The following is a 72,089-nucleotide window of genomic DNA, read 5'->3' on the forward strand; positions in this document are numbered from 1 at the left end:
ACTCTTACTTACTCAGCAATGGAATAGCTACTAAATATTTATTTCCTATTTATCTAGCATCCTTGACCCCTCTGCTATTTAGATATGTTGTAACTTCTTGAAATGCCTCAATTTCATGTTCCCTCAGAAGCACCCTCTCAAATAGGCTATAGGATCTGGCCCACGAAAAATAACTGATACAGGCAATACGAGAAGAGGCAAAGTTGGGAGAACCCAGGTCTTACCGGAATTTAGGCTATACGCATACGCAATCATTGGCAAAACACAGTTTTCGTTTTTTTCAGCCAATGTAAATTAGCAAAACACGAAGTGAATTCGCAAGTGTCAGAAAAAAAAAATAGTAAAATGGCTAGAACTGGGTGAATTTAATCAGGACCAGCTGCAGAAAGAGAAAGTCATCTTTAATAGGAAGACTCGGGGAGCAGGGGTAGCTGAAAAGAAGAAAAAAAAAGCATTTCAGTTTTCAAATGTCACTGGGAGGAGGAGGAGGAGGAAGAAGAAAATGAAAGTTCTGCTGGGAAAACAGCAGGCCCGTCTGTTTGACTGAACTGCAGCAGTTGAGCTGGCAAAGGCGATGTGGGTGGGGGCCTGCAGGACCTGCACAAAGCCAATCAACCAAGTGGCAATGACCCTCCGGGACTGGACAGGGTAGGAAATCTCCAGATCGAGTATTTCTCCCCTCTTTTCACGGAGGGATACTTTTGTTTGAATCCTCCTGAGACATAATCCTGCTGTGATAGAACATTCTGATCAAAGGCAACTTGGAAAGGAGAGGGTTTATTTCGTCATACAGTTTATGGTCTATCCCTGAGAGGAGCCCGCGGAGGAACTCAAGGCAAGAACCTGGAGGTGAACTTGAAGCAGAGACCATGGAGGAAGTCTGCCTGTTGGCTTGTTTTTCATGCCCTGTTCATCCTGCTTGTACAACCCGGGATCATCTTTCCCGGGGTGGCACTGCCCAAAGCGGGCTAGGACCTTTTGGACCAGTTCTTAATAAATGAAACATGTCCCACAGACATCGGCCAATCTGATGGAAGAATTTTCTCAGTTGAGGTTTCCTCTTCCCAGAAAATCCTAGCTTATGTTAAGTTGACCAAAACCAAAACCAAAACCGAAACTAAAGTAACCAGCACAACTGACCTCTTATCAACACGACACACAAATATGTAACCATACCCTTTTGTTCCTTGTTTATCCCCAAGTCTCGTGTTGACATCACAATATAAAACAGCCCGACTTTTAGAAGTCCCACAGTCCTTTAAAACTTCAACTCATTAAAAGTTCAGTGTCTCTTTAAAATGACCAAAGCCTCTTAACTCTGAGCTCCTATAAGACCCAACATAAAGTATATACTTTCTAATTCCAAGAGTGGGAGAGCCAGGGCACACTTAAAATCATAACAAAACCCAAATTCCACATTCATACATAATACAACATTCATACATAATACACAGGAAAAAATCAACCTGCAGAGAAGAAACGGATATCATCTCCCATGTATCTTCACTTTCATCTTTGTGCTTCTGTCAAGTCTATGATAGGGGACATTTTGAGTAGAATAGAGTTGTGTCTAAAGTAAAGAGAAAGTGGCTCCTTTCTTGGCTGGTTGATTTGTATGGTGTTTTAGTTACTTTTCTACTGATGGGATGGGACACCATGATCAAGGCAGCTTATAAAGAAAGAATTGACTGGGGGCATGCTTACAGTTCCACAGAGCTAGAGTCTATGTCTGTCATAGCAGGAGGCATGGCAGCGAGCAGGCATGCACTGGGGTGGTAACTGAAAGCTTACATCCTAATCCACAAGCAGGGGGAGAAGAGGGGGAGAGAGAATAACTAAGTAGGAATGGCATGGGCTTTTGAAACCTCAAGCCCCACCCCACAGCGACACACCTCCTCCAACAAGACCACAATTCCTAATCCTTCCTAAACAGTCTACCAAACAGGGGATCAGGCATTCCAATATATGAGCCCACAGGGGCCGTTCTCATTCAAACCACCACACATGGGAGAAAATATGCACAATGTCTTGTGTCTTAGTTAGGGTTTCTATTTCTGCAACAAAACACCATGACCAAATAAGCAAGTTGGGGAGGAAAGGGTTTATTCAGCCTGTACTTCCATATTACTGCTCATCGCCAAAGGAAGCCAGGACAGGAACTCAAACAGGGCAGGATCCTGGAGGCAGGAGCTATGGTGATGGAGGGGTGCTGCTTAGTGGCTTGCTCCCCACGAATTGCTTAGCCTCCCTTCTTATAGAACCCAGGACCACCAGCCATGGATGGCACCACCCACCACAGGCTGGGCCCTCTCCCATTGATCACCAATTAAGAAAATGTCTTACAGTGGGATCTCATGGAGGCGTTTCCTCAACTGAGGCTCCTTCCTCTCTGATGACTCTAGCGTGCGTCAAGTTGACATAGAACCGGCCAGTCCATGTGGAAACAGAAGAGTCAAGGTCAGTGGCAGCAGCAGATACTAAGGAGGGGATGGTATCCCTAAGAAGAGAACCATAAGGGGATCCAGAAACCTAACCTAGAGCTGACAGAGGCCAACTGGTACTGGGCAACTTTACCAGATAACAAGTGGAATAACCTTCCATGGAGAAGGCTCCATTGAGGTTGCATAAATCAAAGAATGAAGGATTCTTTTCTATCTGAGCATCTATTAGGACCTTTGAAGAGCAGGCTTCTCAGCGCCACACAATCTAGTCTATAGGTAGCCTGGACTCTCTCAGAGATGCTATCTGGTTGACGATGGATTCCAGAAGTGAGATGCCTAGAGAAGGAAAGAGCAAAAAGTGCCTATGAGAGGCTCCCCAACAGAAGCTGGTGCGGAAGCCAAGCCAGGCAGGCTGCCCCAAAGATTACTCCAGCGAGGCAGGAAAAATGCACATAGGGAGTTGTCAGAGTTTGGCAAGACTCAGAATCATTGTTTCCAGTCTTCTTTCGCTGGTACTGTTTATTGTATTGCCTCCTATTAATTAAATTTCTATTGAAATAGTCTTGCAATGGGAGTATTGGCAGAAGAACCTGTTCTGTTTTTTCTTTCTTTCTTTCTCTTTCTTTTCTTTCTTTTTTTTTTTTTTTTTTTTTTTTTTTTTTTTTTTTTTTTTTTTTTTTTTTTTTTTTTTTCTTTTTTTTTTTTTTTTTTTTTTTGTTTTGTTTTAGCTATTACTGGACAAGTTGGGGCCCCTGGCAGAATATCCCAGCCAAAGCAATACATTGTGAAACTAATTATGTAGAGAATGTGCAGAAGGATTTTCTGTGGTTGCTGTTACACCGAAGGAACATCGTAGACACAGGAGGCTCTCGAAGGATTTTCTCATTTTCGACAGTATTGCTGAAGAAGTGAGAGTTAACAGTTAGAGGGGTCAGAGAGATGGCTCAGTAGTTAAGAGCACTTGTTACTCTTGCAGAGGACCCAGGCCCTGTTCCTAGCACCCACACGGTGGCTCACAGTCATTCATTAACTCCAGTTCCAGGGTATCCGTCCCCTTTTTTCTGACCTGCCTGGGTGCCAGGCACATGTGCGGTACTCATGCACACACATAGAAGAAAATAAATAAATAAATAAATCCAAAAAGAGTTTTTTTTTTTTTTTTTTTGTAATGTATTAACAGCTGGAGATAAAGAAAATAGAAGCAGAGCCTGAGACAATGTTCTCGACACAAACTCAGCTGTATCATAGAATTACTGTGAGGAGAAAGACTAGGGATGTGCCTTTAGCTGACTGAACATTGCTGTTCTCTCTAAAGTTTTTATCCTGTTCAGTGTCCATGTCCTCCCCTTAGACCTTAACATACACCTAGATAACCTTTGTCTACTGTCTAGGCGTTATACCTTCTGTCTTAGAGTCAGCAGCTTGCTGAACTTGCCTTTAAAGATGGTTTTCCAGTTTCATACACATCTCCCATCTCTGGCTCCAGTCTGCTTATTCAATCCTCCTCACTCCCGTATTAAACGCCTATTTACATTACGTCAGCACAGACATTTATAAATTAAAATGTCCAGTATTTCTGGTGTTGGTACAATCAACACATCCATTTGTGTGTATATAGATATGTGTGGTGGGGGTATATGTATATACATGTAAGTGTGTGCACATGTGTGTGTTTGCACATTTGAACAATGGGTATCTTCTTCATTATACTCTACCCTTTGTTTGAACATTATTATTATTGTTGTTGTTGTTGTTACTTGTGTGGGGGTGGGTACACATGCCATCGTGTATATGTGGAGTTCAGAGAGCAACTTTGTGGCGTCTCAAGTTCCAGCTTTATGTAGATCCTGGGACTCAAACTCAGGGCTGCAGTCTTGTAAGGCAAGTGCCTCTCCCTGCAAAACCATCATGCCATCCCTCCACTATATGATATTTTCTGCCTTGGGTTTTGAGACAAGGTCTCTAACAGAACCCGAGCTGGCTGATTTGGCTAGACAGACTGTCCTGCAAGCTCCAGGCAGCCTGTCCCATCCTCCTTAGCACCAGTGAACTGGGACTGAAGAATGAGCTGTGGCTAATAAGAGACCAGTACCACTGATGCGAAACTTTCTCAGAACCGTCCATGATGGTTAGCTGGGGCCAAAAAAAAAAAAAAAAAAAAAAAAAAAAAAAAAAAAAAAAAAAAAAACCTGAAAACCAAAACATCATATGTAATTAATGCGAGACCAGCATCAGCGAGATGAACTCTCGGAAGTGTTTCCTCAGGGCCAGCACACAGAAACTGTGGTAGAGAAGGAGCCAAGACTGTATCTCAACCTAGCAGCCAAATGTAGGTGTCTCCTATGTTCTGGTTGGAATGGCACAAAACCCCCAAGATTAAAGGTGTCATGGAGAGAAGTCGAGGTTTGGCATCGTATAGCCCGGTTGGAGTCCCTCCAGATAAGCCAGAAGGCCACTAGCGAAGATGCAGCCTCAGTGTCAGCAGAGGCCCAGCATATCAGAGGTGCCAGGACCATGAAGTGACCATCCTGGACACCGGCAGGTGTGGAGTGGTGTATGCAGAACAGCCTATGAGACAAGCTGCTTGTGCTGTGAACATCGGAACTGGAGAGGTGAGGATCACCAAGCCTTGTGGAGCCCAGAAGACTGTGAGTTGAGTGCCGGACATTTTATATGTGTGTGTGTGTGTGTGTGTGTGTGTGTAGAGAGAGAGAGAGTGCATTTGACATATATGTATGTGTGTGTGTGTGTGTGTGTGTGTGTGTGTGTGTGTATGCCCTCCCATATCCCAGCAGTTCCATGACCAACCCCAATATGCCAGGATAATGAAGACCTCTTTAGTAGGAGTAGTATTAGGTTTCCTGTCCATTCTCAGACTTCATCCTCTTTCTGTCCTGTGGCGGTGAGGATCAGTGGCTAATTTGTCATCCCACTGACCACACCTTGTGAGAGTTAAATCACAAACACTTTTCTCCTAGGGAAACATCTCTCTAAACTTGAGCTTGCTCTGTCCGGACCCCTGAAGGCCAAATTCTCCAACACTCCTCTTGTGTATCCCCAATGCGGATCCCAGAACTTCTAACGCCACGTCTCCTACAATCCTTGACGCTAATTCCTCCTCTGCTCTTCTTGCCCTCGGTGGAATCTGATCCCACAGACACCACTGTTGCCTCTTCCTGATGTTTCCCTGCCTCTCACATCTGCACAGTGTTTCCTTTCACAGCGTCTGACCTCTCTCTCAAATCGCCTCTTGCATCTCACTTAGAAAACCAGTTCTTTCGGTTACGAAAATTCAGGGGAAAAAAAAATTCAAGTGACGCCTCCCTCCCCACATTGCTGTTAGCAGGAGACAATTCCACAGAGGCCAGCACTTGAAACAAACACTCCCTAACAGATGGGGACCTTGATTATTGTGTCGCAAGGACATAACACAGGCGTTACTCCAGCTACTTGGTGAATTATAGTGTGTGCCCCAGGAGCATCACCATTCAATCAGTTGCTATGGGCTATCCGGGAACTTAACCATGGTTATAGTGTTATTGGTTTGGAAAACTGAAGCCTCGATTCTAAATAACCGTGGAGGAACTTTAGGGACCTTACTTGTTCATACCTGGCACTTGTAGACATTGTTGCCCTTTCCCACCCATGGGGCAGCTTCATCTGAGTCTGTTTTCAATAATTTGGAAAGATCCAGAAGAAACAGATTATCAACTGGATGAAGGTTATCAACTGACAATAATCACAATACAACTCTGATTTCCTGAATCATGATTTTTTTTTTTTTTGTCCCAATCTAATTTTCAAAATCACCGGGTGGTGGCGGCGGCGGCGCGGCGGCGGCGGCGGCGGCGGCGGCGGCGGCGGCACACGCCTTTAATCCCAGCACTCAGGAGGCAGAGCCAGGCAGATCTCTGTGAGTTCGAGTCCAGCCTGGGCTACCAAGTGAGTTCCAGGAAAGGTGCAAAGCTACACAGAGAAACCCTGTCTCAAAAAACCAAAAACAAAAAAAAAAAAAACACCATTAAGATATTCAGAACAGAATCTATGGATTTACGCAAACAAAAAAACGATTTAGAGAAAGGAATCCTGGGTTGAGGTCTGCCTCTGATATTTGTTAAATATACATTTAGCAAAGTCACCGAATTCCTCTGAGCCTCGGTTTCCCTAACAACAAAGCAACAGTTGTAACAAAGCTATTCTTCCTTGTTCCAGTTGTAAGGCATTTTAGTAAAGGATGGCCACACATGGCAAAGTAGGTATAGTCACAGAACTTTTGAGCCAGGGGAGGACCAGAGTGACAAGAGACATGGAACCCAGGGTAATGAAACAGCATCTAGACAGAGCTGCAAGCACCAGGTTCAAAAACAGCGGCAGAACGGCCACACCCCTGCTTATGGCCAGTTAACAAAATTAAGTGAGTGGAATCCAGCAGTTCGTGGAAATCCATTCTAAGGCCAAGTCCTTATCCTGGGGCAATAAACAGCAACAAAATTGCAAGGATACCCAGAATAGAAGTTCCAGGGAACCCGAGTTTTATGAAATGAAGGGTATAGAAAACCCTTGGAAACTTAGGTGTCAGACCGCCAGGATGCTGTAGTTGGCTAAACCGTACTTCAAGGTAAGGGATTTTAGTGACTGGGGCTACTGAGATCCTATGTCTTATCAGCAACAAATCGTAGACCATTGAGGCTCACACGTGGCCAAGGTGAGACAGACTATAGCGTCTAGACTGTGTGGACAAAAGCTGGATAGGGGGATGTAATGGGGGCAAGAAAGGAATCCCAGCTTCTCCCTGGCATGGGTGGGTCTCACTGAGGGTCACACATGGGCTGGGATCTGGCAAGGTTCAAGGGTTGACGATCAACTTTAATCTTTTAAAGCAAGGTTCAAGTTCTGTAAGTTGAATCAGTTGACTAGGGGGTCTGTGTGTTTGGCTGGGTGCTCATTCCTAGAGCAGGTGACTGCCTCTCAATGTCCCCTGGCCATAAGCCTCTTCTTTCTTCTTGCCAGTTGACATGTAAATGCTGAATGCCAAAGTACCAGGGACATGGGGTAAAAAGCAACCTAGCAGGGCTCACCAATGCTGGAGGAATGCAAGGAGGCAAGGATGCATACATATGCCCTATGTACAGAGGAAAGGACAGTGGCTTGTCCCTTGGACCAGGGGATGTCCTTAGTCTTCCACTCTCTGCATGCTGGAAGACAGAGTACAACCCCCTCAGTGACATATAAGTACCACGATGAAAAGATTAGCAAGCATAAAAAAAAATGAGCTGATGAGGATTTGCCAGCAAAACATTCCGAGTTTCTATTGAGAGGAGTCCAGGGCAGTAAATAACAGCCATGGTAGGCCGGGAGAGTTAGCCTCTATGTTAATATGCTAATACTTATTTGATGGACTTATCAATCCTGACATCTCCCGCACAGTGCACTGAGGAGAGTATTATGGGATGGAAGTCCAGGTGTCCTATTCCCAGCCGTGGCTCTTTTTTTTTTTTTTTTTTTTTTTAACTGATGTTGTGAGGAATGTGACAGACACGCCACATCTACCCTTGAACACTGCCAGATCCCAGCCTGTGTGGGACTCTCAGGGAGACCCACCCATGTCAGGGAGAAGCTGGGATCCCTCTCCTCCCCTCAAACACTCCTTCCCAGAAAGGGGTGCTTCACTTTTCCTAATTAGGCTATATTCAGTGTCTACAGGATTGGTGATGGATGAGATACTGAAGTGTAATCACAGCTGATGTTATTCATGTCCCAGGAATGTGCAGCCGATGCTGCTTGCTGGCTGCCCCAGAAAACAATGGTGTGGTTGACAAGCTGCCCTTTTACGTTGGAGGTTGGGATCCAAACTATTTCCTTGTGCTTCGTCATGGATGCAGAAGAGGTATCTCGAGAGTTGAAATAAACATGCTGTAAATTCCCGTCTCTTGGCTGTGTGCGGCTCATTATGTCTTCTGCAGACTGGTATGACCGGTTAGAATGTCCAGAAATGGGGCCAACTAAAACACCCTTTACACCTACCTTTGTCACACAAATTGCTAAATGATCTTTTAATTAAAAAAAAAAAAAAAAAAAAAACCTGGAGCCAGATATTGGGGTGAACGCTGAAAGGTCAGAGAGACAAAGGAACAAGCCACGGCCATGCCTCACCTCGCCAGCTCCTCAGCCTGCAAAGGCCTCAGCCGATAGGCCTCCAGCTGAATGAGGTTCCTCAACTAAACAGGCTTCAGCCAAAGGAGCCTCTAGATGAAAGGGACGCTTCTGCGAAAAGCCTTTAGTTCCTGTCTCCTCACGCCTTATATACCGTTCTCTGTCCAGCCATCATCACTTCCTGGGGTTAAAGGCATGTGAGTTTCCCAGGCATTAAAGGTGTGGGCCACCACTGCCTGGCTCTGTTTTCTCTCCTAGACTGAATCAATCTCATGTAGTCCAGGGTGGCTTTGAACTCACAGAGATCCAGACTGATCTCTGCCTCCCGAGTGCTAGGGTTAAAGGTGTGTGCCACCGCTGCATCTATGTTTAATCTGGTGGCTTGTTCTATTCTCTGATCTTCAGGCAAATTGTATTAGGGTGCACAGTATATTGCCACATCCCTTGAAATGTTTGGTTGCCTAGAGGCCCAAATAACAGCACAAAGGATAATTATCTTAATCATAATGTGTCCTGGCTGGTATTGTGTGGAAATATGATGAAGAAGGTAAGTTGTGTCTTCTGAAATAGTTTGCAAATAGGTGAGATAAAGGGAAGGAGGAGAGATGGGTGCAGGTGCATAAGAAGTTCAAGATCATCCCTGGCTACGTAGTTACTGAGACGCTGTCAATAACAAAAACTAGGCAAAACCCAATAGTGAACAACACAAGGCCCAGACAATCCAGGGTTATAATGGAGAGATAAACAAAGTCTTAATGACTCATCAGAGGAGGGGATGATTAACGCTGAAGGGAGGAGGGCTTCCGAAGGGACTGTCTAAGGAGGAGTAAGGACATGTGAAGGACAGGAGATGGGTGCACGCTCCAGAAGCTAATAGATGGGACAGAGCCATGAGTAGCGCAGAATTGTAGGAGCACAGAGGAGGGATAATAGCCCAGTGGGCAGGACCCTAAAACAGAGATGGTTCTCGGGCTGAGATGCAAAGAACATTGAGTGGTCAGATGAAGGACCAGAGGGAAGGCAGAGAAGGAGTCCTGAATAGGATGGAAGAACATGATGGTGTGGAATACCTCCATAATGCCCTGTTTGGAACGTGGGGGTGGGCAGATGAGGCTAACGCAGTGAGCAGGGCCAGGCCCAGACAGGAGGTGCTTGTAGCAGGCTAAATGCTGCGTGTTTTATCCTTGTGGCTGTGAGAAGGTGTTTAAGGTGTTTCCATCTATTTCAGCTTGATGACTAACCAGACCTTGGAAGAGTGTAAATGAAAGACTCGGGTAGAACATTATGAGAACTTTAACCAAAGGTGTAATTAGGTGTGACTGACAGATAAATAGCTTCATATGATTCCCGTACGTTTTATGAAGTAGCAGAGGAAAATTGAATAATTATATCTGCTCGGCATTATTAATTTCCAATGATCGCTCTCTCTTATTTCATTATTTATGTAAGTCTATTTCCTCATCAGTTATCTTGAGGAAAGATCAGCGAGGCCCACGTTTAGTTCATCTTTCTGTTGCCCACAGTTCCCAGGACAGGCCTTGCACATACATATCAACCATTCTGTAAGTACAAGATAAATAAATGGAAGAGACTGAAACTGTGTTTGGGTTGTACATGCCAGCATTGTACCAGGAGAAAGCCCTTCTCCTCCCCTTTGAAGCAGAAGGTTGCTTTTCCTCTTTTTGCCCATGAGATACTTGGGATCCACAAGCGCTTTCAGGACCCTGTCCCCCACCTCCTCAGGAATGGTAAGGATGTGTGTGAGTCTATATAATTCCCAAGTAGACTGCCAAACATTTAAAATCATCTGAACTCATGAGTCAGTCACCCAAAGAGCCACATGGTAGCCAACACTGGGCTACAGGAGCCTCTTGTTAAAGATTCAACATCTACTCACCTATTTATTGACAGGTAAGAGTCCAGGTTCAACAGAATTCTCTAAAGCAGTATTTCTCAACCTTCCTAATGCTGAGACCCTTTAATACAGTTCCTCATGTAGTGGTGACCCCCAACTATAAAATTATTTTTGTTGCTACTTCATAACTGTAATTTTGCTACTGTTATGAATTATAATATAAATATCTAATATGCAAGATATCTGCTATGTGACCCCTGTGAAAGGGTCCTTTGATCCCAAAGGGGTCATGACCTACAGGTTGAGAATCTCTGCTCTGAAATCTTCTGTGTCCACTTGTTTCCAGCTCAGTAGTGTTTTCTATATTAAAGCAATGTACCAATACAGATGAGGTGAGGTTATTTTTGTCGTAGAGACTTCATGTTTTCATTCCAATAATGTAACCACAACGGGCATATGGCCACTCTTGCCATCAGTATGGGAAAAACAATATGGAGTCTCAGTCTGGAGAGATGGCTCAGCTGTTAAGAGTCCTTCCCGTTCGTCCAGAGAACTTGAATTTGGTTCCCAGCACCTCCCTCACCTGGCTCACAACTTCCTTTAACTCCTGCTCCAGGGGATCCTGTGTCTTCTTGTGGCCTCTGAAAGCACTACATGTAAATGGCATACATTCACACAGATACATACATATACATCAATAAGAATACGTCCAAAAATATATAGAGTCTTACACTTTTGTATATACACCTTTGATGCTTTAAATTTTGGCTTGCTTTGCTGAATTGCTAACTCTAGTGTTCTGTTATTATTTATTGGAGATTTTCAGCTCTTTGTTTATGAGTTAATTTTTTTAAATGTAATCATTTTATTATTTAAAGAAGTTAAATTTATGAGCCCTAAATTACAGAACAACAAGTAAAACACAGAAATCAGCTTAAAAAATATTAGAGTACTTACCCTCTTCTCAACATTTTCCCTTAGGTTAAATTTTCTCATTGTATATATCCGCTGTGTTAGATAAGGATTGTTTGTTTGTTGGTTGGTTGGATTTTGGATTTCCGAGACAGGGTTTCTCTGTGTGACTTTGGCGCCTTTCCTGGAACTCACTCTGTAGATCAGGCTGACCTTGAACTCACAGAGATCCACCTGGCTTTGCCTCCCGAGTGCTGGGATTAAAGGTGCACACCACCACCACCAGCTACCTCCTTTTTGTTATCCATCCCTCTGTTGCTGGACTCCTAGGCTGGTCTATAACTTAGCTGTTGTGAATTGATGTGTAAGTGTCTCTATGGTATGCTGATCTGAAGTGGCGTAGCTGGGTTTTTTGAGGAATGTCCATACTAACTTCCATAGCAGCTGGACCATTTCACATCCCCACTAGCAGTGTATGAGGGTCCCCCTTGGTTCCTTACCAGCACATTAAAAAAAAGCCAATCAACTACCAGGTTGATCTCAGTCCTCGGGGGAGGCTTTGCCCTTGAGGAGGTGGAAATGGAGGGTGTGCTGGGGGGAAGGGGAGGGGGGCAGGAGGGGGGAAAACAAGGGAATCTGTGGCTGATATGTAGAAGTAAATTATATTGTAAAATAAAATAAAATAAAATTTAAAAAAAGAAAGAAATTTTTCTTAAATGGTTCTAGATTTGCAAATAAACTATGAGAGAATACATCATTCTCACCTACTAACATTTTACATCAATATTTTATCTACTTGTATCAATTGATAAACCAATATTGAAGCACTGTTTTAAAGATTTCATTTAGTTTTAAATTATGTGAGTGTGTATATGCGTATGAGTATGCATGTGTGTGTGCACATGAATGTGTGTGTGTGTGTGTGTGTGTGTTGTGCCCTGGTGCCCTGGGAGGCCACTGGAACTGGAATTATAAGCGGTTGTGAGCAATTTGGCATGGTGTAAAGAACCAAATTCTGTTCCTGGGAATCAAACTCAGGTCATCTGCTACAGCAATATGTGCTCTTAACCACTGAGCCACCTTGCCAAACATGAAATGCTATTTTAATTCAAGTCCTCACTTTATTCAAGCTTCCTCAGTGTCTGCCAGTGTCTTGTACGTGCCTGGATCCCATCCAACACACCTCCTTGCTTTTACTTATGATGTCTCCTTAGGCCTGTATTTGCGGCACTTTTTAAGATTGTCTTGGGTTTTGATGATCTAGATGGTCTGTTTGGAGACAGGATACCCTGCTGACCTTGAATTCACCATCTTCCCAGCTCATTCCCCAGTACTCTGGGCTTGCAGATGCGCGCCTCCACATCTGGCATTCTCCAGAGTCTTTGGAGTAAAATTTCCCTCACTTAGAAGCTATCTGATTATTTTTTTTCATTATTGGATGGAGGCCATGCATTTGAAAGGTGAAGATCACAGAGATAGAGCAGATTCTGATCACACAACAAAGGCTACTATTAACAACAGGAATCATGACTATTGACGTTGATCTCAGCCATGTGCCCAGGCTAGTGCTTATTAGATTTCTCTACTGTCCCCTCCCCTTCATAATGTGCTCTTTGAATGAAGTCACATGGTTCCGGCTGCAATGAAATTGCAAGGATTTATAATCAACATCTTCAATGACTAAGTAGCTGCATAATCTATTTGTCACTATTCTAATGGGAGCTGTGCCCCATTTATTCGATTATTCAGTCATCCACATGGTCTCGTGGATATTGATTATATGTTCTGGATGATAACTCAATTCTACTTTATGACGCTGCTCAACTTGTTCTTCAGTTGGCCACTGGGAACTTTCTGTCAACCCCTGCGTTCCTTTCACATAGTCACAGGGTTTGGCAGGAGTCTCTTTTATTTCTAGAACTACAAGATACTCAAGGCTCATCCTACATATTCCACCAGCCCCTCCAAGAGCCAGTCGTTTCTTTAAGGAGCCCCAGCTCTTTTAATGAAGAATAGTGTTGTTTACCAAGATCTGGGTGTGCTCCGTGCAGCTGTGATACTATATGGCTTCTAGGCTCATCCCCATGTTTGTATGTCCATGTTGACACGTGTCCATGTCAACCTACATGCGTAGTCATAGGTTATAAAAATTCCTGTTTGTAATCATCACATCTACATTACACTAACCATATATGTGTGCTAACATTCCAACTCCAGCCCACAGAGAGAAATCTTGCAAGTCTGCACCCTCTCCCTCCTACATTGAGGACTCAGGCTCCCACCTCCAGCTGTCTATTTTCTCAACTGATTAACTCCAGGGTAGTTTACAGCACCTCTGTGATTGTTAGCCCATACCCCAATAGAAAACAGTGTGATAAACTAGTGTGCCTTTCATCTCATGGACCCATTCATTTCCAGATTTACGTAGGTCAACTTTACTTTGCCACACTCACTTCCATGAAGTTGTTTCATCATTTGTCACACAGATATAGACTGTTTTGTCATACTTTATCCTCCAACCTCCCAGGTGATTTTTAAATCTTGCATGAAGTTCATCTTTATTTTGTAAAGTTCTATGGCTTTTTACAAGTGCATAGTCTCACATATCTAGCCTGATAATAGCAAAAAGGAAGTTTCACTGTGCCAATGAAGTGCCCAGGGCTTTCCTTGCCAACTCTTTCTCTTACCTGGAGTCCCTAGAAGCCACTTATTTTTTGAGCCTCTGTAAGAATTTTGCCTTTTCAGAGTGCCATGTAAATTGGGTTATACAGTATGTAAATTCCAGTCTTGGCTTCTTTCCCTTAGCAACAGGCATGTGAGACTTATCTGGGCTTTTGTGTGATTTGATAACCTTTCTGGTGTCCGGGTGTGGTACAATTGGTATCACCGGTTTGGGAGTAGTTATAAGCCAAGCTGCTATAAACATTCTGACGCTGGTCTTTGTGTGGTTCTTGACTTGGTAGTGTGAGGGGTTCGTGGGTCTGGTAGTGACACTGGGTTGGACTCTGTAAAGACCTGCCCAGCTGTTTCCTAATGTGGCCATTGCCATTTTGAATTCATACCTTCATTAAGTGAGAATTTCTATTATCCCACAAAGTTCTCTGGACCCTTAATAGCATTTGCATTTGCATGTGCGTGTGTGTGTGTGTGGGGGATGTCAGGATAAGAAGGGGTGGTCACTTTAATTGGTGTTTTAACATCCCATTGTTATTTGAACACTGTTTGAAATACTACAACCTTGTCCATGAAATTGAAAACTAAACAAGAGATTTGAGTCACTGCCAGTCACCATTATAGACAGTTGGAAATGGCTGAAGCCAAAGAAGAGAGGGTGGTTCTCTGGGGTCCTCTCAGAAGTGGGGTTTGGGACATGGAAACCTTTATCTTGAATCTTCCATTTGATGGAATGTGATGATATTGTATTCCCCAAAATATTGTGTACCCTAATAAACTTATCTGGGGTCAGAGAACAGAACAGCCACTAGACAGACATAGAGGCTAGAAAATGGTGGCACCTTTAATCCTAGCCTTCTGGAGGCATGGATCTCTGTGAGTTCAAGGCCAGGCATGGTGACTTACACCTTTAATCCTAGGAAGTGATGTCAGAAAGCAGAAAGGTATATAAGTTGTGAAGACCAAAAACTAGAAGCTTTTGGCCTGGTTAAGCTTTTAGGCTTTTAGCATCAGTTCAGCTGAGTGCCATTCAGATAAAAACACAGAGGCTTCCAGTCTAAGGAAACAGGATCAGCTGAGAAGTTGGCCAGGTGAGGTGGCCGTGGCTTGTTCTGCTTCTCTGATCTTCCAGCTTTAACCCCAATATCTGGCTCTGGGTTTGGTTTTATTAGTAAGAACTTTTAAGATTCACACTACAATTGAAGCTCTCTCGTGTTCATACTTCTCAAATCAAAAGACAATGAGGTAATGCTGAGAGAAGAAAGGGAGAGAGAGGGCCGTGGGGGGGAGAGCTTTAAGATGGTTTTCACTTAAAAGGCCAGGCAAGGTGGATTTTTTTTAATTTTGTTTTATTTGTTTGTTTAGTATATATGAATAAAGTCAGGAGCTTCCTCCCACCAAGAGAGTAGGAGAGGCACTTCAAACTTTCCATAATGACTTGTGGCAGTGACTCAAAAAGCTTATCTAGTCCTGGCCCGGGGTGATTAAGGCTGGAGATCTTGAGTCTACAAAAGGAGTGCCTGATAAACAGGTGGCTGAGTGTGGACTTAGATTAGTTGGTTTGCATACGAAAGGCAGACCCTAAGGCAAGTGGTTTCCCATCTTATATGCTAAGCCTAGGAGAGACTGGCCCCTTTCAATGTCAGCAAGGCTCCACAAGGTTAGAGCACCAGAATAAAGACATGCTCCAGCCATTCTTCTTTGCATGGATTTGATTGTTGGGTCTATTTGCCACAGAGCTAATGAGGCAGCTTGGCCTTCCTTGTTCCTGAAATCTAAGCTACAGAAACCTCCCCCAGATGCTTGGGACACCCCCTCCTTCACGACCTGCTGAGGTGTGGTTGCTTCTGGTATGGATGGTTGTGGCGCACCTGCTCCGTCCTTCATGCTTTGCAAAGCACGTCAGTGCACCTGTTGCGTGACCCTTCGTGACCCCTCTGGAGATGGAACGTTTGCCCTGTACTTTTACTACCATGTAAAGTCTCTCAGATCTTCCTGCTTGCTAGAGAGTCTAAATGTTTACAGATGCCTTATCTGTTAATCATTGGGTGATCTATGCTGTTTCCCTTTTCTCTACGAGGGTTTAGGTGCTGTCCTTTCTCTCCCAGGCTAACCCTGATGCTTCACCCACCCAAGGCACATACATCTGCTTTACAGATTCCATAATAGGAAGTGCTCCCAGAGACACAGAGGGAAAGGAGGCTGTTCCAGCATGGTAGGTAAAGGAGACGTGAACACACACTGGAGAATAAGGCAGCCACATTCATCTTCACATCACTTTCAAGATATGTGCTGTAATAGCCACCCGACTCCAAGGCCACCCTTACAGAGAAAAGGTAAAGCTTAGAGAGCTGAGGTACAGTGACCCCAGGTCACAAGACCTGCTGCTGGTGGAGAGCTGAGGACTGAACCTGACTGCTGACTCCAGAGCATGTGTTTTTCTGTCTTTAAGTTCTGCAAACTCTATGGACTAGGAGTAAGCAGAAGACCGACTTTTGGTAACTTGAAAGCACATAGAAATGCCTACTATGAAAAGCCACCATCTATCAAGCAGCCTGGGATCACAAGAGCAAGTCTAGGGGTCTGCTCCATCCAGGTACCCCACTGACTACCTTGCTGGCTACCCACAAGCCTGGCAAATGGCCCCAGAGTACCAGCAAACCCGGGGTCCACTTTGCTCTTGAACACAGGCCATTACATTGTTTCCAGACTCTGAACAGCCATCATGTTCTCACTGTTAGTTTTATTGTTCTATTTGTTGGTCTACACTTGGCCTCTCTGTTTTATGACACTGCCATAGCAAAACAACACTGGGCATTTTGTAAGACTAGAAGACGTAAAGTACGTAAAAGCAATTTATTGCCTCAGAGTTCTAGAAACTGGAAGCCTAAGATTAGCAGGGCTGGTTTCTTCTTAGCCTTCTTTCTCTTCCTTTCTTGAAGATGGCCACTTTGTCTCTGATGTGTCCTTGTGTGTCCCAAGTCCTCTTCCAATAAGAATGGCAGTCAGACTGATTTAAGATGACTTAGATGATCTCACCTAACCTTACTTATCTCGCTTATTATCTTCAAATACAGTAATTCTGGTATCTAGAGGGTTAGAACTCTAACATACAAGGAAAATTATTCTATGCATCCTACAACAATGTTGGCATACCATTCACTCTTTTAAGCCCTCCTCAAACACATGTTCCCTTCAGTGAAGGCTGAACCTTAGCCAGTTGGGACCTCTCCTTCCTTATAACCCTTTTACTCCAATCTACCAATTTAACAAAGGTCCTACTAGAAGGTTGATTCTTTAAATGACTGGAAAACAACCTTGTTTAATAAGTAACATCCTTTATAATTCTGCATTAGCTCATGTGATTTCTTTGTCCTTTTGTTTGAAGATGAAGAACATAGGAAGCTAAGTCAAATGGAGGCTGCAGCCACACATCCCCACGTGCACACATGAGAGAGAAAATGAAATATTAGAGCTAATGTGAATTTTTTTTCTTTTTTCTTTGCAAAAGATAAGAATCTAGGAAAGCCAGGGCTCTGGTGGTGAGGAGAGCAGCAGAGAGATGGAGAGAAAGAAGGTGATGGAGGAGGAGGACACAGGAGGACAGAGATGAAGCTCATCTTCGCCGTTCTGCTAGGAATCCCCTTACTCTATAAAACTCACTAATGGTGTCCTTAATTCTCACGAACACTCTCTGTCTGGCCATTTTGCCTAGTTGTAAAGATCCCTACCACATGTGGCACACTCTCAGACCTGTGCAAAGGAAAGTTCAGGACTCACCCCATACTAATTAATCAAGGCATTCTTATTACTCTATCCAAAATTAGTCTCTCCCCTTGCAGATCATCTCAAAGTGGTTTCAGCTGTGTCTTTTGGAGTTTCTCTTGGTCTGTTTGGTTTGCTATACCAAAAGGACTATTCTAGATACTGGGTGGCTTACAGAAACAGTTCCCTCAATTATGAAGGATGGAAAGTCCAAAATGAAGACCACGATCTGCACTGAGTGAAGGCCCACTTCCTGGTTACCAGGCATCTGTCTTCATGGTGCTCTCATATTACAGAAGAGCTGAGGGCTCTCTCTGGAGACTCTTTTCTAAGTACGATCCCTAATCACATCCTGGTGCCCTTAATCATCTCTCACAGGCCCCACCCACCTCCTAATGCCATCACTTTGGGGATTAAGATTCTTAAAGCATGAGTTTGAGGACATAAATACTGAGCTCATAACAGAGCCCACAAGAGTCAGGAAGGAATCTCAGTACACTCTGGTAAGAAAGAATGTGGGACACTGAGAGCAAAGAGCTCCCCACTAGAGTACAGGAGGGACAGCTAGCTGTGCCTGGAATGTACATCAGAGATCCCACTTAGAATTCCGTTTCAGTAGGAGAAGCCTTCGAAACTGCTAATGTACAGCCACGTGTCAGTTTTACTACACCATACATCCTACATTATCCATGTCATGTGATTCTAATTTCTGTGTCTGTTATCCCCTCAACAGATAACATATCAGAATGGTGTCCTTGCCAAGCACTCCGGAGGCAGAGGCAGGAGAATTGCTGTGAGTTTGAGGTCAACCGGGTCTACATAGTTAGATCTTGTCTCAGAGAGATCGAGAGAGAGAGAGAGAGAGAGAGAGAGAGAGAGAGAGAGAGAGAGAGAGAGAGAGAGAGAGAGAGAGAATATAGACGCTTGTAAACTATGGAGGAATATATGTTGCTTTTAGGTGTTTGTAAAATATGGAGCTGATGTTTATTGCATGCTGTCATGCATTAGTTGGTTGTATGCTTGTTTGTTTTTTTTTTTTTATCATCGTTTCAAGTTTAAATTGCCCATGAGTAGGAAGTGTGTTCATCTTTGAGCCCCGTGGAGTTCCTGTCATGGTGCTTCGAATTCTGGTGTTCAACAGACAGAAGCTGAAAGACAAGAAGAATGTCAGAACATGTTCACTAGCGCAAGCAAATCTGTGCTATAAATCCTAGGAGTTACAGTGTAACAGAATGAATGAATACAACTCTTAATCTTTGCTTTCTAGACAGACTCATAGTTAGAAACAACAAAGATAAGATTTTAAAAACACAAGGAAGTCCTAGGTCCTTCTTAGGGACAAAGATTTTTTTCTGTAGGTTCTCGGAGGATGACTCCCTTGGAACAGTTTAGCATTCAGTCTTGTGCGACTCTCTCTGCATTTCTGAGCTGAGATACAAAGCAAAGGTGTTCTGTGTGTCAATAACTCCCATATGGGTGCCCAATTTGAATGTCTCCTGACTCTCAGAAAAGTGCTCTGAGACACAGCCCGAGACATCTAGATGTCCTGGGAAAGTCTATTTGCAGGCTTTGGGAACATGACTTCACATGTAGTCAGGTGCTGAAGGGCAAAAGACTATAGGTCAGTCCAAGGAGAGGGCCAGGGTGTCAGCCTGATAGCTTGGCACGGAGTGGGCACCCCATGAATGTGGATTGAGTGTGTGACAGGGTGCCCTCCCGTTGTTCACCAACCTGTCAAGTCAGAGGCCTGGTAGCTCCAGGTGCTGTCAAGGCCACATACCTACTCGTCTGTTGTTGCCTACAAAGTAAACAGCCAGGTGAAGAATCTAACAAACAGCCACTCCACCAAGGAGGAGAGGTGTATTCAAGAGCCCAGAGCGTTAGCAGAGTGAGATTCTGGTCCCTGAGAGTAAACCATTTTGGGGCCTTGAGAAGAAGATGAGCATTACGACTATCACTTGTGGCTCACAAATATCTCTTAGGTTTGCAGTAGTAATCAGGTTGTGCCCACATCTATATTTGAAGGTCACATCCACAAATATTTAAATATCATTTTCTGTGTTAGAAATGCCAGGACGGAAGGCCCTGTGTGTATTCTATAGTTCATTTCCTGGTTCCTTTGTTTGTGGGGTGTGTGTGTGTGTGTGGTAGGGGGGCAGGAATCTTAGTGAAGTGACCTGTAACAAACCCTCAGAAGAGGAGCTGTCCTTTGTGCACAGAGATTTCTGACTCTGGGTAACAAGAAAAATGGCTGGTGGCAGAGAGACCTGAGAGACCTTGGAGACCGAGTGCATCTGGAGATGCAGGGGTTTGTTTTGTGTGTGTCGGGGAGGCTTATGGGTACGTCTTTCCCATGCCTGTAGAGGAGAGGAAACACAGAGGATTATCACAGCAGAGATATCCTCCCCCCCTTCATTTCATTTCTCCGACAGAAGTGAAATAATGCTTCTTCCTGCTCATGTTATAGTCATTATCACAAGTCTTTATGCATATTTTGTCCAGCACCAAATAAATTCTGTTAAGAAGACAAAAGTCTTGGTTTGTACAAGCAGGCACACAGATGAAAGAAGATTCAGAGAAAGAACCGGTCAGGACTGAGATCTACATAAGCAATTGATCACTCTCTGTATGACCTGGAGTGAAGCACAAATCTTTTCTATCATTGGCTCATCAAAGCATTGTTTCCTTCAACAAATACTTACTGTGGGCCAGGTAGTAAGTACTGGGGATTTATTTATTCTTTCAAAAACCGCTTAAATCCCTGCTATGTGCCAAGGGGTTGGGGTGTAGCGGTGAATAAAATGAGCAATGTTTCTGTCCTGCAATTTATGTTCAGATGATGTGGGACCAGGGAAGACAATAAAAAAAAAAAACGTATGTCGGGTGGTAAAGTCCTGTGGAGAAGAATGAGAAGGTAAAGGGATAGAAAGGGTCAGGACTTCATCTTGGAAAGCCTCTGAGGAGCTAATAAAGCAGAAACCTGAAGACAGCTAAGAGGCAGACATATGGATACCTGGAGAAAGACCATATCCAGAGATCATGATGGCAATGATTCAATTAATTACACTCTCAAAGCTGGGGAAGGGAGTGGATTGAGGAATGACTCGTTGTACACAAAAGCCTTTTAAGTTCCCTCGAATCTCTTCTGGAAAGTAAAAAAGGTTTTGTTGTTGTTGTTGTTGTTATTTAAGTTGTTAGTTTGCCGATTACAGGCCTAAGCACCTTACTACCTGTGGTGGTCTGAAAGAAAATGGCCCCCAAAGGGAGTGGCACTATCAGGAGGTGTGGCCTTGTTGGAGGAAGTGTGTCACTGTGGGGGCGGGCTTTGAGGTCTTTCTCTCAAGCTTCCCTCAGTGTAAGAGTTAGTCAACTTCCCGTTGCCTGCAAGATGTCGCACTCTCAGCTCCAGCACCACATCTGCCTTCATGCTGCCATGCTCCCCGTCATGATTATAGTGGACTGAACCTCTGAACCTGTAAGCGAGCCACCCTCAATTAAATGTTTTCTTTGTAAGAGTTGCCATGGTCACGGTGTCTCTTCACAGCAATAGTAAACCCTAACTGAGACTCTACCACAGACAGAACAACCTGAAATGAAGACAGGAGACTATATATATATATGTTATTAAGAGTAACAAAAGCTATGTAAATCTTAGGCAATACTCACCATCAGTCCCCGGTTTCCATTAACAATCGGCTAGATCCGGCTGCATCTATACCTGAAGGTCTCATCCACAAATTAAAGTTGTGCTGGCCTGTGTTACTGAACTTGCACAAATGTCTTCAAAGTTCTAGGCAGATTTTCTGCCCTGTTAGTTAGACCTGTAGACCGGGCCCGCAGTCTGCAAGCTGACCTAGTCTCGAATATACCATTTCCTGCTCTGTTTGATTAGATGAAACTCGGGCTGTTAACCAGAAGGTGACTTGAGTTTCTTTATTTACAAGGAAATTGCTGGTTAGAAAATTTCTTAGCTTTCTGGCATCTAGTGAAGCCAATTCATTAGCATGGGTTAATGCAGTTCCTCTCAAGGGCAGCTACAATCAGTGAGCCAAAGGGGATCCTTCAACTGTAGCTAGAGACACACTTAAGTTTTAATCAAGCTACGGATGTAGATCAGTGATAGAATATGTGCCTAGCATGTGCCCTGGATTTCATCCCCAGCACCGTCAAATAAAAAGTCCCAACCTTCCACTTTCTTAACACCCCCCCAACACACACACTTAGATCTAACTTGGGGTGGGGGTATAATGGAGAACATGCACGCTTCAGTTCAATCCGAATGTGGCATTTGGGGAGGAAAACCCCAGCTGAGCACACACGAGTACATTTCAGCTTCGCCAGAAGAAAAATAGTTATGCATTATACATGGACTATAAAGACATTTTTTGTAAGCCTTGCTTTCAAATGTTTGAATTTTAGAACTTAAAACGTTCCATGTGTTTTATATTTCTTGCTCGGTTAGACTAAAAGGAAGGGGTTGAAATTCTGGTCTCAGCACTGGTGCGGTATATCCCAGGAATGTTTAATATAATATTATCCTGTAGCTATAGCGTTGGTCAACAAGACGTTTAGACTCACTGCCAGTTGTTATTAAGGGCTTTTTATTCAACAGGTATTACTGATCGCCTACTACGTGCCAGGCCCTGTTTTAGGTACGGAAACTACAAAGTACTTTACATCTGTACATTACAGAAAACAGGCCATAACCAAGACTGCAAATACAGATGATGTCATGTCAGGTCATGAAGAAACTATTCTTCCTGCTTTATTCAGGGAAAGGGAATTTGGGTGGGGCTGCTATTTTAGGGGAGGGAGAGCCTCACCCTTGAAGTCTTATTTGAAAAAAAGATCTTCATGAACAGAGAAAGGAGGCTTTGAAAGCTTTGGGGGAAGAAGAAGCGTCGTGGACAGAGAGAGGGCAGGACTCAGCTGGCGTAAACTGCAGGACAGTTTGGAGTCTGGTGCGGTCAGAGCTGGGTGAAAAGCAAGCAAGGGATAGAAAGATGAAGCCTGACATGAAAGCCCACGTGACAGGGCTCCTGTGCATGCCGCCCCACCCCCACCCCATCCAAGCCAGTGGAGCTAACGCTAGTCTTGTCTGGCTGGCTTCACTTGGGGGCAGTTAAAGAGATGATAAGGAATTGAAAAGAAAAACTGCTATGAGCCAGACAAGACGGTGTGTGCCTGCGGTTCCGGCACTCTGGAGGCTGAGGCAGGAGGAAGAGTTCAAAGTCATTCTTGGCTACGTAGGATATTGGTGGCCGGGATAGGGTACATAGGATGCTGTCTCAGAAAACAAAGGGATGCTGGATGTAGTGACACACATTTTTTAATTCTAGCGCTCAGGGGGGCAGAGGCAGGCAGATCTCTATAGTTCTAGACTAGCCTGGCCTACACATCCAGTTCCAGGTCAGCCAAGGCTACATAGAACCACACTCTGTTGTGAGCAGGTGTGACAGGCCCTGGTCGTATACTCTGGCATGCTGTCCTCTGTATCTTGTGTAGATTGTGTGTCTGTGTGTGGGGGGGTACCTCCAATACTCAGCTGTTGTCTACAGTCGGAACTAATAGAAAAAGACTCATCTGTTGGTCCTGTGTGCTATAGTTATTAGTCCCAGGCTCCCAAGTTCCCATTGATTTTTCAAGTCTTCACCCATTCCTAAAATCAGAGTAGAGTGCCAGACTCTCCAGTCTTCCCGAAGCAAAGTTCTCCATCCTTTTCTTTAGCAGGAAAACCTCCCAGCAGCAACGTCTAAACCCACGAAACCTAAAGGCTGCCATAACTAAGTCAGGAAATGAACTCATTTGGAAAGAAAATTCACAACATGAGGTGTTCAGCAAATAACACGAGGCCTCAAAGAAGCCGAGATAAATTAGACCAGCGCCACCAGACCCTTGAAGAGGTAGGTTGTGCACGCACTGTTTAGGGCTCAGAGGTAAAGACCGATTCAAAAAGATGAGAGGACAGAGAGAGCACACGAGAGTGAAAATGGGGTTTGGGAATACAAGTCCTAACCTCCAAGCCACCTGCCACCCTATGTTTGCCTAAACTGTAAAAGAAATTATTTACTTAGACATGTGGAAACGGACTGCTTTGAACAGCAGCTAACAATAGAAAAAAATTAAAAAAAAAAAAGAAATCACACACAAGACATATGTGTAAGGAATGTCTTTATGTGTGCAAAAGGAATTTTTCATATGGTATTTCATAAATGTATATACATGCATATTTGTACTCTTAAAAATACCATATGTAATGAAAGCTGTGCATAAATATTTATAAAAATACCTTTATCTAACTAAGGCCAGTAACGTTTAATATTCCTCAATAAATTCATATATAAAATATATACATTAGTGCCAAATGGAACATATATTTTGAAATATGAACCCCAAGTAAAACTCTGAGGAATCTGGAGTGGAACCCAGGTATCTGCCAAAGGAAACTTCGGGCCGTCGTGGGTTGAGGAAAGGCAACAAGGCCGGGTCCCTTATCTTCACCGACTGTTTTGCTTGTCAGAATTCTGGTATCCCTTCTGCAGCTTTTATATTTGACTTCCGACCTCACGGCCATTTAACCTGCCAACGATTATTTTCCTTGAGGCTTTTAACACTCCACCCAAGTATTTTTGCTTTCCCGAACAGTTGCGTCCGCTTCCTTTTCAACTTCACCTTAACGTCGACCGTGGTTTACGACCTGGGCTTAATGTGCACCCCAGTCTAAGGTTTCCGAGCGATGGGGAGGGGTGGGATGGGGGCGCATCCCTGTGATGACCTGAAGCCGATACTGCCTTGGGAAGCCAAGGTCTCCAGGGAGGGGCTCCGCTTTGTGCCAGGATTTCCAGGCAACCTGAGAGTCCTTGGGTTGGAGCCAGGCCCGGAGCATGCGACTCCTCCGGGTTCCAGCTCCTTTTCCAGGTCATCCAAGCCGGCGGGGACCTCACCGCCGGAAAAACGCCACCTTTTCCTGTCTCCTACCAGGCGGACGAAGGGAGAAGGAAGAGACGGCGGCCGATTAAGACAATTAACCCTCATTCACTGGGTTCCTACTGAGGTTCAGGGACAGAGGGGCGGGACGTCCTGAGGCCCTGGCCGGGTGACCGACAGGCGCAGGTGTCGCCACGGGCGGAATTTTACAGTCGGGAGCAGCAGCAGCAGCTGCGCCACTTGCGCCGCCTGGCCGAGCGTCCGGGAGAGCCACCACCCGCTTCCGCAGCTTTAGGTCAATCTCTCCAAGACCTGGGAGAGGGGTGGGGAGGAGGAGTCGCCTCCCTCCGGACAGGAAAAACCTGCTGCGTCTGCGCTTCTCCTTGTCCCGCGGGGTCCCAGCCTCCAGCCCCGCGTCTCCCAACGCGCGCCCGTTGATCCGCGCTCCGGGTTTTGACGACAGCTCGCGAGGGGGAGCGAGCAGCCGGTTGACAGCACGCGACCCTCCCCTTCCCTTCCCTCCCGGGAGCTACAGCAGCTTAGGGGGTCCCCCGGGGAGCTGTGGCCGAGCTGCGGCGACGCGGTCAGGTGGCCCTTCTTCACCGCAGGTCCCCTCCCTCTGCGGCGAACCCCGGCCCTGCTAGATGGGCTGGGTAGGACAAGGGAGAGGCGGGGACACGAGGGTGAGCACGAGGGTCCCGGGTGCGGGCGGAGTCCTATTGTCCTCCCGCACCGTGCGGGCAGCCACGCTCCGGGGGCCCCCTTTTTGAAGAGAGCACCCCAGCCACTTTTCTTTGTGCCCAAGAGACCTCCACCCCCCACCCCACTCCCGGGAGGCTTTGACTCTGAGAGAAGCCACATCCCGGGGTAAGTGGGGACTGGGAAGGTGACAGTGGGCGCCCATTGTCCTCCAAGAGCCCGCGGCCGCGCAGCCGCCCGTCTGGCGGGGCTGGGGACAGGTACGGCGGAGGGAGGGTCCCCCGGCGGCCAAGCACCCTTCTCCCGCCCTTGCCCTGGCCTCACCAGCCCCGCCCCGCCCCGCTCCCGGGCCCCGCCCCGCCCCGCGCGCCCCGCCCTCGGCAGGTTGAGGCCGCGCGTCGAGCCGCCGCGCGCTCAGTGTTGCGGACACTTGCAACGGCCGCGGGCTGGCAGCAGCAGCAGCAGCAGCAGCAGCGGGGACGCACACCGAGCCACCCGGTTCCGCGGCCGCTGCCCTCCCGGGAGACTCCGCGCACAGTCCCCGGAGCAGATTATGCGGTGAACCGTCGCCGCCCCTCTGTCTCTGCGCGCACCGGCGGCGGCGAGGACTGCCTGCGCCCTCCAGGAGGCGACCCGGGCCGACGCCCGGCCCCCGGGCAGAAGCGACGAGCCTGAGCGACTGCTTGCTGGTGAGTGTGTAGAGCCCAGGCTGCCTCTCTCCACCTGTGAGTCTGTCCCACCGCGGTCAACCTTAGTCCCTTCCCGCTCGTGCTGGTGTTGGGCTTGGAAGACTTATATCCAGGGGTGAGAGGATAACCCAGGGCACCGCCTTCTTGAGCTGATGTCCAGAGGACCAAAGGGGACATGAAGCCGTCCCAGAGGGGATCAGGACACAGAGCTCTGCCTTCCGCGCCTACTTCTTTTGGGTGGGGCTGCAGGCAGCAGCCCCCCCCCCCGAGTTATTGACAGCCATTCTGGGCGCGTGTTGCGTTTTTCCATCAGAACAAACCGCACTTGGCTATCGCGCCCCTCTGGTTGTGTTTGCACCCGGGCGGCACATGTGGGTGCACCGCTCAGCTCTGCCGTTTTCCTTGCTGACAGAGGCAGCGGAGGCTCCAACCTGCAGATCTGGCAGTTGAAATTTTTTTTTTCTTTTTTGACTGTGGTTTCTGAACAACTGAAGCATTTACAAGATCTTTCATCCTCCTCCGCCACCTCCTCCTCCTCTTCTTTTTCTCTTCCTCGTCTTCCCCACTAAGTGTCTTGACACAGGCATGTGAGGACGAATGGATCTGGCCAGTCATTTTTTTTCTTTATGAATTATTATACTCCACCCCCCTCTCTCTCTCTCTCGCCTTTGGGAGGGAAGGCATGTGTTTCATCTTATAAATAGAAAGTAGCATATTTTTTTGGCAGGACCTGCTTTATACTGCACCGTCTAGGAGAGGTCAGTTTAAAAATAAATATGCACTTGAATGTTACATTACCGAGCCGGCTGTGGCACGGACGAGCTGCGCAGACCACAGCATCAAAGCTCGGAGTACATCTCTGTTGAAAGGAGTAAAAGCCCCAGAGTGCAGCCCAGGCTGACAGTCAAGTAATTACATTGTGTTTAAAAAAAAAAAAAAAGTGAGTGAATTAAAAGGAGGGTGGGATGAGGAATGTCAGGCGGGGATTGGAACATGTGTCTGTGCAGCTTTGGTGTTATTTGGGGGAGTGGGCTGCTGATGTGTGCAGTGTGTAGGGGGCTCTAGGGGGGGAACTGATGGATACATTAGGGAGACAAGATTTCTTCTGCCTTTTCCTACCCTGGCAGCTTGTAGCCCTCAAAAAAAAAAAAAAAAAAAAATCCTCGCGTTCTGGGAGGGGGATGGAGGAGGGGTACTGGCCTTGAAAATATTAGGAGGGTAGCAGATGTCCCGGCTTTAAAAGCAGATCCAGACTTAGGACTTCCCCCTTCACATCACAGGGAGAAATAAGCCTCACCAGGAAGCAGTCGGTATGCCCCAGGGGTATCCCCAAATCCATTAAAAGGCTCCTGCGATGTTCCCACTTACAAAAAAAAAAAAAAAAAAAAAAAAAGATCTTTCATCTAGCCACTCCACTAGGTAGCACAACTTCTGGACGCCTCCACCATTGTGGCTTGATGGACAGTTCAGATATCAGTATACGCAAACACCCTTTTCTGAATGAAGGACTCAGACATGAGGCAGTTGTGAGATGTCTGGCATCGTCAGGTGTGAAATACGCGATGAGGTCTATATTCAAGGAATGGTTGACAGTCCATCTGGAAGTGTCTAGGTTTCCCCCGGAGGCCCCACCCATGGCATGAGACAGGACTGCCAGCCCCTGGGCTCACAGACGGGATGTTTAGAGGGGAACTTTGGAAGCCTTCTGGGCCCATGGCAGTTTCTGTTTCCCAGCCCTCTCATCTGCTAGAGATTTGCATTCTGAATTCCAAGATTGGAACATGGTGCTGAGGCTGGGGCAGCCCCTGAAGACATGAAGTAAGATGAGCTCCCTCCCACCCCGCTAATCTGAGCCCTGAAATTCTGCCTTGCATTTTAGCAGCACCTAGAAGAGCCGCTTAAAGTGCTGCACATTTTCTTTTTGCTTTTTATGGTGAACTTAAATGTGATCCGGGATGCAGAGAAAGCTGTAACAGCTCCCCGAGCCGGTTGGCCCCTGTCTGCTCTCCAGCTTCCCAGTTAATGTGGTGTTTTGTTTTATGTCTGACATGTTCACAAAAGCTGTCCTTTTTCCACTTGTAAAATTCCTGCTATTCAACAGCATCGGGGATAAGATCGCTTTAACCTACATCACCCGACGGTTTTTAACCAAGCCATAAAGTTTTCACAAGTTCTTTGCCCATTAGGCATAGCCTTTATCCAGTGGGTCGAATACAATTCCTGACCGAAAAAAGCCCCAGGAATACTGTGCTGGTTTTTTTATTGTTATTGTTAATGTTATTGTTATTAGTAATTATGGCTCTTGCTTCAGTCTGATTTCATATAGGCTCAGCCTAGTTTCTTTCTAACTAGAATCCCACGGACATGTTTTTCTTATAATTGAATAAGAACATAAAATTGTATAGAGCATGTTGTTGGGACATCAAAAGTAATTCCAGCATAAAGCCTGTCCTAAGTGCTAAGCTAAGTACTCTTCCCACTGCCTACATTAACATCCTTTACTTCTAAATAATCGTTCCATGAAAGAAGGTGGGTCAGGATCCGCGTTTTACAGGTGTAGTGACTGGAGACAGGCCAGTTATATAGTTTGCCCCAAATTAGACAGTAAAGCACATACCTAAATGGGTTTGTCTGAGTGCCCTTTTGAGTTCAGGGACTGGGGAAGCCTGAAGTTACTAACTGGGCATCAGACTGCCGGGGCACGTTGCCTGGATCTTGCATATAGTGCTTGTGTGGTGCTGGACAAGTGACTTAGATTACGTGATTGTCTCATATAACAACTCCGTAGCTAGTCTTTTAGATGTGTGGTGTGGTACTTCCTTTCCAGATGAGAGCTGAGGCTCTGAAGAGTTTTGTCATTTGGTCAAGGTTACACTGCTAAGTATGGTTTGAACTCGGGTATCTATGACCTAACACTGAATAGCACACCTCCATTGTCTGGGAGGAAGGGTAGGGGAGCTATTACATATGATGACTGTTATGGCTTTTGGCCTCTGGAAAGGAACTCATTTTATATTATTCTGTCTCATCATATCACCACCCAAAGGAAATAATTGCCAGCCCTAGGGAATACAACTTGAATTACTTAATTATTAAGGGTGGCTCAGTCTTGTGTGTGGTGACCTTGTTCTTCTACAGCTAGAAGCTAACGTGAAACTGCTGGAGTTGGTCTAAGCAGTTTACACCATAAACAAAGGAACTCACTAGGTGAAAAATGCGGGACCCTGACACCAGAAAGCCATGCCCCAGCTGGGAACAAGGCATTCCAGTATCCAGGAATGAATACAGCTCCCATGTAGGCCATGTCCTTGGATCCACCAGAGGTAGTAGGGCTAAGGAACAATGCCTGGTAAGACATTATATCCAGGAGGCCTGGCTTGCAGCCCCTGGCACTGGGTGGATACTCAGTGCCTGTTGGGTAGTGATATACTGCCCTGAGAGTTCCAGGGCGATCAGGAACCACAGGAGGTTGGGCAGGAAGGCGTGAACTCTGTCCTTGCAGAAGGGGGCCTGTGACAGTGGTGCACCTGCCCTGGATGCGGCTAGATAGATGTCTGCTGTGACAGATAGAGTGAAGAGGCCTTAGAGGCGGAGCATGCTTGCCCAGGACAATCCCGGTCCCTGCTTCTCATCAGCTGTGAAGTCTGGAAATTGCTCCGGAGTTGGGGCTGTCCATCCTGAGCTGGAATTTTCTCCCTTCCTGCTCCCTTCCTTTAGAGATGACAAAACAAAACAACATCCTACAAACTATGACAAGTAACTAGCCAAATCTACAACAATTAGCAATTAATCGGGGAGGATTTTTTTGTTGTTATTGTTTTGTTGGTTTTCTTTTTTTCTTTTTTTTTTAAAAAAAAAGGTGTTTCCTTTGGCTTTGATGCACTTCATTGGCAACCTTTACCAGAGTGGAGTGATAAGAGACAGTATGCCAGGGCCTCTGGTGGAAAAGCAGCCTTTAAATCTAACTGTATGGCCTTATAGTAGGAAATATAGGCATTAAAACCACAGCTGTTTTGCTGTGGTTTTGTTTTTGTTTCTTGGCTTGATTTTTGTGACAGGGCTTCTACGACCCAGGTTGACCTTGAATGCTTGACCCTTCCGCCTCAGCCTCCTGAATTCTGGAATTACATGCAGGTACCACAGTACCCAGCACCCCCTACCCCAGCCACCCCACCCCCCACCCCCACACACACCAAAGACTACTTCTAAGTAGCCAAATTGGGTATGGAAGCTGATGAGCCGCACTGTAAGATTGTGTGGTCATTACTGCTTGCCTAAATGATTAGCTCACAATAGAACTCTATAGTAGGAAGTTTGAAAAACGAAAGATATTTTGTGATTCGGAAGCTGTTTGCACATGTCAGAAAGTTAGGATTGGCCTTCTAGCCTTTGGCTCTTTATGAAACAGTGTTGCAGTGGTCACGTTCCTGCACTGCCCCAACAGGCTGGCACCTAAAGCATCCCCGAAGACTCAGGAAGATCAGGAAAGGGTTCTGTGGAAAGCCAGTTTGATGACGTCCCCTTCCCGATGGATGTCACAGAGTCCCTGCTACACCAGCGTGCAGTGACTCTCCCTGTGGAGAGAGCTTCTGCTGTGTCCCACATGGTTTCGCCCTCACAGCGACTGCTCTGGTAGAAAACTCACTCCGGGGAGCACCAAGTCACAGCTGCACAGAGCTGCAGCCTGCCGAGCTGCAGGCAGTAGAGGAACAGGGCTGGAAGAGCATGCCAGAAAGACGCTGGCAAATCCATGGTGGCTCTGTTTGATAAAACTAACCCGGAATTACCCCGGGGAACGATCAAAATGTAGCAAGGACTAGATCTGAAAACCTAGGTGGGTGTCTTGATGGGGATCTGAATGGTGTGATTCTGGCCTCTCTCAGAGCCTGTTTTTCATCTCTAACAGGATTTGGTGTTAGATGAGCTCAGATCATCCCTAACTCTAGATTTCAATAAGCCAGTCTCCATGTGACCCTATTAGCATAGCCTGTCGTGCTAATAATAAAGAGTGGCCTTGGAAGAGCAGGCTGGAAGGCAAGGACTTCAAAGGCAGGCTTCTGTTTGGACAGCTTACACATTTGGGAATCTGTCTTGTTCTGGTGACATCCTGAAGGTCATATTTGTAGACACGTCTTGTCAATGATAGATCTCTGTCATGCATCTAGTTGAGAAAGACCTGTACTATTCAAATACATTACAACCATTTAGGCTACACTCATCTTTAAAACACACAAACACGTTTCCGGTGAAATCTGGTTTGGTCATTTGGGGATGTATTTGATATCTTACCCTTTATTTATTTAATTTTTGCCTAGGGTCAGTTTAGGCTTTCAACATTGTTTTTTTTTTTTTTTTCCAATCCAGCAGGCGTGGGGGCCATACACTTTGGGATGACCAGCTGTTCACAAGGCAGATACCCCCCTTCTCATCTGAAGAAATGGGGGAGGCAGCCAGCTCTCAATTCCCATAATTATCATTCTTTTTCCTTTTCTGGGGCATGTCACAGCATCCTGTGCTTTCTTCTGGGTGGAACTTACCGCATTTAGAATGATCTTTTAAATTATCTATCTATCTATCTATCTATCTATCTATCTATCTATCTATCTATTTAATTTTTGAGAGAGTTTTGTGTAGTCCAGGCTGGCTTAGAACTCACAGGCCCCTTCCTCCACTTCCTGAGTGCTGAGATTACAGCACGTACTGTCGTATCAATAATTTATTGGTTCCTACGACTGCCTAATTAAGCTGTCTGGAGAGCAGAGGCTGAACCTGCTTTATCTAAGCATTCTTATTTCCCCAGTGAAACTATCAAGTGGACAATTTAGTCCTAGCCATACCATCCATTTCTTCCTCTAGCATCTTGTAAATTGTTACGAAGTCATTATCACTTGCCCAGCTTATTAAAGTCATTTCTTCTTGGCTATAGAACATTCACATTCAAGGGGAGGTGGCCTGGTGGCCATGCCTTGTGAGAATACTGTAGACATCGGAGGGGAGCCCACGCCAGGACATTTTCAGAGTACAGCTGAGAAGCAGCCACCTCCACAGAGGCTTCTTTTGCCCCTGGGACAACTATGATGCCCAGATGTCCACTGAGAGCACCAGGGTGCTTGGGTTTCCTGTCGCTATGGCAGACCTCTCCACAGCCTGTGAACCATTTATTCAAGGCTCTTATCTTTCTCTACACACTGTGCATCATTACCAGGGCCTCCTTTCCTAGCACAGCCCCTGATTCTGCACAGTTCTTTAGTGGCTGTTGGCTGTTGATGAATATGTGAGTGGCCAGCCTTGGCCTAGCTGACTATACACAGAAGCTGGAACCACACGGGTCTCTTTACACAGGCCACAGCCCCCAACTAGGCATGGTTTTCTTCCGTTCAGATGTCTTCAGAGTGAAATGCCTTCTGGTCATGCTGAGTTGGGCTTGATGGTAAGCTTGGTGCAGGCTCGTGCTGGTGGGCTCTATTCTAGATCCTTCCTGAAGGACTCCTTAGTCCAGTGGCTCACCTGGGAGGAGGTGATCGCTGCCACCAGCCGGGCGGGGCACACTCAGTTGGGTCTCAGCTCCTGTGTATGGAGTCAAACCAGGAATTGTTTTCGTGTTCAGTTTTGTCTTAAGGGGAAAAGTTTGACTTTTGGAACCACATCGTTTAGAAGACTTTGCCCTCTAGTTAAAACAATCCGGCCTGGAGAGATGGCTCAGAGGTTAAGAGCACCAACTGCTCTTCCAGAGGTCCTGAGTTCAATTCCCAGCACCCACATGGTGGCTCACAACCACCTGTAATGAGATCTGGTGCCCCCTTCTGTGTACATAAAAAAAAAAAAAATCCATCAGGTGACCAGAGCCTAAAGCCTAAAAGAAATAAAAATTGGAAGAAACTTCTGTGATGGCTGTTCTTGGTTGTCATCTTGATTATATCCGGAAGTGGCTCCCTTGGGTTAGAGCTCAGTGCCTACCAGCCCTTTGCCCCGAGAAGATGCCCACCATTCTGTTTCAAGTTTGCAGAGGAGGAAACCCAAGTCTTAAGAGGAAGTCGCTGGCATTGATTAGCACCCTGATACCAGGAAGGGGGAGGACAGAAATGGTATACGCTGATAGAAAGTATTGTTATGGCCGCTGGCTTCTAGAACACCTCAGAACATGGGGTCTCCAGAGAGGTTCCAGCAAAGCAGGGTCCGGAAAAGCCTCACGCTGCTTGGGGTCTGGGCAAGGAGCCTCTGAGGGCTATAGCTTTTTCAGCCGTCACCTCAAAATGTCAGCTCACAAGTGAGCTTGTGGTAAGCTAATGCCCAGGTCTGTTTTTATAAGAGCTGCCAGCCACATCCTGCCTCATTCTGCGCTTACGTGATTATGTAATTAGCTTTAACCCAAATGCAGGACTTCCTACTTATTCACTTGATTCCTGTTGACTTTATCCTGCCCCTACTCGAGTCTTTTAAGGTAATTTTATACCCTGGTCTGTCACTGGCACGTGGGTCCCTTGCTGGCTAGAGATAAGTGCCGCTGCTGTGTCCTTCGGGTATTTGTCCTGTCAGCAGGATCCCCTTCAGGCTCCGCCTGTGTCAGTTTCCTATGTAAGCTGCCCACCTAGCAGCTCTCACCAGAGACGCGAAGGAAATGAGGTTCTGCGTGAACTTGCCTGTGCCTGCTTAGCCATATTTCTCAATTTCGCTAAAAATAGATGCGACTATCCACAAGGAGTCTCATCCCTTTTTTGAAAACAATTTGACTCTGTGTGTGTGTGTGTGTGTGTGTGTGTGTGTGTGTGTGTGTGTGTGTGTTTAACTACTCAGTATAGTTTTTCAAAGGCTCTACAAAGTGACCAGACAAAGACAGGTATTTGCTGGCCCTTGAGACATTCCATCCTCCTAAGTCCTGGAAATCTGTTCTCACGTGAAGTGGGAGCCTTTCCTGTGGCTGTTGCCCGCTCCACCTCGGGTTTCCCTTTGCTATAGAATACCCACTGTAGTTTGCTGAGATTTCCTCGTGTGCTTCTAGGCCACATAAGCCAAGTTCTCTAAGAGGAAAGAGCAGCAAGCTGGGCTCATCATTTCAACAGGGTCTCTCTCTTTAAGTTGGACCCGAGTGTAACTGGAAAATCTGAAATAGTCTTCAGAAGAAGCTTGTTTGTACTCTGCAGTCATGGGTAGAAGTCATTTCCCCTGTAAACATCACTTTCACAAATATATGCTCTCTTTAGCACCTTTTTATGAGTAAGATAGTTTGTCCGCGTGGCTAACGGCCTAATTGGGGAGGCGGGGGTGTTGGGCAAGAGAGCTGTAACACAGTGCAGTGTGATGGTTGGTAGATGGGTGTGGGGGGGGGGGGGGGGGGGGGGGGGGGGGGGGGGGGGGGGGGGGGGGGGGGGGGGGGGGGGGGGGGGGGGGGGGGGGGGGGGGGGGGGGGGATGGTTGGTAGATGTGTGATGGTTGGTAGATGTGTGATGGTTGGTAGATGTGTGATGGTTGGTAGATGTGTGATGGTTGGTAGATGTGGGTGATGGTTGGTAGATGATGGGTGATGGTTGGTAGATGTGTGATGGTTGGTAGATGGGTGATGGTTGGGGGGGGGGGGGGGGGGGGGGGGGGGTAGATGGTGATGGTTGGTAGATGTGTGATGGTTGGTAGATGTGTGATGGTTGGTAGATGGGTGATGGTTGGTAGATGGGTGATGATTGGTAGATGGGTGACGGTTGGTAGATGATGGGTGATGGTTGGTAGATGTCAGGTGCACACACAATGCCAAGGAGCTCCCAAGGCCTTGGCAACCCGGAAGAACTAGAGCTGTGGGGCTGGGCAGCTTCTCAGTTTGTCTGTGTGGAGAACGCCATGTTATAAGGTGTTCCGTTCTATGCTAGCCTATCTCCAGACAACAGGGGTGGGCCTGCCCCTAAAGGGTTTTAAGATTACGGTGGATTCTAGGTAAGAAGATAGGGGGCAAATGTGCCACAGAGCGATGATGGGAGCCAATGAGGAGAGAGACTCGGTGACAGGACTTTGGACCTGACAGGGGACGATGGCTAGGGAGAAGTTGGGACGACAGCTGGGTGTTGGCATTTCCAGGAGGTCCTCACCATGGGCAGCCAGAGGGAGGGAAGATCGAGTTCCCCAGGAAAGCAAAGCGGGGGACCCCAGAGTACAGGAGAGAAATCCAGTGCTTCTCCAGTCCTCTGCGAAGAGCCACTATTTCACCTATTGATTTCAGTTTCCGGTCTGTGGGAGAATACTCCTACTTACTGTGCACAGTGGGATGCACAGCTCGGACCCCACACAGCACACAAGTCCCTCAGTGTATAACCCCCAGACCTACCAGTAGCTACTTCAGTGAGAAAACAAAACACCGATCGTATGTTTTGTTGCCATGGCAATATTTCTAAGAGCTTACTTTCGATTTCTTTGCCTAAAGACTGGCAAGTGTTTCTGGTCTATTCTTAAGTCGGTATGTGTGAGCTGAGGTTCTCCTCTGAAAGTTACCGTTAGAAATGGTAGTTGAAGCCATGCGCAGGGTGTGATTGAGGGGTTGGAGTGGACAACAGTGCCCCAGCCCTGTAGAGACGCAAGCTTCTAAGGCAAGGGTTCAAACCCTTTCAGTAACAGGTCATTGATATCTTACACTTTGAGGGCCACATGCATTCTCTGCCCATCTGTGAAATCTGACCTCGTACAGCAGCGTCAATTCTGCTATGGCCTCCCAGCTTCAGTTCTATTGAGACTCAAGGCCTGATAGTTATTTTCTTTGGGGAAATGGAAGGTGTTCAACAGCATTCTTGTCCTGTGTCCTGAGACGCCACTGACCAATGCCTTCCACCTAAGGTCGCAGGATCAAAAATGTCTGCAGACATCTGGTACGTGTTACTTGCTGTGGGTGCAAAACTGCCGTCCATGGAGAACTGCTGATCTGTGGAGAGTACAAAAACAAATGCCCATTCATTGTGTGTTCCAATAAAACTTTATTCGCCCAAACAGGTAAGGGCCTAGATCTGGCTCGCCTATTTGTAGGCTCTTGACATAAGAGATGGGAAGAAAGCAAACAAGAGCTTATACAGTGAAAACCAAGGGGCTTCTGTTAGTGGCCAGCTTATAAAAAGACTCATCGGTAGCTTCGCATGTATAGCACCATGGCTCACTTTACTCATGAGATAGTCATACAAATCCCAAAGCCAGAAAACAGGAAAATAACAAATGATGTCAGTTCTACACAATACCTAAGAATGCCCCCAGCCACGCAGCAGTGAAGCGGGATTACGTGAGGTGAGTTTGGGAACACTTCCTCCAGGAAGGAAGTGGCTGTGAAGCAGGTCTCAGAGGATGTTATGAGCAGTGTTTGATGGTCAGAAGGTAAGAAGGACATTCCACCTAGGGACACAGAATTCTTGGTTTCAGAAAGTCTGGAGGGAAGTAAAGTGTGAACAGTGACGGAGAGCTCTATTGTCCCCGGTCCAGCTGAGCCCTGAGACTGTGCACGGTCGCATGCATGTGCTTCCTCTGGGAAAAGAATTATCAACACTGGATATTTTCTAAGAACAGGATGTTTGTTTTTTTTCCTTGAGGCTCAGAGGTTTTCTTGTTGCTTTAAATTTTTAATCTTTTGACCTTAACCACAAAGTCAAATTCCTTTTGAGATTATTTTTCATAATAGCAAAAATACAAAGAAGTTGCGGTGAGTTAGAGCTGGAAGGTGAGTGTGTAGGACCTTTTCCACCCATTGTGGGTGTCTGACGGGGTCAAGTTAGTGTCTTCTGATCATTGCTACTGCGATCTCAATGCATCCTTTCTTCGGGTGCTGCTGGACCTCAGGGAGAGACAGTTTGGGTTAGTAGGTACCATGTTATCAAATCGACGGTAGAGATGTGGCAGAAATCCTGGCTCCTGCTGATTGATCCGAAGCATGGACTTAATTCAAGGCTGTTTCCTAGATGGTGTGGTCTAAGTATTGCATGAGCTGAAACCTGCCTGGCTCACTGACAAGCCCTTGTCTGTTAGCTAGTCCATGTGTAAACTCTTTAGAGAGCCCAGGCACTTTAGACTGGCCTCATCTACGGAGTCATTTGCACTGGGGGAGGGGGCAGCTTTCTTGGAGCCAATCAACCTGTCTCTTGTGATGGAAAAATCGAATTGGTTATGGGTTGAATATTTCCAAATTCGGAGTTTACCGTGTGCTGCGCGATTGTTGTAGGAGATAGAATAGAATGATAAATGAGACCCAGTTTGTGCTTGTAGAAGTTTTCAGCCTAGTTAGAGCATGCATGCATGCATGCATGCATTCGTTCAAATCTGTGTATATAGACAAGGGTATAGTTAACCTAGGGGAGTCTTCTGTAGAAATGGTTGACAGTGGAATGGCCACATATCCAGAGTAGAGGTGACACAGGGAAGCCTGTTTTAACCCATCAGGGAGCATGGGTGACTATAGACAGCCCTAACAAGATAGGAAGCTAGCTTGGAAATCCCCTCTCGTCCCTTTTGTGGCCCCAAAGGAGTATTCAGAATGCACATTTGAGGATGTAGCATAACAGCAAGCGACTGGAGATCGCCTCTCCTCAGTGCTCTGAAGAGCCCACAGTCAGAATTTCTAGTCACCCGTCAACCAATTTTGCATCATTTGATGGTACTACTGTCAGAACCGGAGTTCTGCACAGGCAACTGCTGATGTAAATGTTCGCAGGGTTTGTCTCGCTTTTCTTTTCGAGCACCTAAGCAGTCTTGGGAGATCTTGGCTTTGGGGCACTGAACAGCGCTGCAAATAAGAGGGTCAACATTCTTTCTGCATTGGTATTGTCCTTGTATCACGACAGACCAAGTTGGATCCATTAGTTACGGGGCGGCGGGTGAGCAGCTCACAGTAATGGCCCTGTTGGATTCCTACTTGTCAAACTAGAGTGCCTGCTGGGTGCTTCTGGCCAGCACTGAGGCTAAGTCCCTGTAAAAAACCAGTCATGCAAAATGAACCAGGCATGAGAGAACCTGCCCTCGGCGTCCCTCGTTATAACTGTCAGGAATCAATGTCCATAGAGTCTGCCCTTTATTTTTATAAGGAAAAAAATGCCCTAATGGGCTCTCTTCACAAGTGTTAGTACCTTGGGAGGTAGGCGTCCTGTCATTTAGTTTTGCTTTTAAAAAAATCTTTCAAATAGTGCAATTAAGTCCTGTAAATGTAAGGAGTGTACGTAAATTAGCATTGAGTCTCCCACATGGTTTTTTTTTTTTTTTTTTTTTTTTTGTGGGCCCCTATATAATTGGGGTTGTAAAAAGCAAAGTAAATACAAGCTGTTGTTTAATCAGAAGTGAGAAGTCCAGTTATAAATAATTGAAAGGTGGGTGTGTCAGACTTTCTGAGTGGGTCCGTAAAATACAGTCTGCTCAGTCTGGCGAGGGTTTGGAGGGCCGAGCTCAGCAGCTAGGAACTCGGGGCTCGTGGAAGCTCACAGTCTTGCCATATGCTGCTCTGTCCTCAGTTTAGGAGCCATGGGCAGAAGATAAGACTCTAAAGATAGCGAAGGCATCTTATCTTCTGATGGGTGGAGGGGAACCAGCAGCCAGAAATATGAAAAGCATGCCCTTTAGGATGCTGTTGCCGGGCTCTTCTTTGGTCTTGGATTTTTTTTTCTTCCACCTTTAAGTTCAGTGTTGAATGTCTAATGCCCAAATTCTTCTCTCTGTGAATTTTGAAATTTTTTCCCGGGAGAAGCCCCCCTACTGAGGTTCGCAAAAGGACTGGCCTGAGGAGCCGCTTTGTAGTAAGGCTTAAGTTTCCTGACACCAAAGGTTGGCTAGTCATTAGTAAGTGAAAACATAGCTGTGTTTGAACAGAAAGCCTTTTCAGGGGCAAGTCTGTGGGCCTGTTTATAGGGGAGTGTGAAATGGAACCCCGGGGGAAATTAGTGAGTGTGTTCCCCTGTGGGAGGGCCAACGCCGCCATCCGTGCACCTTGGGGGAGGCGCTGGGTACAGGCTCCTCCCCCTGCCAGGCCCTCCTATAGAGTATACATTGTCGGCTCTCCACCCTCCGTGGCATCCCCCTGGGTTCCTCTCCAGAGAAGAGGTCAAAATCTGCATCCTGGCATTTTCTGCTCGGTTGCCCTCGGGCCCTCCCTGAACAAGTTAATCTCTTTTTCATTACAAAGAAATGAAGCCTTCAGATCACTGAAGATTAGTGTTTCCTTGGTGTTCTTTCACCTTCTGGGTTCACCTCCAGTTGCCCTCCTCAGAAACTTGTAGAAACACGTTCCAGGTAGCCCTTAGGCTTCCAAGGAGTAGAGCCCAGAGGCCAGCGCAGTTTGGGAGTCTGAGTGCAAGCAAGCGAGGGACCCGAGAAGTCACTGCCTGCTTCTCCCAGTCGGTGGGGTGGCCGAGAGAAAGATGCTCAGGCTGGGGGCAAGGTGGAGGGCCGTTACCCCATCGTGCTTCCTAAGACTGTGGGTTTATAGAGAAAAGAGGAACAGTGCTCGCGCTTTTTAATCTGCAGATGGTGTTGCCATTGCTGGTGCCAGGGGAGGGCTTGTGGTTATTGTGCTGGGGCGGAAGGGCAAAGGGGAGAGATGGTCAGAATGTGGGCGTGGTGATTCAGTGCCTGAACGTTATGCCTAGGCCCTGGGTCCCGTACCCAGTACTGATGGGGAAAAGAAAAGTTGGGATGCCCCTGAATGATGTGTAACCAAGTCAGAAAGGGGAGTTTGAATTCCAGCTCACTTCCTACAAGGAAAGGAACAAGTCCCTCAGGAAGGCAGCATCCTCACTCACACAACCTACCCTTGTTTTCTCACGTGGGCTTTGAATTAACATCGCAACCTGTTTTTGCAGGATGCAGGACTTTTTTTTTTTTTTTTTTTGTATCCTTTCTCCCAACTAAGGATTAATCTAAAAATAATTAGTAGACAAACCAAGCATTCCTTTCTTAAAATAAATGGATTTCCCCCAAAATATTTCAACCTCTTTGTTCTTTTCAGTACACGCAATTCTGAGCAATTCAAGAACTGCTTTTTTCAGTCAGTAATTTGTTTTTTATAACCCTAACCTCACACTCCCTTGCTCTCTGCTTACTTATTTCAGTATATGTATTAGTCAGAGTCATAGAACTTACGGAATGAGTCTCTCTGTCTGTCTGTCACTCTCTGTCTCTCTCGCTCTCTCTCAATATAAAGGGGATTTATTGGAATGACCTACAGGCTGCAGTCCAGCCAATCCAACAATGACTAACTGTGAATGGAAAGTCCAAGAATCTAGTAGTTGCTCAGTCCCACAAGGCTGGGTATCTCAGCTGGTCTTCAGTATATGCTGGAATCCCGAGGAAGGAGGCTCCAGTGCCAGTGAAGGAATGTGTGTGCTAGCAAGACGAGGAGGGCAAGCAGACGAAGAGCAAAGGCTTCCTTCTTCCATGTCCTTGTATAGCTTCCAGCAGAAGGTATGGCCCACATTAAAGGTGTGTCTTCCTATCTCAAAGACCTGGACTAGAAGCAGATTCACCCACTCCAAACCAAGCAGAAAATCTCTCACAGGTGTGCCTTCCATGTCTGGATTCTAGTTCATTCTACATACAGTCAAGCTGACAGCCAAGAACAGCCACCAGAGTATGTTTAGCAGCATTATTTGGCTTGCCAAGAGAATGATAGAAGAAATAGATGATAAGGCCATCAACTTAGTGGGAAGCAAACTGGATATGGCGCCTCCTGCCTGCAGACTCAACACTTGGCAGGGCCAAGGCAGGAGGATAACCACCAGCTGAGGCCTGCCTGGGCTACCTAGTGAGTTCTAGGACACCTTAGGCTAGAGAGTGAGACACTGTTTCCATTTATTGGATAAAAATGAAAGGAAACAAAGGTGGCCAGAGTGGTACCTACCTATGACCCCAACAGGGTGGAAGCTAAAGCAGGTTTGTTATGAAACCCTCTCATCCTCCTCCCCCCAATAATCAGCAGTGAGAAGCGGTTCAGTTTTTCCTATAATCATTGTTACTGCTGTGGGTTTTTAAAGGATTGTCATCTGCTATATATGCTTAAGGTAGTCATAAGTGAATAACTAGAATTACCTAGACTCATACAGGAGTGACAGCCCACCATCTGCCTTCCCTATCGGAGGTGTGCCTTTCATATCCCCTAAGATCTTGCTCTGGGTCTTGACATCTGTCCTAGTTAGGGTTTCTATTGCTCTGAGGAGACGCCGTGACCACAGCAACTCTTATAAAGGCAGAACATTTAACTGGGGTGGCTTACAGTTTGAGAGGTTTAGTCCATTATTGTCATGGTGGTATATGGCGTGCAAACAGACGTGGTGCTGGCTACATCTTGATCAGAAGGCAGCAGGAAGTGAACTGAGACACTGGGCATCTCTTGAGCATAGGAGACCTCAAGGCCTGCCCCCACAGTGACACACTTCCTCCAGCAAGGCCACACCTACTCCAACAAAGTCACACCTCCTAATAGTGCCACTCCCTTTGAGCTTATGGGGGCCAGTTACATTCAAACTACCACAACATCCTTGGATTCCTCACAGGTACCTGTGCAAGTAGGAACATGTTCATCTGAAGCTGGATATCGTCTGCGTCTTTGGGAGAGGAGGCCTAATGGTTGGCTGGGAGCTGGGCTTTTGTTGTGGGAGCTTCCCTTGCCAGTGCCCAGAACTTGAGTGTTTGTCTTCTAAGTAATCTAACTTCCCAGAAGAGTGTTATCAACTCTCATCGTAGTGAAGGAAACCATGACCTGCACACTATGGGAATGCGGCCATGAAGACTTCAGATTCCAGAGTCAAGGGATGGGGGTTTGAGAACGGTCTTTCTGTCTTTAATAGATCCAGGAAGACAGTGAGAGTGCGACAAATCCTAGAGAGAGCTGGGAACACCGGCGAGGGGACAGTAAACTCTCGATGGAAGGAAATGGGTGAAGACATGGAAAGGTGGCCCGATGCGATGCCAGTGACCAGCGCCCTCGGTGCCTGGCTGAGCCGGAGTTCATGCTGGCGGTGGACTCGTGACTGAGGCACAGTGGTGAATTCTGATCACAGGACAGCGGGATTTTGCCAGACCTAAAGTACCCTGTGCAAAATCGGCTCCCTAAGCTGGTGTCTGAGCCCTACACATTATTTGTTATATTTTTATTATTAAAATAGCTGGTTCATTCACCTGGTTCAGAAACCTGAAATCACAGAGGATCAGCGTGAATGTTTCCTTTTCACATCTGCCCTTTACATTCATTCACTCTTGCTCTCCGAGGTCACTCCGCATTGCTAGTTTCTTAGGAATCTTATAGATACATTTTATAGATCTACAAGCTGACGCAGTTAGATTACATACTTCACTTCTGGACCTCCCTTATCTTCCTTTGAACATGTGCATCCCTGGGCTCTTTGCCTAGGGCTGTGTTAAAAGTGTCTTTCCTTCTTAGATGTGAATACTACTAACTTGTGTGGCTGGACCATCTATACGGATCTTCGGCAGGTTGACAACTAGGTTTGTTTCCGACTCTTGGCTATTACAGATGTTTGACTGGATAGCCTTGTACACAGTCTCTCCCATATCTTTAAGTGAACTGAGCCCCTGTATAGGGTATCCGAGTCCGAGGACCTATGAATTGTTGTCTGGAAAGACATCATCATCCAACTGCCCCGGACGGAGGCGAGGGCTGTTGACACTCCCACCGTCACGTGACGTATGCAGAAGCCTCTTCCCCATCTGCCTTGGCTCTGCGTGCATTTGTGTCTCCAACAGGCTCAGGAATGCAGTCCCTTGGTAACTTGGGAGCTAAATTCCCAGAGAATGTGCTGTCTAAATGTCTTGCCACCTCAGCCTGGGAGCCACTCCTGGCTCCCATCCGCTGTCTTGGCAGGGTGACTCAGTGTCTGTGCCCCCTCGTAGTGTGTCATTTGTAAATGGGGACATTTAACATTCTAGCGGGGGCCTCTTGGGCTCTGGTGAGCGGGAGAGTGAAGCATTGTGGCAAAGTAGAGAGGCCCTCAGGGAATACCACTTCTTGCTAGGGAAGGCTTTAGCTTTCTGTGTAAGCTGGGGCAGAAATAGTGTCTGTCGGGAGAGCCAAGAGCCTGGAAAGGGAAAGCAGATCCACTCGCTGATAAGCAGGGCCGGGAGGAGTCAGGGATCCTGGGAGAGGACACACGAGGCCTGGGTCAGAGCTACCGGACGCTGCTGCCCAGCACTGCACACGCCAACTCTTTTAAATGGGAGAGTTGCTGTTTTTGTCTGAAACCCCCTGTTTAAAAATCAGAACACCCTTTCATTGTATCTGACAGCTGGTAGGCCTGGCACATGGCGTCTGGCGTCCTCCTCTCTGTTTATGTAGTCTTCTCACAGCCCCCTCCTTGGTTGCCCCCCCCATCTCTGGTCTCTTTCTGTCTTCATGCCACCGACATAAACCCCAGCTTTACCAAGCCAAGGGAGCCTCTGGCTAAAAGGCCACAGTGTCTGTAGCCAGGCAGGGGCTGCTTTAAGAGGCCCAGCCAGGGAGCCTTGGTACTGAACACCCCTCCCTCAGATAGGAGCAACTATTTCTTCTCTTTCTCCTCCATACCATCCCCTGTCCTTGTTCATTTGCAGAATGGAACTGTTCTGGATTGCCCTGCCCTGGGTACTTCTTGGCCTTACGTAACCCCCAGCAGACCTCAGGCAGGCATCAGTGGCAAGCTGCAAATGTTTTCCATGGCAGCTGCCATCCTGGTCCCGTGAGCTGATAATGCTGTCCCAGGGGGCAGTTCTTCCCTGGCATTGCCTACCACCTCCTGGGGCAGGAAAGTGTCACTGGGGCCCTAGGTTGGGGCTTTGTGTCGTGTATCTATATTATAAGGAAGATAATTTATCCGGTCTGCCAAGGGTTCAGCTTTTTGTGTTTGTTGGTTTTGTTGCAATAGGGCCTCAAGTATCTCAGAATGGCCTTGAACTAGCCCGGGATGACCTTGAAGTCATGATCCTTCTGACTGCACCTCTCTAGTGCTGACATTTCAGGCATTTACCAGCACACCCTCTTGTAAGGTTTCTCCTTTTGGTATTGAGACAAGACCCAAGTCAGAGGCGAGGGACAACTCCAGGACCTGAAGTCCTATTACGTGTGGTGGCTCTGTGGCCAGCACACTCTCAGCAGGAGTGAACCTGTTGCCTCCTCCTCCTCACACACAGAGCCAGGTGGGGCTGGGCGTCTTCTTCTCACCCTTCTTCTCTGCCTTCTCAGGCCTGGGTGGCTGGACAGCGTGCTGGCGCATGCCGGATAAGCCAGTTCCCAGACAGAGGGAGCTGTTAACCTTTGCCAGTGGGTGGTGGAGCATGGTCCCTGTCACCTGTCACTGATAAGTGAATTTCAAACTCTCGCTGAAAGGAGAGAAATATGGAACAGATGTAAGTGTGTCCCCCCCCCTGCCCCCAGCTGCTGCCAAGCAAATGTGACTGTCTTCAAGCCACCATCTGACCCAGTCCTAGGAGTCTGGATTGTTAAGTCTCAGTGCCGGGTGACAGGCAGAGAAGACAGGCAGTTTTAGCTTCTCACTGTCAGCTCTGGGGGTAGATGGGATGGAGGGGGGGATGTTCCAAAGGTAAGTCTCTCACCAGCAAGGGAGGGGCTGACGTGCCTGGACCTTCTTTCGACCCGCTCTGCGCTTTACTCACAGCATATAGTGTCTACAGAGAGGATGTGCTGGTTTTAACAATTTACCTGCCTTAGTATCCACTTAGATTAAGTCGTGGCTTCTGAGGGTGTCTGGGCAGGGTTTAGAGCCTGGACCTCAACGGGGATGTGACCAAGGTCTGGGCCAGAGCTGTGTCTCATCAGAGGCTGGATGGGGTAAATGGATTTCCACCTCCCAACCAGCAAGGGAGCTTGCTCAGGTGCATGGGCACGTGTGAGCACTCCGACGCCTGCTCTCTTCGTTCTCACCCTCTCTCCATATCCCTCCCTTCCTTTACCTTCTCTCTCTTTCCCTCCCCGCCCCTCTCCAGCTCCAACGGGGTCTTCTATAGTGTTACCTAACCAGGGTCTGACCACTGCTGCCATCTTTGTTTGGATAGAAGCAAATCACAGTTGGATCTGTTAAGGCATTAACACCAGGAGGCGGGAGGGCTACCTTACAATGCCTCCTCCCTAGAGAGAGAGGACACTCACCTTATCATTGATGTTCCTAAAGCTCCTCCTGGGGCAGCTCAACTTATTATATATGGTCACGGGTGTTTCCTTTGAAATGGAGCAGCTCTTGTTCGCTTCCATCCCAGAACACTGTTAAATCCTAGAGTCCTTGGCAGCTCAGTTTCCTCTCTACCACAACTTGAATCCAGCTGTCGCGTCTCTCTATTCTAGCCCCCCACCCAACACCCTTAATCTCCTCTCCCCATTTGTAAGAATGCGTTCCAGTAAGGTTTTCTTGAAACAGTATATAACAATCAGTGTCACTTATTAAATGATAATTTCCAGCCTCCTTCCTTTAGGGCTGGCCATTTAATTTCATTTGTGTCCAGAAATCAACAATAAATCACTGTCAGTCTTATTAGTGTGCATTGGAAGCAAAGAAAAGATAATTTTAAAATGGACCCGCTTGGTCCTATGTTGATGGCAGATGGTTTTGTTGTTGTTGTTGTTTGGGTTTTGTTTTGTTTTGTTTTTTACTCTAAAGGTTATTTTTATGTGTATCTATGAGTGCCTGCATGTATGTATGTTGTACCACATGCATGCCTACTACCATGGAGGTCAGAAGAAGACATTAGATCTCCTAGAGGTAGAGGTACAGACAGATGTGAGCCCCCCCTGTGGGTGCTGGGATTTGAACCCAGGTCTCCTACAAGAACAGCAAGTTCTTCTAACTGCTGAGCTTTGTCTCTAGTCCCTTGACAGCAGTTTTCAGAAGAGAGGGAGACTAAAATCTTAGATGTGTTTAGAAAACCATGCCCATGGCCATGTTTAAAAAGTACTGATGTTCTAGGTTCAGGGGCTAAGTACCTCTTTTTCTGTTTTCCCCTGGACTAAGACCAACATTAGTGAATCCCTGCTGAGATTAAAGTTCTTATCACAGTTAGGGGAAGCAAATAAGCTGGGCTTTGGGTGCAAAGTGGCCTTGCCGTTACTTCCAGGCACTGGAATAATGAATTCCTGGGGAATGGTAGGCCTGAATGGACCCTAGAGGAGGGCGACCATAACCTGCTTTGGTTTCTTTTCCAGATTTCTCCAGGCTGTAGAAGGAACTGGATGATGTAACCGGCTTTCCAGAAAGATGCACATGGCCCTACGCTGAGCAAGATATCTCAGACTCCATCATTTCAGAGCCACTTGAGAGAGAGAAAAAAATAATGTGACGGTTCTTATCAAAAAGGATTTTTTTTGGGAAGTGTGGGATACCTGTGAAGAAGGTCGCCTTTTCCCCATCTGTGAAATAGACATTCTTAGATTCCAAAATGCCCGCCAAGACCCCAATCTACCTGAAAGCAGCCAACAACAAGAAGGGAAAGAAATTTAAGCTGAGGGACATTCTGTCCCCTGATATGATCAGTCCTCCCCTGGGGGACTTTCGTCACACCATTCACATTGGCAAAGAGGGCCAGCATGACGTCTTTGGAGATATTTCCTTCCTTCAAGGAAACTATGAGCTCTTGCCTGGAAGCCAAGAGAAAGCCCACTCGGGCCAGTTCCCTGGGCATAATGACTTCTTCCGGGCCAACAGCACCTCGGACTCGATGTTCACAGAAACGCCCTCCCCAGTGCTCAAAAATGCCATCTCCCTCCCGACCATCGGAGGATCCCAGGCTCTCATGCTGCCCTTATTGTCACCAGTGACATTTAATTCCAAGCAGGAGTCCTTTGGGCGTCCTAAGCTGCCACGGCTCAGCTGTGAGCCTGTCCTGGAAGAGAAAGCCCAGGAGAAAAGCAGTCTGTTGGAGAATGGGACAGTCCATCAGGGGGACACCTCGTGGGGCTCCAGTGGTTCTGCGTCTCAGTCCAGCCAGGGCAGGGACAGCCACTCCTCCAGCCTGTCGGAACAGTACTCCGACTGGCCCGCGGAGGACATGTTTGAGCATCCCGCCTCCTGCGAGCTCATGAAGTCAAAGACTAAATCCGAGGACTCCCTCTCCGACCTGACAGGCTCCCTGCTCTCCCTGCAGCTGGATCTTGGGCCCTCACTTTTGGATGAGGTCCTGAATGTCATGGATAAAAATAAGTAACCAGGAGTCAGCTCTTTTTCCTTTGGAGTTAAGAGGTACCAAAATAAGCAGAAAACAAAAAAACTCAACTAACCACAATTGATGGAAAGAGCTGCCCTGGCTGGTTTTTTTTTTTTTTTTTTTTCAGGCATGTAATGCATTTTCTAAAATAACGTTCCTGTTCCTACAAAATATTTTTTTAACCGCCATGCCCTGTTTGCAAAAACAATTTTGAAAACAATAATTTTAAAAAATTAAAAAAAAAAAACAAAAAAAAAAAAACCTGTCCTGGCAAAAAGAAAAAGAGAGAGAGGAAGTGAGTCAGAGCTCATTTTCAACAGGCACTGCTGATGTTCAGCTCAATTTTGTTTGTTTGTTTGCAGACGGGCAGAAATCTAGGCTGTCTGAAAAGGGCTGGGTCAGTGGGTCTCTCCAAGGCGCTGTACAGCATGCTGTGAGAAGGAAATCTAAACTTGCTTAACACCTAGGCCTTTTTTTTTCTGGACTCTTTTTGTATATTGTATCTTTTGGGCTCAGCATAGCGAATTCTCCAGTGTTAAGATATTACTGTTTTCATATTCAAACAACTTTATGGGACCGGGGTTTTTTCTTGTGGTTCTTATATATATATATATATATATATATATATATATATATCCCTGTATATTATTTTCATGTTGCGCAAGTTTGACTGTCGGCTACATGTTGGTAAAAAAAAAACAAGCAAGGTATTACTGTAACTAAGTTATTTTTAAAGTTGAAATATATTTTTATGTGCCTTTGGCTTTTTATTGCAGAGTCTACATTTTATAGATAATACATCAAGTGTTATTTGTCTTGTTTCCGTTGGGGCCTCCTGGCAAGCTGTGTATGTGTATTTGCAAAAAAACAAAAAAAAAACCAACCTATTCATTATCAGCTTCCCCCGCTTGCTCATGTGTTATCATACTTCCAATAGCACCAATAATAGATTGTAAAGTGTGGGGGCACAGGGTGCCCACGACGCTTCTGCAGAGACTGGAGTTGGTATTCTAGGACGGCTCACGCTCGCATTACCTAGGTACGTCATACCACACAATAAAGAGTAAATGCTAAAATGAACTTGCTCATTTATAGTTATAAACAACAACAGAAACGAAGATTTTCAAGACTAGCTAGCAATGGACCTGAGCCTTTAAAATACGCTTGAGAGATGATTCCTGTGTGTTCCGCAGTGTTGACTTCTTGTTAAGCTTTGACGCTAGAAATAGGAACATGAGAAATGAACGTGTCAGGTCATTTTTGTTGTCGTTTATATAAACCTTAGTGCTGAGAAAGAGAGAGAGGGATGGGGTGGGGCTGAGGCTGTGGGCCTTTGTCACAGGCCCAGCTGATTTAGCCCCTCCCTGTGTGGGTCTCTCTTCAACACCAGCTACAGCGTGTTCTTACAAACTCAGATGTCCTCAAGACAAAGGCTTGCCGTGCATTCTAAGTCCTATAGACAAGATTAAGGAGGCTCCAGAGGAGCCATCAAGGGCCCTTCCCCTTTCCAAGGATCCCCAGATGCCCCGAGGCCAGTGGTTAAGGAACCAGGAACAGGAAATTACACACAGATTCCTGTCTTTCTTCAGGCATTCCTTCCTACTCTGAGCATTGGTTGCCAGCCGTTGAGTGCCAGCTCTCTCTCCTCGATGTATCCCCGAGGCACCTCCTCAGCCACATCAGTGACTCTTTCCTGGAGTTCAGAGTTCCTGGCCTTGTATCAATTCGATGTTTGAAATTCCAAGCGGGGTTCACTGCAGTGGTTAACCAAATAGAGGAGGAAAGCGTTTTCTCCTAGAGCTTTGAGTCTGTCCAACAGTTCTCCAGTCTCTTGCCTTCACCTCACTTCTTTCCAGTGCCCCCTCCTGTGGGATCACACTCATTCACGGTTCCAAAACTTCCTAGCCTCTCTGAATCTCCTCAGGGAGGCTAAGTCCCATGAGCTCATTTTTTTTTTTTTTTTTAAGCTGGTGTCAGCCAAACTCTTTGAACACTTTCCCCATCTTAATTACTGATCATATTCAGTCTCACGATCCTCTTTGTCCGCTGCATGATCTCAGGGAGAGGGGAGGAGCGGGCCTTCACCTCTGTGGCTGCCTCTCTGCCAATGGTGGAGAATACTTCTGGCAAGGTTTCATCTTCTAAGTGCTCATGCATCCCTCATGCGTTTACCCATTTGACTTTTTCCAAACCCAAATACACATTCTCCAAAATACGTACTTTCTCTAGACCCAACCACTAAAATGCACACACATGTTCCCGTAGGCGTAGTTGACATAGCAACAAATACCCTTCCATTGCCAAGGAAACCAAGCCTCTTCTCACAGATTTCTGATGGCCTGGTCTGTTGTCTGGGGAGCAGGTGCCCTGGTGGTAGTTAAGTTCTGTCCTACAGGTACTTCAGATCACAGCTACTGAGAGCCGATTTGATGTTCTCAAGCTGTGACTCCCCCGCTTACAACCTAATTTATCTTCACTTATTTAAAGGCAAGGAAATTCAAATGCCCGTTATTTGTAAGCTAAGAAAACATGACAAGCCACCTGTGTGTGACCCAACAACCAGTAATCTGTCATAGCATTTGCATAAGTAGGGACCTTTGCTTTTGGCAAGACTTTGTAGGTAAATGTTTGTTTTCATGGGTGTAAGACCCAATGAAGAATAAATTATGTTATTCCAGCCAAAAATTATATGCTAAAATAAAAATATCAGAGTACTTAGCTCTTCATGAATATAAAGTCCTTAATTTCAGTGGTCCAGCATTGCCATCAACAGGCACATGGAGGACAATTGGGGAGCAGGACAGTGAATCCAGGTTTCCAGGATACAGCCTCAGTCTTTCATACATCACCACCGGGTAGCTTTCATACATCACTTCTCCCCCAAAGGCCACTATAAATATGTACATCATTGGAATGGCAGAGATCTACGAGTCCATGAATTAGCTTGATGAAAACCCAGAACACATACATTAGGCATGGTTCTAATCCTCCCCTTCATATAGAGGTGGGGGATACTGAGTCCTGTTACTTAGAGCTGCATCAAGAGAAGAGCAAGTCCATACAATGCCCTTCCTGTCTTTGGGAATTATACTGGCGGCCTCGCCACAGATAAAACCCATTTAGGATTGGTCTCCCAGATTATGAATAGTTAAATTCTTTCCTTTAAACCACTAAAGTATATAAATAGAGCACTGTGTCCTATGTCCTTTATATAAATATAAAACAACTGTCCTGTGTCCCCACCTGCACTCTTGGGCTAGATCCTGCAAAACAAGAGAACGTTTTAAATGTCACATGGAAAGGCTACCTGGAGGCTTGTTCAGCTGGACGAGACTCGAAAGCCATAATGTTGAAAAGTAGCCATACACATCAGCTCATGGTGCTATCACGTGAGGGGCTGGAAACTTTTATGAAGTGATGTGTAACGATGAGATTTGTTCTACAACCAATGCATCATGCTCTCTCCCATATTTACTTTTAAAATTCTGAGAATGATGACACTTTCGGTAGCTTCTGTGGGAAGTCAATCATCTCCATCCTTTGAAGGTCAGCCAGATTTCCCCCATGAGGAGTAAACTGCCACAGGTGATAGAAAACATCTGTCTGAGTCGAAGCCATTGTACAGTGTAGACGTCACAATTCTGACACCATGCATCAAAATTAGCAAGGCTGAATAAATGAATTGGGTACGGTGCTCACCAGAATAAAATCACTATTGGGGCAGGTAATAGAGCATGTGATTTGTTGCCAAAGGATTATTGAGAAAAAAGAGCTCTGAGGTTTCTGGAAGGAAATACTGGGGCACCTTCATGGAAGAGGAGTATCCAAAGAGGTTCCTCAGGAGACTGGTAAGATTCTCTTAGGGAAGAAGGGCAGACTGGAGAAGAAAAAAAGAGAAAACAACGGATGCACCCCTACCCTTGAATAGGGTTTCTGTTCAGAACATCCTGGGCCCAGGGAGTGGGTCTTAAATGTACCCTTCCGGTCCTGAAGGCTTAGACTCACATGAAGACCCAGTAGGAGAAGGGAACACTTTGGACTCAGAGTGCTAAAGAGCTGGTTCACAGAATGAATTGTTATTAAAAGTTGGCCACCATCTTGGTTTTTAAAACTCACCTGCAGTCTATAGGGCTTGAACTGAAGGCCTTGACCCCAACCAAAACAAAAAAAACAAAACAACAAAAATACTTTGAATTACGTTTTCATGGAAAACTCCATTTTTACCAGCTATCACCAAAAAATGTCCATTAAAACCTGAAAGGATGTTGTCTTCATACCCACGGTTAGCCTTGTTTATAGGCAAAACAGGTAAATCCGGAGTGACTGAACAGACAGTTCTACTGCGAAGTTAATCTTCCACTGTACAGTTTCTCTACTGCCGAGGGTTCCTTTGGGTGAAGCGTCGTCGTGTTAAACATGGAGTCTCCTGCAGCGGTCGAAAGAGCAGTGACATCTGATAGTCATCAACAGCGGGATGTGAACTCGCGTGTTAGACGCCAAGTGTAGGAGCTCAGGCCCCTGGCCGCTGGAGCGAGTCAATGGGAGAAAGAGCAGGGGCGAGGAGAAACCGTTCATTTAATGCATCATTTTGCCTGGGACCAAAACAAAAAACCAAACAACAGGAAGCCAAGAGTGAGGAGATGACAGAGTTGTCTGTCACTAAATACGGCTCTCACCAAAGGAGATTTATAAAACTTGTTGTTAGCTGGTCTCCCTCCCTGGTGCTGGAGAAGTACACGCAACTCTTGCAATTAAATCTAATTTCAAATCAACCAAAATAGGTACTACAGAGGATTAACACAAGCTCCGGATGAGTGACAAGATTCTGATTCCCCTCCCGCTACAATCTCAAGCCTTCAGGGCATTATGTCTTTGATGCCAAATGTTGATGTTTCTAAATCACTATCTGAAGACTCTGCCCTACCCACCTTAGCAACAGATACCAAGTAAGGGCTTTCTTTTGGTTTGGTTTGGGTTTTGTTTGTTTTCCCTTGTCAGACTACCCATTAGGAACATCCCATAGACACATGAAATTTGGAAAAACCTAAAACCACACTAAATATTGGCATTTTCACATGAGTAATGTCCAGTTATATATTTATATTTTAAAGAAAGAAGGGGTATTGTTAAAAGTAGAAGAAAGCCGTGATTATCTGCATACCTTTAACCCCACTGCATGGAAATGAAATTGGGATGGGATCAGAAACAAGAAACAAGCATTTATGGTGCTCTGGCAGCAGCTTTTCGCCATAAATGGCAAGAAGAAAGAACAGATGAACACAGTGTTAGATATTAGATTAGCATCCAATAAAACTCTCTCCTCACAGTTTGATCATAGCCCCTGTGACCAAATAAAGCAGTTGTGAAGCAGCGCTCTATAGTAACCCCACCGTGTTCTAGAGGGAGGGAGGTGCTGAGTTTACTGTTATTAAAAATACAACTGGCTCTCTAGACTTCAGAAAGACATTGGATAGCCATCAGCTGCCTCCGGTCAATGAGAGGAAACCAGCAAGAGTTTTGATAGCAGAACACAGACAAGACCCCTGGAAGTAAAAAGCTGAAGGGAGCAGGACCTTCCCACAGGAGGCTCCACCCCTCGAAAATGTCTAACCAGAGGTCAACAAAGCATCCGCAGTGAAGTGACTTCCAAGGGCAGAAGACCCACCTTTCTAACCAGCCAGGAAGTAGAAACACGTAGGCAGTCTCCTGACTCCCCCATCCTTTAGCATCATCGGTTTTACCTTTCAAGGGACAATCCTCAGCTCCCCCACTCAGTCTTGCCCTTCAAACCCAAGGTAATGACAGGCTACCGTGCCATCAAAGGATGCAATCTGGGTAGAACACACATCTCCGAATCTATCTTTCCAACAAGAGCTCTCTGTAGGGCGACTCCACTATTAAAAACAAAAAATAAATGTCAATGATAATATAGCTATGGTAGTCATTAGATTGCCAAAAACACGAAGCCCTCATTCCTAGAACCTGGGGCTGACTTTATTGGGAGGTGGGGAAGACTTGACAGGTGCAATTGGGGATCTTGAGATGGAGTTATTCTGGATTGCCCAAATGGGCCATATTTGCAATGTGAAGGGAAAATTGTCCCATAGAAGAGGGGGAGACAATGTGACCACAGAGGCAGAGACCAGAGATGCAGCCATAAGCCAAGGAATGTTGACAGCTGCCAAGAGATGGAGACATGTTTCCCTAGACCCCCAGAGGGCTTGCTGCCTGGCTGACAACTCCAATCTAGCCCCACGGAAGCAGAAGTATACAAGATGGAGAATGTTGAGATATATCCTCTAAATGGAGTGAGGTCTTAAAATTTTTAATTAAGGTTGAATAAGCTTACAAAGACGGAACCCTAATTGGATAGGACTTACGTCCTAATGTGGAGAAGAAAAGATATTAAGGGCATGTGTGAGCATGTGCACGCACAAACACACACACACACACACACACACACACACACACACACACACACATGAAAGGCTATGTGGGGATACAGCAAGCAGGCAGACATCTTCAAGCTAAAGAAGCCTCAGGACACACCAACCCTGCTGGTTCTCTGGTCTTGAACTTCCAGCATCCAGAGCTATGAGAAAATATTTTTATGTTTAAACCACCCAGTCTGTGGCATTTCGTTACGGGAGCCCCAGCTAACTAAAATGAAAAGCTAATAAAAGATACTCTTGAAGTGTTAGGTTCTTAAAGAGGCTAAGGCCAGGAAGACTCTTGGGTTGCTTGCCCCCCATCTTGTCGGCACTATAAAGGGCATTTCCACAGTCACTCTGGCTCCAGTAAGGACAAGCAGGGTCATCCTAGGCAGAAGCGCAGCCTAGCTCTGCACTGAGCGTTGAAATAGCATCTCCTGCTACATGCGCAGAGAAAGCTGCATTCAAGTGTCACACGTTCAGATAAGGCAATAGAGAGTCTAATCACACACAGGAGGGATGCCTGAGCCCATAGGCAAAGCTCAGCCTCCTTCAGGAGGGTCATTGTCACTCATAATGACGCTGCTACAGAAAGCAGTGTATGTATGAGCGGTGGGGAGATTTAGGGGATATGGAGGGAAAGGAAAGATGTAAAAACGTTTTGAATCACGTTTCCAGCCCCAGGCAGCATTTGATACGGGCAGAGGCCACATTCTAACCCTGTCATCCAGCTAAGAACAGAAAGGACGCAGAAAGACAGCAGAGGGGGGTGATGTGTTGTTGCTAGGGAGACTGTCTTCTCGTAGCTCTCGTCCTTAGGACTCCTTCCCACACAGATACCAGGTAAGCTAAAGAGGCCTTTCCAGGATGCAGAGGGCAAGCCAAACCAGAGAGTTCTCCAGAGGGCCGTTTAAACACCATTCAGGACACCAACGGACAAAGAAAGTCAATGTGGAGGAACGGGCAAAGCTTCCCACATCAGTCTTCCACAGAAGAAAACGATTATAAAAGCACTGTAAGAAAGTGAGTGGGCTGCCATGGCAACCAGCCCCTGGTACCTACAGTAGGTATAGAAGGCTCTATTCCTTGGCACCCTTGAAAAGTACTGGACTCCCAACACTGGCACTGCAGGAAGCTTTACTCCAGCGTGCCCCAACTCACTGCCTCCTGGCTACTCAGGACATGAGCTGAGGCTCCCTAGGGGGTTCAGGGTCCTGTTTGCTCCAGTAGGGAAGAAGCAGGTGACAGAGAAAGTGTGGCCTTAAAGGAGATGTGGAATGTCACACCAGGTGGAACATTACTGCTCCAAGGGCAGTAGCAGGGACACAGCAGCAAATCCTTTACCTGTGAGGGAGGTGGGGATAAGGAGGGAGAACAGAGGACCCCAGGAGTCCTGGGAATAGAAAGAGACCTAAACAGAACAGCACTCCGTCTAAAGGACATGGCTGGACCAAAATGGCCGGCATGGTCCATCCGTCGCACTGATCGAGGCCTCTGTGGAGAACAGGCTCAACCACCCCCTCTGGAAACCAAGGACAGGCTGGCCTCACCCTAGAAACTGCTTCTATTCCTTCCAAGGAGTCGTTTACATCCATGTCTCCATTTCTTTACCTCACCGCACATTCGCGGAAGTCACTATCATCTAGATGCTTGGTCGCTAGTCCACTGACGCTGCATTTGACAAAGTCACCGGGGAACCTCTGTCCCAAAGTCACGTTGCCCATGCCCCCTCCGGCCTCCTCTGCAGCTCTCACTCTACCAGGCCCTCTCTCTTCTCTCAGGGTTTCCTTCTCCCTCTTTATGCCAATCTGCGTCCTTCCTGGTCCACCTCCTCCACCTGCCCTCACTCATCTGTGCCCCCACGGCCATCCTCGATAGAATAGGCACCGACTGAAGGTGTTTGCGACAAAGCCACAGTGGTAGCAGCATGTCCCTTCCCAGGAGTGCTGCTTATGAACCCCCTTACTAACAGAGGACAGAACAGGACCGGGGACTTCAGTCTTGACTCTTTGTAGATTAACCCGTGCTCTTTACATTGTCACCAAGTGGGCACCAGCCTTTGGGTCACTTGGCATTTTGTTAGCTCACCTCCAAGAAAACTGGTGTAACCATAAGAGGCACGAGGACTTACCTCAGCGTGGACTTACACTGTTGTAGCTCACAGTGGAAAAACCAGTGAAGATAGAACAACCACCAGCATTTAGACCCTCTCTCCCCTATTTTAGCTGCCTCTCAAGGAACTCCAAAAGAAACCCATTTCCCAGTCAGTGGTCCTGCCGGAATTTTCCCGGAGAGTGCAGAGAAAGGGAAGAAAAGCTATGAATAGTTATCCACATACACTGCTTTCTGTAGCAGCGTCATTATGAGTGACAATGACCCTCATGAAGGAGGCTGAGCTTTGCCTATGGGCTCGGGCATCCCTCCTGTGTGTGATTAGACACTCTATTGCCTTGTCTGAACGTGTGACGCTTGAATGCAGCTTTCTCTGCGCATGTAGCAGGAGATGCTATTTCAACGCTCAGTGCAGAGCTAGGCTGCGCTTCTGCCTAGGATGACCCTGCTTGTCCTTACTGGAGCCAGAGTGACTGTGGAAATGCCCCTTATAGTGTAGTTACCATCTTTTGTTATAATACATAGTAAGTTTGTAATGAGCTTGTGCAAAGGGTTAGTGTTAAACCCGGTTCCATCCTAGTACGAGAGCCTTTGGGGGCAGTACTGTCTGCTTAAAGCCACCATCCGAGCTATTCTCTTCACCAGGTCCCCATGGTAAAAGAGGGGTTCAGACCCTTCAAACCAGACAGACCCCAGGGCCTTCATTTTCAGCTTGAGACTACAGGTCATGCTTCAATCACACCGCCTGTCCCAGGCTCTGCTGCTGACCCCACCAAGTTCCAGACTTTTCAGCTTTTGTGTCTCTGTATGAGCCTGTTTCTTTCTCTAGCACACTCTGTCAGAGGTCTCACGTCCTGTGTTCGAACTCGCAGCAACCAGGATATCGTCTCGTTTGGAGCCCTGTTACTCCTCCCACAGCCTCCATTCGAAGGGTCTCCCATCCTTCGGTATCAGAGTCCATCCTCCTGATAAAGAGCAGCAGTTCTCCAGGCCAACATGGGGCTGCTGTTCAATGAAAGGGCACGAGAATGAATAACTGGATTAAAAGTAGCAACTAAAATTAATGATCCCCAAAGAACTTATTTAAAAAAATTCTTCTGTATGAGTGACTTCTCGGGGACCCTAACTGAAGAAGAGAAATGGCATCATTTTGGAGAAGAATTTCTGAGGAAAGGAGAACAAGGAAGTAGGAGTTTCTCTACGATGGAATGTTGAATAAGAATGACCCCCCCCCCTCCATGGGCTCGTAGATTTGAATGCTTGGTCACCAGGGAGTGGTATTATTTGAAAGGATTAGGAGGTGTGGCCTTATTGGGGTAGGTGTGGCCTTATTGGAGGAAGTGTGTCACTGGGTGTGGGCTTTGAGGTTTCAAAAGCCCAAGCCAGGCCCAGAGGCTCTCTCTCTTCCTGCTGCCTGTGGATCCAGATGTGGAACTCTCAGCTCCTTCTCCAGCACCATGTCTGCCTGCACGCCACCCATGCTCTCTACCATGCTGATAATGGACTCAACCTCTGAAGCTGTGAGCGAGCCACAGTTAAATGCTTCCCTTTGTAGGAGTCACTGTGGTCATGGTGTCTCTTCACGGCAATAGAATACTGACTAAGAAGGTATCTACCATATTAAAACAGAAACTAACTAATAGGATTAAAAACCATTTCAAAAAATACATACTTACAAATGTTTGCTTGGGTCTGGATTGATTTCTATATTTAGAGGTTTTAGTTAATAATCTAATAAGGGAAACGTAGTTCTATAGAAAAACATCATTATTTACACAATGAGATAAAGTTGCTACAGCAGGCTTTTAAAATGCTTGAAGGACAAGAATGTGACTTGGATCTTGTAGAGTCCCGCACAAGCCTAAACAAACATTTTTAATCAACATTAGTGCTTGAAGAAAATTTTAATCCGCCACTTAAGACACGCTAATGTACAAGTTGGCACAAAAGAAAACAAAATCCTGTCACCTTCACCAGACATTATCTAAATGCACTGAAGTCTCTGTGTTTCAGATGCCTGCCCTGCCCCGAATTGGCACGCAACAGGACTGGAAGCCAGGAGCAAATGATTTTACATCCTAACTGGGAGCCATGGTGGTTGGAATGAGAACTATCCCCTGAGGCATGCTGTGAATTGACTGTCTGGATGCAAGCTCCGAGAAGGAAGGCAAGCTACTCTATCCTCTCTTCTGTCGGATGTGGTGGACTTCTGTTCACAAGTGTCGTAGTTCTTAAAGCAAGGAACAGATTCTACACAGACGTGCCTATGTGTTCAAACAAAGTGTCCGTCAGCTTATGTATGTATAGTGTATGTGTGTGTGTGAGAGAGAAAGACAGACAGACAGACAGACAGACAGACAATGAGTGACAAGCTAAGGCAGGCAAATGACTGAAAAGACAGAGACAAATGGTAACCAAGTTATATGTTTCAAAAGAAGTCTAGCAACTCACAGTACCACAGAAGAGTAAGTTAATAGTGAAAATGAGACTACAGAGAGAAAAAAGAAAACACACATTAGTAGCCACACACACACACACACACACACACACACAAAAAAAAAAAAAAAAAAAAAAAAAAGAGGGGGGAGAGAGAATTACCGAGAATTACACAAATTTTGAGGGGACGCAGGAGAACACAGCTCAAAGCAAGAGAATCACCAAGAAAGACAGCACCGAGCAGGCCCATCTCTAGGGTACAGTGCCTCTAGCAGTTTTTTTCAAGAACCCCGTCTACATGAGCAATTTTTTTTTTTTTTTTTTTTTTTTCGAGACAGGGTTTCTCTGTTAGCTTTGCGCCTTTCTGAACTCACTTGGTAGCCAGCTGCCTCGAACTCACAGAGATCCGCCTGCTCTGCTCCGAGTGCTGGGATTAAAGGCGTGCGCCACCACCGCCCGGCCACATGAGCAATTTTATTTTTTTGATGTTTTAAAAAAGTTCATGTGCCTAGGTAAGGCATAATGATTTTTCAACAAGTTTTCAGAATAACGAAAAGGAATTTTTCTCATTTGTATGGTCTAATTGGTACATGTGAGAATTCACCAGCACTTCTTGTAGATGCCAGAACCAATCCTTTGTGTTCTTCATGGTCTGATGTTCTAATTTCATATTTTTTGCTCAAAGAAAAGGACAGAGACACCATTATGGCTCTTCAGAATATGTTCTGTAATCCCAGTACTGAGGAGGATGACGTCATATACTAGAGGCCCCCCGGGATACACCTATCATTTTTTGTGTTTCCCCAATGCCATTTACTTAGTGCTGGTTCTAGTATCACTCGTGATATGCCTTCACCACCCTGCCACCCACGAACCCCAGCTCCCAATGGCTCAAAAGTTGGTTCTGAGCTTTGAGGATAACAAAGGGTCTCTCTTACCCAGAATATTCAGGAAAATGTAAATGCTAATACAATTTTTTTTCATACTGTGTTCATTATTTTTTATTTTATAGCAAAACTACGGCCAATTTTCCCAAGCATTTCTTCATTTGAAGTCCCTAGGGACATTGCTGCATTCCTGTAGTTTGATTTCTTCCAACACCGACAGACCCCTAGCCTTTCACACACCACCTCCAATGGGAAAGGTGAGAAATGTGGGAAGGGATCAAGAGTAGAAAACCAAGAGTGGTCCCATTTGTGCAAAGAAGGTCCATCCCTTACCAGTGCAGCTTACACATGGAGATTTCATGTCAACACACAGACCTGAGGCAGAGAAATCATCATCAGGGAGTCTGCTGGCTTTGGAGGACAGCAGTCTCCAACAGTCTCTGAGGATAAGAGCATGGCTACCTCTGGCTGGCTTCTCAGGGGCAGCTGTGGACTGTCCTCATGTATGAAGGAGAAGTTGATAAGAGCAAGGATGGAGGATGCCACCTTTGCTTCCCTGGAGTGTCATGGCTGGGAGGATGCTGGGTATCAGAATGTGGAGGGGTAAGGGCTGAGAGATGCCACATGAAACTCAAGTGTCAGAGTTAGCAGTAGTAGACCACAGGAACCTCAAAGTCTTGAATTCATAGATACTGAGTGATGGAGAGACATCAGTATCAGTGCATATGCACTCAGGGCTCAACTACACAGTCTCAAAAAATGACTTTGTTTAAGGGGCTGCTTGTCCAGCAGCCTTAGAATCAAGGCCAGGCCTAGGGCCCCAGTACGACCCCATCAATATAAGGTCTGGACTTCTGGAGAACCTTACATGAGAATGAAGAAAAGAAATTTAAAGATCACCACAAAGAGGACAAATGGGGACAAGCACTCCATTGAGAGGGTACTGTTTCCCAAAACTTTGAAAATGTAGAAGAAGCTAGTCCAAAGCATAGAGATCCCTCGGATGAACAGTTGGGACTGTAACAGTCAGGGTCCAAAGCTATACTTAAGCCAAGGATGACCAACCACAGCTTTCACCAACCGTATTAGCCAGAATTTTCATCACTGTCACCAAATACTTGACAGAACAATGTAAAGAAGGAAAGAATTTAATTTGGCTCATGGTTTGGGGAGGCTTGGTCTACAGTGCCTTGGCACCTGCCTTAGGCAGAATATCATGGCGATGGAAGCCTGTAAAGGATGAGAGCTTCTTCATTGCCAGAGTCTCAGTGGGGGTTGGAACTTCCAGATCAAAGCTGGAATGGCTACCCACTACATCCTACAGACAGGAGAGAGACAGGAAGAACTGAGAGTAATCCACTTTCCCTATCAGGCTCCAGCTCTTACTTTTTCCCAGCTTCCAATTGTGTTATCATAGTATGATCTATCAATGGATCCATCCATTGATTAGATCTGAGTCCCTATAATGGAATCGTTCCTGTTTCTGGAAGTCCCTCCCAGACACACCCAGAAGTATGCTTTTCTAGTCTCCTAGGTGTTTCTTGGTCAAATCAAACTGACAAGATTAGCTGTCACGCCAACCCTAAGGGTCATGGAAGAATCCAAGACACAGACTAGCTAAGCTAATGTCCTCCACCCAACTACCAAGTGGTAGTCTAATTTGAACCCAAATATCCTGGCTGCAGAAGCCAAGTTCTCCTGTGTGAAGTTACCCGGATATCACATATTCAGATAGACCAAGCTCTGAATCACTATCATGATAAACACCAGTCTGACTTCGCATGACAGTACTACCTCCCAGTATCATTTTGCAGGGATTAAACTAAGTTTGCTATAAAAGACCAATGATTAATGCTTTCAGCTTTGTAGTCCATACAGTTTCTGTCGCAACCGCTCAGTTCTGAGAGCAATGCGTTGATGAATGAGCATCTCTGTGCTCCAGTAAAACCACATTAAAAGAACTGGGACTGGGGAGATACCCCACTCAGTAAAGTGCTTTCCTTGTGAGCACAAAGACCTGGGTACAATGCCCAGCAGCAAAAGGAAAAAAAAGCCTGGGTGTGGAATGAATCAAGTGCCTGCAGCTTCAGCTTGGAGTAGCAAAAACTGATGGGTCCTGGGGGATCACTGGGTCTAGACAGATTAAAGTCCCTGCCTATAAATGTAGCGTGAATTCTAATTGGTCTTAATAATAAAAACCCAGAGTCAGCTATCAGAGTGAAAGCTGAAAGATCAGAGAAGCAGAGCAGCCAGCCACTAGAAAGACTTCTTAACCTCTAAGAATCCTCAGTCTCCACCCTGCCTTATCACTTCCTCTCTCTACCCAGCCATATCACTTCCTGTTTCCTCCTCCTAAGTGCCGGGACCAAGGCCATGAGATCCCAAGTGCTGGGATTAAAGGTATGTGCCACCACTGCCTGGCCTGGAGTGGCTAGCTCCATACTTGGATCTCCAGGCAAGCTTTATTTGTTAGAGCACCAACAGAATATCACCATATATAAACAAACAAATGAATGAATGAATGAATGAATGAATGAATGAATAATATGGGAGCAGTGTTTGAAAAATGGTACCTGATATTGTACACACACACACACACACACACACACACACACACACACACACACACTGCTGAGCTTGGTCCACAGTCCTCCTTAGTTTACCAATTAGCTGGAGAATCAGTTCAGATAATGACAGTGAAGGACTTTTGCTAGTTACCTGTACTTGCAAACATTCAATAAGTATTAGCTATTATTATGCTAACAAAATAACTACATCTTAAACTTGTTAGTTTGGGATCCTGGTGTGCTTGCCGTTACAACAACAACAAAAAAGTCTCATGATTTTAGAGCAACTTGAGAAGAAATGGTGAGTGAATGCACATTTTTGTTCCTTGAATTCTTCCTCTCTACTGTCATTTTTTCAAAACTTAGTAGCTACTTTCCACTGAAACCTGTCATTATATGAACTATGAGTCAAAGGGAACAGATGATGATAAAAATTAAAATTGCAATCCTGTGCCCCAAGAATAGGTACATAAAAGGAGCTGCTGTCTCTTGGTGTCACTTTGCAATGTATTTTAAATGCGATGCATCCTTCATATTTCTGTTTCACTTGCACAAAGCAGTGGGGATTTCAGATGTGGCAAGTCAATGTTTCAAACACATTGACCTATGCGATGCAAAATCAGATTTACTGTCATTTATTTGTGAACCCTATGGGCCCCTTTTCTAGTAATGTATCTGAACCCCACACACCTTTGGTTGGGCAGCATTCCTGGGCTTTGGGAAATGAGCCTTCCTCCGATCTAGTCCTGTGATCTCAATCCACCAACTGGTTATGGGTTTGGGCACTGGGAGGTGGGGTGGTGCTTCTGCCGATCTTATGCCCAGCTGTCCAGTAGATGTTTGTCAGACAGATTGGAACCAGTAAGAAGAGGACAGCAGGAGCCAAGGATGGGGGAAAGGGCCAAGGGGTGGGTGTGGAGAGGCTTCTAGTGATCCAGCGCTATTTCTAACCATCTTGAAGGTCCAGCTTCTTTATCATCATCCTGAGGTTTGGTATGAGAGACAAGGGATTCCTCTTTTGCCTAAGCAAGTTTCAGTTGATCTTGGACCATACTATTACCCCAAGTGATGTGAATCACAGCACACACAACTTACCCTGTCCTCATATATCACTCCGGAGCACTACAGCTTTGGGAAAGCAGAGAAGAAAGCTCATTCCAGGACAAGAGAGCTCATGGGGCCTACTTCTTTTTATCCAGAAGACCAGGGAGAACCAAGTGAGTCAAGAAGAGAATGGCTATAAATGACCACACGGGGTTTTTACATTTGCCTTTTAAGATGAGTACAAGCGGGAACGCTGTACCTAGTTAGGGAAAGAAGGGTAATTCCAGCTAATCTCACGGTCAAAGGATTATATATCACAGATAACTCATAGCAAATGGCCAGCCCTAAGACTTAGGTAGCAAGGCATACTTTTGGAGAAACCTTGTGAGAGAGAGAGAGAGAGAGAGAGAGAGAGAGAGAGAGAGAGAGAGAGAGAGAGAGAAATAGCAAAATCCACTGATTATTTTTTCAATTGTATTTCTTTGTTGGATTTTAGGGAATCATAATATGGCCAGTTGGGAAGTAGAGAGCAGGTATGCTCACATTTGGCATAATGCTTGTGGTACAGGTTCTGCTACTAGATATCCTTAAGGGTGAGAAGAATAAATTATCCATTTTCCAGCTGCTATTCCATAACAGGTGGGAAGTGATGAAGAATGAGCAAGACCTCTTGAGGCCAGAGACCCTTGTTCAAGTCCTGCATCATTTTTTAAAATTCAAATAGGTTACTTAAGTTCTCCAAGAATCAGTTTCTTTTTTTGCATAAGTTCAAGTGATAAAATTCTATTTCAAGGAGGATACCAGATGCAAAAGGTAAGATGTAAACTGTTCTCTTATAAGGAATAGCGATTTCCATTTGCTAATCCTCGAGGGCATCAACCACTCACACATTAGTGCGAACTAACCAATCAACTGCTTCTCCTGGGACTAGCCCTGAGGAAAAACGAACATTCTAAAGAAGTAGAGGAAGAGATGCTTAGGGACGTGGTGTATAGAGAAAGGGAGGAAGACTTCGATGGCCTTCCAGCGTGTTAGGACTTGAATATGAAATCGTCCTCCATCGGCTCCTGTTTTTCATGGCTGTCCCCAACCTCGAGGTACTATTTCTGGAGGCTGTGGGACTTTTTAGGGGCAGGGCCTAGCTGGCTGAAGTAGCCACAAGCAGTAGTTCTTTGGAGATTGTATATACCTGGAGCCTTTTTCAGGTCCCATCCTTTGCTCCCTTATTCTGCTATAATACAAAACAGCTGTCCACCATGTAGTCCCCCACCAAGGTGTGAGTGCCCCTGAGCCATCAAGGACAGAAATTTCTGAAAGTAGAAGCCAAAATTAGCTTTTCCTCCTTGAGTTGCTTCTGTTGGGTATTTTGGTTACAACGACACAAAAATAACCAATAGAAAAAGGAAGAGAAATGAGTGTGCTGGCCCATGCCTTTGATCCTAGCACTTGGCAGGCAGAGGCGGATGGATCTCTATGAGTCTGAGGTCATTCTGGTCTACATTGTGAGTTCCAGGACGGCCAGGGCTATGCAGTGTGGGAGCCCAGTTGGATGACTGGCTCCCACATTTTACAACAGGATACTCTTGAGGAGAGAAGGATAAGAGATATTAGATAGGAGGATAGAGGGAAGAGAAACAGAAACCCATGACAGCCTCTGCAGGGCATGGATCCTTATCCACTGGCCCCTTCTGTCTCGACTGACTCTGCCCTTCTCCCCAGAGTTCTTAGTCTGTTTCTCCTGCCTAATCTTATCCTGTCCAGCTATTGGCCAGTCAGCTTCTTTATTAACCCAATCACAGCATAATTGACACAGTGTGCAGAAGTATTATTCCACAGCACCCTGTCTTAAAAGGTTAAAAAAGTGCCTGGGCAGAAAATAGAGCTAAGAGGTAGTGTGCTTTACCTAGCACACCTGAGTCTCTAGGTTCAGCGCTCTAGTTTCACACAGATAAGAAAGTGTAAAACAAAGGGTCTGTCAATCAAGGGTGTGTGTGTGTGTGTGTGTGTGTGTGTGTGTGTGTGTGTGTGTGTGTGTTATCTGTAATGAAAAGGTCTGAAAAAAAGAATCAGAAAAAAAAAAAGGAGGTCAGAGATCATCAAAGACCACTTGCATGATTTTCTAAAAATCAGCTCTGAAACCAGAATTCCTGGCTCGCCACAAAGTCTATTGGCCTCCATGCTTTTCACTGAACCCCAAGGAAGGTAAGCATCCCTGTCAGACTACCTTACAGTGGCTGGGTCTGCAGCCGGAGGTGAATAGAGAGTACAGGGCCCTATCTGTCTAAGGCTCATCACTCCACAGCCGCATCTGACCCGGAAAGTTGCTCAGCACCAGCTGAGGTCCGCCAAGATTCAGTTTCCAGAGACACATCATCGTTGTTGTCTCTGCCCACCAGGAAGCGTCTTTGAAAGGCAGAGCAGCAGAGAGCAGACATACGACTTCATAAAAACTAACAAGTGTCTCCTCGTCGTCCTCCTCCTCGCAGCAGCTTGCTTGTACAGCTGCAGCGGCGTCTGCAGCAGCGTCTGCAGCATCATCTTCATGCACCCTCCTGCCAACCCTAACACTGGGGGGGGGGGGGGGGAATGCTCTTGGAAAGGGTTAGTGGGAACCAAACCCCACCGGGGATTCTTTCCGAAAGTGATTGCAAATGCCTTTCCCCTCAAGACTCCTTGTTCCTACCACATCGATCTTACTAATATTCTTCTGTCAGGGGCTGTGAATTTGAAACTTCAAAACCGTGTTTTCCAGAATCTTCCAAGTTGTAACTGCCTATTAATTACCTCTGCTTTGTCAGCTGGCCTCACACGCAGAGCCTGACTGTTTAGTCTGCAGTTTGTATAATCAGTCTCCTGCTCCATAATTACTCTCCAGAATTGCTGCTGCACTGAAGGCACCACCACAAAGTCTGAGCCTTTCATTCTCTGACAATAGCGCATTATCAGGTCTGCATTCATAATGCCTCCCTTGGGGGTTGGGATGGCTCCATACAAAGCTGAGGGTGTGAACACGTTCCCCCCACTTTATACCTGCTTTCTCAGACTCTTGGGTGGGGAGCCAGGTGAGTGGGCCAGGTGAGCCCGGGGAGCAGAGGCAGGTAAGAAAAGCCCTCTGTGTTCTCATTGTGTGCACGGAAGGAATTCCCACACATCCTGGGGCGAGAGGAAACCGCTCCCCTTTCCGAGTTAGAGCAGTAATGCACTTTGCAGAGCTCCCCACCAGGCCTTACACACTCTCCTGACGTGCCCACCCTTCGGGTTAGCTTACTCAGAAGAGTCAGGAAAGACGGGCCGACCAAAAAGGACGGGATTTCGGGCTTCAGAAGAAAATCCAACAGGGAAAGAGACCCAAGATAGTTTTCTGGGGACCAGTAAAATGGTGGTGCTGTGAATAAGGGCGCTTTACCTCCAAGTTGGATGATCTGAGTTTGATCCCTGGGATCTACCAGGAAGAAAGACAGAACTGACTCCATAAAGTCATCTTCTGACCTCTTCATGCATGTCATGTCACGCATGGGAGACACACACACACACACACACACACACACACACACACACACACACACACACACACACACTGGCCCTGGAGAAATGGGGGGTTCAGAGATGACCGTTTTAATAGAACAAGTCTATGGGGCACAGAGAAGCTCTTGTCCCCCCAAAATCAGGTCCCCAATATCTAGTACCATCTCCGGTTGTCCCTCACCTCAAGCTGCGTTTCAGTCAGATTGGCTTGCTTGCCTTGGTCATTCATCATCTCTATAATTCCGCTCCTGCTTCCTGTCTGCCTGGAATCCCCTTCCACACTCAAATCTACCTCCTTCAGAGAGATCTGCCCTCTCTGCCAGTCCCACCCCATCTCCACCCCCTTTCAGACAACTCCAGATATCCCTTTAATAAATTAACCACTAAGTTAATGGCCTTTCTCTCCTTCCTCCTATTACTTTCTTGAGGAGTCTTTTGGTTTCCTATGGCTGCTCAACCTTGCTCTCTGGATTTTCCTTGTCCAGTGCTAAAAGTCAAACCCTGGTTGCTTCATTGCCAGACACATCTTCTTACTAATGTAAGTTCCTCAAAGGCGGCATCTTGTCTAACTTCCTTCATATCCCACAGCCTCAGCCATACTCAATTTACTGCCGTCCTTTGGCTCAGTCCGTTTGCTGTGCCATCCCCACCAAAGCCAGACTAAGAAGCAGCCCATGATGACGATTCAGCCCCTTTAGCACTAGCATTTAGCTCATTTACTAGTTGGTCCTGGACAACTTCGGGCCTTCGTTCATTTTCTTATTCCTTAATGCCAACTGTATGCCTGCTTCCAGAATGTATACACTGAAGACTTATTTCCTAGGCTGCGCCAATTTGTTCTCTCGGCTCCTTGAAACAGAGAATTAGTCATGGTTACTGAAGAACTGAGAACATGTTCGGAGGGAATATTGGTGCGTGAGATTGCTTCTCACTCCAAATCCGCACACCCACTGCATTTGTAAATATTTACTGTAACTTATGGTGAAAAAATATTGGCTTCCTAAGCTAGATGGCTGCCAAAATATCTCCTTCCCACAAGCCTGCCCAGAGTTCTGGCCTGTGACTGGCAAAATACATTCTGTCTGGAGTTAACCTCATCACGGAAGATAAAGCTGCAAAGGGGGGGGGGACAAACGGGAGAGGAGAATATATTCCCAAAATTAAAAAGGCAACATAGTCAGCAACAAAGGTGCAGCTTGGCAGGGTCTTGTGTAGCACAGGCTGGTCCCCAAATTGCTATGTAGCCAAGGATGGCCTTGAACAACCTGATCCTCCTGCTTCTACCTGCTGAGTCGACAGGGAATCAATCCAGGCTTTCACCAAACCACTTGGTTTATATGGTACTAGGGTTCAAACCTGGGGCTTTAGGTAAGCTAAGTACGCGCACCCTGCCAAATGAGCTACGTTCCCAGACCCCCAAAGTATGGATTATTCTAATGGTATCAGAAGCCTACTTTCTGAGTCAGAGAAAACAGAAACCTAATGAGTTCAAGGGTTTCCTAACAGCCTGGCCAAGGATGACTCATCCATTGAGCCGACAGCTCCCCTAGCTCACACAGGCTCCATTCTGCTTGAGAGTGAGAAACACTCACCACCCCCACCCCGACTGGGGGCCACATGTAAGTCTTCTGCACACAGTCCCAGGACCTCACCAGAACAACTGTAGCAGAAATAGAATTCTCACCAAGGTCCACAACTCAAAAGGCCAGTTGAGGGCACCTCTATCCCATGTCCCACTCGGCTCCCCTTCCATCTCCTCCTCATCCTGTTTTCTGGCTCCTGAGTCCACATGACCATGGTTTCCACATTGAATAGGCCTGTGACTGGAACTTGGTACTGATTTCAGATCCGTGGAGAAATCTGCTAATCAAAAACGAATCAAAGTAAACAGCGCCCCTTTAACCAAAGATGCTGCAGGACGCTTTCTTTCTCATGGTCCTCTTTGCCACTTGACCACTGTCAATCATTCTCTCTGGTTCTCAGCCTGGTGGAGTCCAGGACCACTAGCACCAAGGTCTTAGCTGAGAACCAATTGAAGTGTCCTTTATCTGAACCCCTCTCCCTTGTGGGGAGACTGTTCTACATTAATTTAAATGACCTCCTATTAGGTAGGGCTGTAGGCCATGGGCAGACATTTGAAGTCTTAATCTTTCTGCTGCTCAGATGGTGCCAAAATCGATCTGTCCATGCCTCCACGAAGCCTCATTAAGATCCAAGCCAGATGAACTTGGAGTATAATGAGGAGAGAGGAGCGTGCCAAAGAGAGGTCAGAAGTAACAAAGATTTCCTTCGGGCCCTTCCTTCTTCAGTCCCATTGTGTCCGTGTCCTGTGACATCTGACTGTAACTCACTCTCTAGACACATCTACCCCTTTCCTACCCTCTCCAATAGAACCCCAGCTTTCTACACACTTCCCCAGAACTTTCTTATTGTGGGCTACCTGTTTACATCTTGATAACCTGGTTCTTCAGTCTTTCTTATTTATTATTGTGTGTATGGTGTGTGTGTGCGTGTGTATGTGTGTGTATGTCACACACATTTACACACACACACACACACACACACATGCCTGACACACAGGCAGAAGTCAGATGAGCATTCCTGGGAGTTGGTTCTCCCCTTCATGGTGGGCTCTGGGGATCAACCTCAGGTTATCATATTTCAAAGCAAGTTCCTTCACCTGCTGAACCATTTCACCGTATCTCTCCTTCCCCTCCACAGGAGAATAAAAGATCTAGCACCTTGCAAGGGACCAAATCCTTCCTAAGAAAGGAGGCAAGGGCTCCCGAGGTGACTGAGAGACTCCGTTTCACTCCTTTCTTCCTACCTAGTTCCCCTGATTCTCTCTCTGCCAGGCCTGCGCAGGTGAGCAGAAGAAATTTGAAGAGTTCCTTGCAAAGGGAAAAGGCAGGGTGGGGCCACTTGTGAAAAAGAGTATCAGCAATTTCCAGAGAATGACCACAAGACAAAGGTTCTCAATCTGTGGGCTGAGACCCCTTTCAGGATTGCATATCAGATACACACACTACAATTCACAATAGTAGCAAAATTACATGGCAACGAGAGTAATTTTATAGCTGGGGGTCAGCACAACAAGAGGAACCGTATGAAAGGGTCACTGGTAGGAATTCCAACCACGCCCCCATGGTGGTACATGCCCTGCGGGACACTTAGTCATCTCCACCTAGTCATTTCTGGGTCATACGTCCTGCGTGACCCATAGTTGCATGGATGTGACCGCATGATCTCTGTGTGATCTCTGCGCGTGAGCCTGTATGCACAGGTGCGTCCTGGCCTTTATAAGGCAAGTGCCTTGTGTCCCCTATCCATCCGCAACCAACACCAGCCACCAGTACCTGTTATCCTTTCAGTCACAGTGTTGGGAAGGTTGAGAACTACTGTCATAGGACATCCAGCCCACCTGAGCATGAGGTCCTGGGTGCCTGTCAGTATCATACCCACGAAGCTGGCTTCAGCATGAAGAGCCATAGAAATTATAGCTGTTTATGTGGAACTGTGGTGATATTATGTTCCCCAATATATTATGCATCCTAATAAACTTATCTGGGGTCAGAGAACAGAACAGTCACTAGATATAGAGGCCAGAAAATTGTGGCACACACACCTGGATCTCTGTGAGTTCAAGGCCACACTGGAAACAGCCAGGCATGGTGACTCACGCCTTTAATCTCAGGAAGTGATGGCAGAAAGGAGAAAGGTATATAAGGGGTGAGGACCAGGAACTAGAGCCTGGTTAAACTTTTAGGTTTTTAGCAGCAGTTCAGCTGAGATCCATTTGGATGAGGACTCAGGGGCTTCCAGTTTGAGGAAACAGGATCAGCTGAGGAACTGGCAAGGCGAGGTAGCTGTGGCCTGTTTTGTCTCTCTGATCTTCCAGCTTTAACCCAATACCTGGCTCCAGGTTTGATTTTATTAATAAGACCATCTGAAACTCGTGTTACATGGAACATGTGCCCTTTGTAGCCAATTACCATGTGGCACAGCAACAAGAATGCATTTCATAATTATTGAATGAAAGTGTGTAATCAGTACTGCTTTGTGATGATACAATGTGAAGTATTGTTTCTGAGAAGCTGTAGGATTTACTCTGTTGACGAGAGTGCTGATTGTGGAACCAAACCCTGTTACTATGCAGACAGCCTTCAGAGGCAAGACATCTACTCACAAATTTTAATTTGAGGAGGCGACTGATGGTGTAACTAAAAAAGACATTTGCTGTGGATATCGTTCTGTATAAATAAAACACTGATTGGCCAGTGGCCAGGAAGGAATAGGCAGGACAAAGAGAGGAGAATTCTAGGAAGTGGAAGGCTGAGTGGGGGAGACACTGCAGCCACCGCCATGATAAGCAGCATGTGAAGATGCCGGTAAGCCACGAGCCACGTGGCAAGGTATAGATTTATAGAAATGGATTAATATAAAATATAAGAATAGTTAGCAAGAAGCCTGCCACGGCCATACAGTCTGTAAGCAATATAAGTCTCTGTGTGTTTACTTGGTTGGGTCTGAGCTGCTGTGGAACTGGCGGGTTAGAGAGATTTGTCCTGACTGTGGGCAAGGCAGGACCAGAAAAACTCTAGCTACAAACATTGCCTGAATCAACCCAACCAACGCCAGCAATGGGAATGGAAAACCAATCTCTCCTCTTCCATTCAATTAAGGCAATCAAGACAATGGAAAATTATGGGTCCTATTAAGAGAAGTGATTCTTGAACTTCTGGGTTTGCATGGACCAGTGAAATGTCCTAGAAATTCAGAGGATGAGCATGAGATTGGCACATTTGAAACTTGCACTATGAGGGCACAAAACCCATGGATTCCTTAAAAGTGATGTTTATGGTTAAAATAACGGAGACCTTTAAATGAAACACTAAGTGGATTTGCCATTATGAACAACCCACAGCAGCGTAGCTTTTCGTCACTTAAGCAGAGGTGAAACCCCTTTCCCTGTCAGTGTGGATGGCAGACCAACATGGATACGGGGCCAGTGGCTAAAGAAGCGTGTAAAGTTCTTTGGTTTTAGCTTGGGCGGTTTCTTTAGGCCCAGGGCCCGTGCTTCTCTTTAGAGGACACGTTTTACCACTGTCATCTAGATGTAAGCTCCCTGCCTCTCTGCTCCAAGCTCCATCCTTCAGAGGTTTGGCTAAGCCTGACCCTAACTGTCCGTAGACCCCCAGATGTCCTTGTGTTATCAGAGTACCTGTGCCTGGTACGATAAGTATCTCTGGCTCGAGTCATCCATTAGCTCCATTACAACAACACAAGCCTGTGGGACTCCACAAGGACTACAGCTTTGTGGCTTGATTTCCATCTTGTCTCAAGGTCAGAGAGTTCAAGTTTGTCTTTATTCCTCAAGGCTGGATAACAGGATGTTTGGCCAAAGGTGTGGTTACCAGGTGTCTTGAGAATTAAGGAGGTGTTTACACTTGTTTGTACCTTGAACCATGGCGTCCCTGAGAGGGGGGAGGTCTTTTACACACCCCCCCCCTTTGCTTTGGGTATAAAAAGGCTATGAGAAATAAACTCAGGGCTGTTGTGGTATTGACTCAGAGCCCTCCCGAAGCTATCCTGTGTCTCTGTCTTTTTCTTTTATGTCTATGTCTCTATTTTTCCTATCTGTTATTTCTCAATCCTCACTCCCCTATTCAGGACTGTTGGACAGGTCTGGAGGGACCCAGCAAAACTCCATTCATTCAGACACACAGTCAACTTCACTGATGTTTGTAGAGTAGGCATGTAGTTTTCCTTAGTCATGCCAATTCTCTTTTTCTTGAATCCTCCTCCCCCTAAAACAATAGACTAACCCTCTTCCTA

General features: G+C 46.2%; 1 protein-coding gene across 1 annotated transcript; it reads left to right on the plus strand.

Moving 5' to 3' along the window:
* Nucleotides 1-26,028: 26,028 nt before the first annotated feature.
* Nucleotides 26,029-48,120, plus strand: Cdc42ep3 (CDC42 effector protein 3). Its single transcript, XM_028857893.2, has 2 exons — nt 26,029-26,114; nt 46,255-48,120. The coding sequence occupies exon 2, from the start codon at nt 46,488-46,490 to the stop codon at nt 47,250-47,252; it is 765 nt and encodes a 254-aa protein (XP_028713726.1). The 5' UTR covers nt 26,029-26,114; nt 46,255-46,487; the 3' UTR covers nt 47,253-48,120.
* Nucleotides 48,121-72,089: the final 23,969 nt, after the last annotated feature.

This window comes from Peromyscus leucopus, chromosome 22, assembly GCF_004664715.2.
Source record: "Peromyscus leucopus breed LL Stock chromosome 22, UCI_PerLeu_2.1, whole genome shotgun sequence".
NCBI classification, from domain to species: domain Eukaryota; kingdom Metazoa; phylum Chordata; class Mammalia; order Rodentia; family Cricetidae; genus Peromyscus; species Peromyscus leucopus.

Bases quoted from the DNA above. Each gene is read 5' to 3' on its own strand.
- Cdc42ep3 (XM_028857893.2), top strand. From the start codon at position 46,488: ATGCCCGCCAAGACCCCAATCTACCTGAAAGCAGCCAACAACAAGAAG.